Below are 72,089 nucleotides of genomic sequence, written 5' to 3' on the forward strand. Positions count from 1 at the left end.
TAAACTCTGAGATAGTAACATTTCGGTGGAAAAACTGTTACTACAAGAAGTTGGTTCAACTCAATGGTTCAACTCAACAAAGATAAACCTTCTTGTGAAGTGAAACTTTCGGAGTTGACAACATTAGTAACTGTTATATTCATCCTTATTTGATGATATTACTTGATATAACTTTTTTTTGATGATATAACTACTATAACGCTTGCCAATGTTTAGGATAAATTCGACGTAAATCAATAAGAACACCAAGTTGAGCATTTTGTTCATTGTTGTTGTTTCCATTAAAAAAAAAACGCTTTCGCTTTTTTAATTGTTAACACCACGTGTACTATTTAAAATATGATTTGTTTTCGCTCATAAAAACTGCCAAAAGTCGAAACGAATTCGATTTTTTTCTTCGGGCAGCGAAACAATCAATCGGCAAAAATGTTTTATCTGCGCATGGTTATTGACGAAAAAATTCGCTTTGCGCGGATATTTCGTCTTGTCATCTTTTAAACTTATCGGATTACACTGACATACAAAAAAAATTTTATTTTTACTTTCTTTAGTGAATGGATGGTTTTCTTTTTAATTTTAACATGCCAATTTCAAATATGTGATCTGCTGGTATCACATCAAAGTTTTAAGAAAATCTTAATTGAAATATTGACCACTTTAATAAATTAATATACTGATATTTCATATTATCAATAAAAATATTCAAAAAAATTCTACCAAGACTTTTATTATTTAAAGTATATCATTTTATTAAAAAAAAAAAAAAATAGAAAGTTTTTTCATTGCTCATAAACAATTTGATTCAGAACAAATATCAAGTTTATCTAGATGGCTTAAATTTCCTGCATATTGACTTCCGATAGCATTTTACTTATGGAGCATCCCGTTGGAGTAACCAGCAGTAGACTGCTAGCATAGCACTACTCCATTGTCTTTGGTATCGTGATTCCATCATAGCAATTTCCTGATGAAAACGCTCTCCATGCTCATCACGGACTTCGTCTAGATATTTTGGAAAAAAGTCGTATGCGACTGGAATGGATGGCAACACATAGCCGTAATGTAGCAACACAAACTTTAGGCTAGTTTTTGATGCATCAATGAAGAGACGCCAGTTTTTGACTTCATGCCAAGACGAGTCATGAGATTGTTAATATCATTACAGTAGCAGATATTATAATCTGATGTAAAGTACTGCATAAGCTCCTTGTGTCTGAAACGAAACTTACATATTTTAACATCAGGTGCTAAAAAATTTCACTGTTTCAGTCGGGTTCCAAGAAGCTCTATCTGTCCTTTTGTCAAAGAGAGATCACGTATAAGATCTGAAAACTCTGCACTATTTACTAAAGGAATTACGTTGGTTTCAGGAATGTAGTCATCATCCGAATCGTTAATACTTTCTGGACTATCTTGATTGTCATTGTCACTCTGAGAAGAATCATTTGAGTGAAAAGAGTATGAATCAGGGGGAATTGGAACTGGACAGTTTACGGGGTTGCACTATGGTTTCTGAGACCCGATTTTTTGGCAGAAATCCAATTTTTTTAAGTTCTAAAAAAGATTTTTTTTTTGTGGTACCTTAAAGTAAACCCACCTTAAATGATAATAAACGTGGTCTATTTCTAAATTAATTGTCTAGTTTGTTTTTAATATGCACTCAAATTGTGGATATTATCTCAGCTTAGTTTGCAGTGAGTTAGCGTAAAGTGAGCTGTTAGTTTAATAATGCATAACTTTTGAAATAAATAACATTTTTGATTGCTGTAAAGAAAATTATTTTTATTCAGGTATACACTTTTTAAATATTTAATAAAATTAAAATACTGCATTATTAAAGTGATTATATAAAAGAAATAAGCGCGTGTATAGAATTTTTTCTTCCTTGACATTTTTCAAAACTTTGATTTGACTTTTAAAAAAATCTCCGTATTTCTCTAAAAATATTTTTACACCATTAAATTTTGGTAATGTTCAGGAATATATTCCAATTTTCAAAACTTGCCCCAAGTTGCCTTAATTAAAAATATATCTGTTTTTTTGCAGTGATGTTCCGTTTCAAATACGAGGATTTATTGAATGTATGGCTGGAAAAGAAAGATATAAATGAGAAAAAGTTAAATGTTTTTGAGCACGTCATTCAAATAGTTGGATGTGATGAAACAGTAGTTATTAGCAATGATATTCATGAGAAAATATGTTGTTAGTGCAATTCTTTTGAACAAAAATATTCAGATTGTTAAAGAACAATATGCCGATTTAAAAGTAAAAATTCAGATAGGTTAAAAAGAAAAATTACATTTACTGATGATGCAATTCCATCAACATCTTCTAGTCAATTAATTCCATCAACATCTTCTGGACGACCAAGGTTATCATATACCGAAAAATCGGATCGGGCCAAGAGATTGGAAGCATCAGAGTTATGCCGGGATAACTTGCACGAAACATCTCTTATATTACAAGCAGCAGGTATGGCTGCACCTCAGCAAAAGAAACGTGATTTAGCATTAGTTCTAAAAGAATCAAACACAAGTTCATCTCGGCCAACTAAAATTAAAAAAACTATATTTTCACCCAAAAAAGAAACAGTACGTTATACAGTCGAAGAAGCATTAGATTAATTTGGATTCTAATTTAAGTAAACAACAGTATCAAAACATTAGACAAGGAGTTGTTATCAAAAATTGTAAAATGTATCCAGATTACAAAGAGATTTGGAAATGCAAATCAGCATGTAGTCCAAATGGTATATCAATTTCCGATTTCATTGCACAAGTACCATTAAAGAATTTGTTATAGCATACAGTGAAACGTATTGTACAATTACAAGAAAAAGTGATTTTTCAGCAGATGGAATCCATTAATACTAACGAAATTATAGCCGATATGATATTTAGTTATGGTTTTGATGGCAGTTCCGGTCATTCTGCCTATAAAAAAAAATTTGATACAGCTGGTTGTCATTCTGATTCAAATTTATTTGTGATAGCTGTTGTACCACTTCGTTTGAACTCAGAAGATAATAACATCTTATGGAACAATCGCACTCCTCAATCTGTGCGGTTTTCTAGACCTTTAAAAGTCAAATACATAAAGGAATCCACAGAACACATTTTAAAAGAAAAACAAGATATTGACGGGCAAATAAATAAGCTAGAGCCAATAACAATTTATTTCTCTAATAATAAAAAAATTCAAATTAGCTTTACTTTATTTATGACGCTAATTGATGGCAAAATTTTAAATATATTAACTGGAACAAAATCAAATCAAGTTTATCCTATATGTGGAGCTACTCCCAATGACTTTGTTAAAGTGCAGGAATTCAAAACCGCATAATTATTTAAGCCTAAACCTAATACTTTACAGTATAGCATTAGTCCACTGCATGCTTGGATACGATTTTTTGAATGCATCGTCCACATATCATACAGATATGATTTATGTAAATGGCAAATTCGAGGTACTAGTAAAAAGAAAATTCTTTTATGTAGAAAAAAAGAAATACAACAACGATTCTTTAAAAATTTACACCTTCACGTGGATAAACCAAAAATAGGTGGTTTTGGAAGTACTAACGACGGCAATTCTGCACGCTGAGCATTTGAAAATGTTAAAACATATTCCGAAATAACCAACGTGGATAAAGAATTAATAAAAAAAATTAAAACTGTTCTTATATGCATTTCTTCCGAGTATCAAATTAATTTAGATAAATTTGAAAAATATTGTTTTGATACGGCAAAACATTATATGTCAAAATATCCTTGGTATCCGATACCTGCAACTGCATATAAAGTTTTAATACATGGCAGACAAATTGTAGAAAATACAGTACTACTACTAGGTTATTTTGGTGAAGAAGGGTCTGAAGCTAGGCATAAAGTTTTTAAACAAGATAGACAATTTCATGCTTGTAAAACCAGCAACAAAAAAAAAACTAGAAGATATTTTTCATAGAGCCTTAGATACCTCAGATCCTATCATATCCAGTATTAACTTAAATGGAAGAATTCAGAATCATTTTAAGTTACCTCTTCCTTCTGAGGTAATAAGTTTACTAACAGAAATGCCATCTAATTCCTCGCAACATCAATATAGCGAAAGCGAAGAGGGTAGTGAAAGCGATGACGATGCAACTTCCGACGAGAACTTCATCTCCGTAAACTATTTAGATTTAATTACATTGGATAATGAAATATAGTTAAAATTTAAATGATTTTTTGAATATGAATTCATCTAATGATAATTTTTACAACAGATATAAATAAAATATATGTATATATATATATATATATATATATATATATATATATATATATATATATATATATATATATATATATATATATATATATATATATATATATATATATGTATATATATATATATATATATCATATAAAATTTAGTTATGAAATATTTTGAATATATTGCCAATCTTGAGAAATAAAAATTATTGGCTATTTTGTTTTTAAATTAAAGTTATTAATTTATGCCAAAAAATCCCGTCTCAGAAACCATAGTGGGTTGTGAAGCACTGACTTGGACACAGATTGAATGTTGGGATATAAAAAAAAATCCACTAATGTAGCAAAACAAATCAGAAGAATTCAAACATTTTCGAGTAGCCATGTCAATAATATTTATTATGAAAACAAAGTATGAAAACAAAGATCAATAAAATTATGGCATAGAATATACTACAGATAAAGGCTATTTTGAAAAAATGTTTAGGAGCCATTTTTTCCGGAACACGATGTGATAGAGCAAAACGGTTTTTTAGATTTGAAATCGGCTTAAAAACCTATATAAATAATGTTGTATAGGAAAAAATTGTGCATGTCAGTGCTATCATTCACGATAAACTTATGAAAGAAACCATAAATCCAATACACTTTAAAATTATCTACTAATGCTGCCATGCTTGGGATTTTGTTACTAATAATTCCATTTTTTATCTTTATTAATTTTTTTCTGTTGTTGTGTTGGATGTTTTCATATTTAGTGATCACCTATTTTAAAATTTCCATCCAAGCTAATTAATAAACTAACCCAATGTTGTTTTGATATGTTATGAGTGTGTGCGCGTGAAAAAAAAAAACTTTTGGATACCTTACATTATATAATTATATTGAATACACATTTATTAAATGAAAAGTTTATTAATAATTTAAATAAATACAAAGAAATTAAATTATAGTAACTTTTTCATCAACTTTATCGTAAAATATGTTCGATTTACCATTTAAACGATCCAGATGAAATACTTTTTGCATTAAAATTAAGAAAAAATAAATAATATTATTAAAAAAAAAGCTTTTACAAAAATCTAAAAAGCTTAAGTTACCTTCTGTCGTCACCAGTGTCTTTTAAAGAATTTGGAAATGAACTTTTTTCGTGATCGGACAGCTGAATAAATAAAAATGGAGAAAAGTTATGATTAATCCCGAATTAAAAAAAAAGCTATAAAAATAAGACCCAGCAATTTGTACGGCCTTCACAGCCATTAATAAAGTTACGCATAAGGTAATTAAAAAAGATGATATTAGAAATTACTTAAATTAGAAAAACTTGATTGCTGATGAACATTATAGTGTAATCAGTAAAATTTTATGGTTTATTTATCTAAAAAACAATAGATTAGTGATGCAGTGTTGCATAAAATTTTATGGTCTAGTTATCTTGCTAAAACATTCGATAGTTGATCAAAAAGTTGAATTTCAACAACAAAAAATTCATTATGGATCGCAAAAACACTACTGTAGTTATACATAAAAAGCTCTTAGTTCTTCTTTTAATAAAAAATTTCATAACTGAACTAATAAAAATATCAAAACTGACCTTGAATTAAGAACTGTACTTAATTTTAGACTTTTAGAATAAATCCAATTGTAAATTCAACATATTGGCAATGCTTTTTCATTACATTTTTTATTCTTTACGTTTCATCACCCTTTTATTTAAATTTTTATTCTGCTCCATTTTAAGGCATTTATTTGTTGCATCAGTTAAAATTTTTACTTATGTCATGCAAAAAATTTCTGTCTCTTCCTTTTGTCAGTAAATTTATATAACTTTTCTTTGTGTATAAAAAAATTAGAAAAAATAATTAATATCATACATGATAGCTAAGTTCTTCATTTAATTGTGTTTTGTTTCCCAACTGACCATCTTTTTTTGTTAGTTCATCGACATGATTCTGTAAAAGCATTTCCATGTATTCAGCCATAACATTATTTTTGATTGGTTCATTCTCTTTAGCTTCGCTTGCCACATTTTTAGATGACAAATCTGTTGCACGCAATTCTTGAACACTCAATGATTTTGATAATCTATTGCTTAAGTCATTGCTCTCGGAAGACTGTTTGTCATGTGATTTACTTGTACTAAATAAATGCATGTCTGTTTTGATTGGTTCATTCATTGATTGTTCATGTGGGGATTTACTTGTACTAAATATATGCATGTCTGTTTTTGTTAGTAATTTAATTGGACTCTCAAAGGTTGCTATAGATGTTTCTTGTAATAAATCTTCATCTTCAGCAAGTTCTTTGTTTAGATATAATTCTTCTTGTCTTGTTATGTTACTGTGTGTTACTTCATATACTTTGTTACCTTCGCCATCTTCAATGTTTATACTTTGCTCCGTTAATGTATCAAGTCTACTTATGACAGGTTTTGTAAAAATTAGATCTTCATGGGGAGACTTTCTTACATCAGAATCTGTTAATTGATATTGTGTCAAAGTTTTAAAATTTTGAGTTTCAGACAAAGAAAATTGTGTTAAAGACATTGTATCTTTAAACTGTGGTGGAGTTCGATAAGTTAAAACAGAGGAATCTATTGGCTGCAATGTTTTACTGTTTCCATATACCAGTGGATTGACATCTAATCTACTAAAAAAAAATCATGTTTACTATTCATTTATTATAGTTTGTTAATAAAATTAAAAAAAAAAAAAAGATCAAAATATTGTGCACATAAAATATATCTATAATTATATATGACATATATATATATATATATGACAATAATTTTATTGCATAACATTTTTTTATAAATAACTTCAATACAATAAGCTTTTAATAGCCAGTTTAAATACTTTATTAGTTAATTGAATTGCATAATTGAACCTCTCTTCTGCTCTGCTTAACAGTTCTGATATGCCAAATGAAGTAGATTCTTTGTAATTACCAGCTAGTGTTGAAGAAGGTGAACAGGGACGAGCTGCCATTGTATATAAAGATGGTTTCGTTGCTAAAAAACCAGTAAACAACTAAAAACTTAACATAGCAATGTTTTATTCAAACAAAAAATGTTAGATATATAAAATAGATCCTACACTCTATTCTAGATGATTCAAACTGATATGGGACATAAGAATTACTAGGGTTAGTTGCTTTAATCCAACTAATAGAATGTTTTGAACTTTGCATTGAACCAGAAGATTGAAATTGAGTAGGTATATTAAAATGTACGTGGGGAGATTTATTTTTAAAAGTCTTTTGCCGTTCCAAAAACTGTTGGTAAGTCTTTTCTAGTTCCTAAAAATGTTAAAAATTAAAAAAAAAGTTTTCCCATTTTTAAAACAAGCTTATTATAAGCTTTTACATCAGTTCTCCCCCCTCTCTTACTCTCCCCCTCTTAGCTTTTAAATTTCTTTTCCTTTAAAGTTTCTTAGAACAAAATTTTTATACCAATGCCTCTTCTTCCAGTTTTTTTAAAGCAAAGTTGTCGACTTGCTTTATTTCTGTTGTATAATTATTATTGGGTTCAAACTCGTTAGCAAAATCATTTTGCATGTTTCTTCTAATTGTGATATCAGTTGGTAACTGAGAGCTAAAATCGGAGTATAAAAACAATAAATAATTTTATCATTAACATGCAAAAAAAGTGTTTTTAAAAATAAAATTTATTTAGATTTGTTACTTTTCTTATTAGTAAATAGTTACTAACATTAACAATAAAAATATCACTGAAACAAACTAGAGTTCTCTTGATTGAAAAAAATCTCAAAAAAAAGTCATAATTAAAAAAAATTTCGAAATAAAAAATGATTTTTTTATTTTGAAATTTTGAACTGATTTGTTTTTATATATGATTTTAAAATATATAGAATTGTTATTCATTTTTATTACAAAGGCATCTTCATGTTTTCCTTCTGTCAACCATTTCTTTGTTCTATAACTCTATTCTTTTTTTCTAGTAACTCCCAACTTAATAGTGATTGCTTGCAGCCTTGTTGGGAGTGAATCAGAATTGAAAGAAAAAAAAAAAAAGCTACATGGATTTGAAAAGGATTTTTTATTTGTTAAAAAAACATTCAAAAGTTGCTGCAACAAATGCTAAAAAAATGCACCTTTTAGTAATTTTGATTTCACTATTTATTTAAAAGACAACTTTCTCAAGCTGAATTTTTTGAGGTTTTCAGAAATGTTAGTAAAGCTGACTTAGGGGAGACTGGTTCTCCTAGGGACGTTTTTAGGTTTATGAGTGTAATTTTTCATCGAATATAATTGAACTTTTGAAAACTGTATATGAAAATATGGTCCTTTGTGCACTTTTGATGAGAATCTCTGCTTTATAATGCAATTTTTTAGTACTTTTTTTTAGCCACAAATTGAGGTCTGACTTTGTCCCTAGGTACAACATGGGGTTGTACCTAGGGACGCTGGGTAATCGAATACTCAGATTGGCTTCTATTGGACTAATAATTATAAATAAAAAAATACTAAAGATAACTTATAACTATAACTTTAATTATTTATTATTATTGGCATAAATTGAATTACAACTATTATTTCCTATTAATTACTGCACAACGAGTCACAATTATATTATTTATTACACCACGATTCATAAATGAATTATTTATTACATAAAAACACAAATAATTCCTGATGATACAGAAGTTTGGCACTCTGTTGTACCTAGGGACATGTCCCTAGGTACATGTCCCTAGGTACAACAGGGTGCCAAATTGACAAAAAACACCGACTAAAAATTAGAGGTTAGGATTTGAGAGATATTATTAACGCAATATTCAAGCAAACAAAATAATGTATTTATATAAACTAAGAAATATTTTGTTAAATACATTATAAGGGCGAAATTAAAAAAGAAAAATGTTAAAAAACTTATGTAAAAGGGTTGTAAAATCAATTTTTAATCATAACTTTGCAACGCTTTACACCAACATGATGACACTTCAGCTGTCAACTATCCTCAAGAGGTGGAGTGTTGCCACATGCAAAAAATATGCTCTCATACAAAATTCTCAAAATATTTGAGTGTCCCTAGGTACATGGCGTCCCTAGGAGAACCAGTCTCCCCTACTTAGAAATATTTGAACATATTAAAAATAACATGAATTCATCAAGAAGTGTTGTTACTGAAACATCTACTGAAATACTACGGAAAAATGTAGAGCTTTATTAACAAGATCTGTTAAAAACAAAGATTACTATGATGTTAACACAAAAGAAAATGAATTTTTAAAAATGCTCCAATTTACTTTCATGAATCAATGAAAATCAAAAATGATACAAACGTTGCAAAATTCTTAAAGTGCGAGTTTAATTGGTTGTAAGGTTTTTTAATCAATCAATTGATTACTGCAAGACACAATGCCAACCCTCGGAATAAGGGTCAGCATTCGGCAATGCTGACCTAAAAGTGTTTGAGGCAAATAATTGCTGACCTTGTTTCTTTGTTTTATGGTAACCCCTTTGTGTCTAATTTTTTCTGTCGACCTAATGCTGATCTTTAACAGTTTGAGGTCGGCAAATTATTGACCTCATTTTTCCTAATTCCAAGGTTTGCAATGCTATCTATTCTTCTTCATTTACGTATTATATTTCTTTTTTTTAAATTGTAAAAAAACAAGAGATTTTTTAAAATATTAAAAAATGAATGTTAAGTCATTTGCAAATACTATTTTGCATAATAGCTTTATAAAAAAATGAAAATTTAGCACAAAATTGACATTATTTAAATCCATGTTACATTAACAGCAGCCCTGTAAATAAACATAAATAACAAACCTATGTATTTTAAATCCATGTAGAACCCCAGTTAAAAACATAAAAAATTAACTATATATATTTTAACCCCTGTTATAAACATAAAAAAAAAACTATATATTTTAAATCTATGTAGCACCCCTGGTTAATAAACATAAATAACGAAGCTATATATTTTAAAATAGTAAAAGCAGTATAATTTAATAATAATAATAATAATAAAATTTTAGAATACTTTGAACATTTTTAAATTTTAGCCATCTTGCTGAGGTTTTGCGCCCCTGTGCATAATAATTTAAAAAAAATACTTACAACGTGATTTTGTTTTTTGATTCATATAATTTTGTTAAACGCGTTTTTTCTAAAGTATAAATTTTATCTAAAAAATAATTTTATAAAAGTTGTTGCAATAACTTTAAAAAAAACAACTTCAAATATTTAATAATTTTAATTATTTTATACAACAGAAGAAAATAAACTATTTTTATTTAAAGGATTTCACTACAACCCATTATATAAAAAAACAATCTGAATGCATAATAAATTATAATAACATTTGACTGCTTGCACAGGTGCCTGCACAACAAAGAAATGCATTGGGTCATTTCGTGTTTTACTAATTGATACAAAACAAAATTTAAAATTTTAGATTTCAAGAAACAGTAGTTAATAACAGCTTTTTTTAGCCAATTTTAAAGTGTTGTTTTATTTTTATTTCAACTTCAAATTTCTTGTATAATACCTGATTAAATAAAACAGTTTTTCAGTTATTCTTAAATGCACAAACTCCTTAAACCAACATGAATTACTATTAACACATTACCTTTGTTATAATAGTATATATATATATATATATATATATATATATATATATATATATATATATATATATATATATATATATATTGTTTAATTGTAAATACATGAAAACACTTTTACATTCAATTTAAAATTCAGTTTAATCAATTAATACCTTGGTTTGCATGAAATAATGCTGACCGAAGCTCTTCAACTACTCGCAGTAACTCTCGTTGAGATATTAGAGAATCCTCATATAGCTGACGCATTTCATTATATTTAAGACTCTAAACAATTTTTTTTTTTAAAGTAACACTTAACATAATTCAGACTTTTGTTTCTTAGTAGTTTTTTCTTACCAGGACTTCATATTTCTTTTGGAGGACATTGTAGTTTTTTTGATGTGCACTGTTTCTCTCATGCTGCTGATCTTCTAAAAATTTTCTTTTCTAGAAAATAAGCAAAAACAGTCTTCTTCCATTAATAACAACTTTATAAACATAAACTTTTAATCAGAAATTAATTGAAAGCAATATACTAACCTCTTTCGTCATTGAAACACACAAAATATACTAACCTCTTCTGCCATTGAAACTTTTGCAATAAGTTCGCTAAGAACTTTTTTATGCTCTAATTTGAAAATAACATAGATTTTTCAAGATTAAAATTACTTTAGAGTAAAGCTAAAAGTATAATATTAAAATCTAACATAAAATTAATTTAAAACTAACATAATAACTAAAATTGGCAGCCAACCAATTTGAATTTTTGCTTACATGATACATTTTTTAAGGACGAGTAGTTGAAGCTACTTATTTTATTCAAATATTGTTGTTAATCACAAATCATGAACCTTGTCAAATAAGGCTGCTAAACAGAGAAACGAGTTAGATGCGATACTACCAAAAAGGTTGTGAGGATCAACCTATATAACTCACAATTAGTAAACAAGGTGATGTAATCATTGGATAAGTAATGCTTAATTTCAACAAATAACGTACAAGAAAGGTTGATATTATAATTAATAACTGATAACAAATAAGGTGCACAAAAAATTAGTAATAAAATTAATAAGTGATAACAAATAAGGTGCACGAAAAGTTAGTAATAAAATTAATAAGTGATAACAAATAAGGTACAAGAAAGGTTGGTAATATAATAATAAAAGTATATATAATTATAAATAATATAATTATAAATTAATAAATATAATTATAAATAATAAAAGTAAAACAAATATAAGTATAAAAAATAAATTTTTTAGTAATACTTCTATGAATCAAATAAGCAGTGAACTTCAAAAGCTATTTTAATAATTCAACCATACTAATTAAAAATCAAATAAAGTTTAACTATGTTAAATAAAAATAACAGTAGTAACATCTATAAGCAATTAACTTAACATGATTAGTATTCATTGATTCAAAGTGAATGTATATTATGTGGTAGGCATGTAGTGGTAGAGCGCATGGTTTGTAAGTCAGATGTTCAAAGTTTGATTCCCACCACATCTCTGGTAGTACTACACTTAACTTATTTCTCTGTGCAGCAGCCATGTTTGTTAAGGCTCATGTTTTGGAGTTAAAGGATTGTGGGTTGTAAAGATAACAACACCAAATCAGTATTCTCCTTCTCAAATGTAGTGACCTTCCTCACCGAGGCAAGGATAACAAAATCAGTAGCTTCCTCAAATGTAGTGATCTCCCTCACCGAGGTGATGATAATACATTATACTTATTTGAAATTAGTAGCCTCCTCAAATGTAGTGATCTTCCTAACCAAGGTAAGAATAATACATTATATTCATTTGAAATCAGTAGACTTCTCGAACCTAGTGACCTCCCTCACCAAGGTGAGGATAACAAAATCAGTAACCTTCTCAAATGTAGTGACCTTCCTCGCCAAGATGAGAATAATACATTATAAGAAAAGATAAAAAAAAATTGTTTTTTCAAGGATATTGGAAATGATAACAATTGACAACAACACTTCATAGAAAAAAACCGATAAAAATAGTTGAGCATTAAACAGTTATTCTAGAAAGTATTTCTAGACCTACCTCAATTTTTTTCTCTTGGTGGAGAGAGCTCCTCCAACAAATTAAAAAATTAAAATAAACATTTTTAAATTAAAAAGTTTTTTAGATATAAATTAAAAACTAAATTCTAAAAAAAGTGTAATTTTTAATTTTTTAATGTTGTGTTTTTAAAAAACATAATAAACATATTTTTAAGAGTTTTTAAAAAACATTATAAACATGCTACAAAGAAAAAAAAAATTCAATATTAGATAAATTTTAATTAAAGTTAATAAACTTTAAATAAATAAAAAATCACCATGTTCTTTTTGTATGCCCTGTTCAATTGATTTTTGGTAATTCCTGACATAAAAAAAAAAGAGTTAAAATTTGAAAACTTAACAAAAAAACCAAAGCAAAAAATGTGTTTAATTATTAAAGGTTTTTTTTTCTTTTAAGTTTTGAAAATAAAACTTTTTATTTTGTACTTACTAAAATTATATTCTATTTTTTATTTTTATAAAAAAAATAGATCAGAAAATATACTATTTTGTTACTAAATATAGAACAGAAAATAAACTGTTTTTTTTTTGAAGTATAGACTAAAAGATATTTTTTTGTAAAAATACAGACCAAAAGATATGTTAGGTTTTTTTGTTTCTAAAACTGTTTTTTAAATATAAAATATTCCATATTAAAATTTAAACTTCATTCTACAAAATTTAGCATACATCCACCCAAGAAAATGGATTGAATGGATTTATGCTAACTCTTTTAACTTTCTTTATGTAAATTTTCTTTTTTATTTATCAAAATGCTCTAAGAAGACCTAATGGTATTGTCACAGAGTACTGTGAAAAAGCATTCGACTAAAAAACTCATCCTCCCCCCCCCCCCCTCATCTTTAATGTTGCAAATATAGCCAGAGCAGGCACTGAACCTACGACCTCTTGATTCTGAAATAAACTTTGTAATTACTGACTGCTCTGAATCTTTGGCGAAAGTAAAATCAAGTTTTCACTTGTATTGAAATCATCATATGGTATTTAGAGTATTATGTCTCAAGAAAAATTTATTAATAATTGTTAGGATGACAACTACACCATAAAAAAACATATTAGTAATTGTTGGGATGACGAGACCACCATAAAAAAACTTATTAAGAATTGTATGATATTAGTATATCATATTTATATTATACAAGTCTTAATAAGTTTTTTTATGGTGAACTTAAATAGAAAAATAAAGATTTTTAAATTTATCTCAAAATAGCCTGAAATGTTCATATTTAGGGGGCTGAATTCAAAGAAATATTATACTTGAAATACTTAAGCCAACTTTTAAAAACTTACTCTTTTAAGCTCTCTATGTCTTTTTTCAAATTAAGATTTTCCATTTTAAGCAATTTATAGTTTTCAATCTAAAAACAATTTAAAATTTAGCAACAAAAACTTTAAAAATGGCTAAAAATATTAATGGCCTTTCTTACCTTACTTAATTGATTTTGAAGATGAAAAAGTTGTTCTTGAAGTAAAGTTGCTGTCTGTTTAGATCCCATTAATTGAAGCTGTCAATAAAAAAATGGCTTTAATCTTGAGCGTCATAAAATAAAATAACTTTAATAAAAACAGTTAATAAACACAAAAAACACTTTTGTTTTTACCCTAGCCAATTATTTACTTGCTTTATTTTTTTTAACCATACTATTTTTTAAAATAGTACATAAAATCTTAATACTATTTATGTGTTGAGTTAAAAAAAAGTTATATAAAGCTTAATTATATTTCTAATTTATCAAATTTGTTAATTCTATTTTTGTGAATTCTTTCATTTAATAATATAGATTCTGTGTATATTCATACTCATGTTTTGAAGGGGAAAGCTACAGGTAACAGGCTACAGAGACAGGCTAATTATTAAATATCAACTAGAAAATAAAAATAAAATTTTTCTTGAATTTTATACTACTGAGAAAAAACTTGTCAATAGTCTTATTTGAAATTTAACAAACTTCTATTCTTTTTTCAAAAAGTAAACTTTAATCTGAATAACCAGTTTCAAGCATGAATAATATATTAAAAACTAAACTAAATCATAATCTAAAATAAATATAATAATATGAACACAAACATTTAACTGTTGATTTTGAATTTTCCATGAGTCTGCTTCTTCTTTCCATTTCATATACATTTCTTTCTGTGCAGCAAATTGAATTTTTTCCTCTTTTAGTAAAAAAAATAAAATAAACAAAAACAAACAACTCAACTTTAATTACAATAACCAACAAAATGTTTTTAAACTGCATAATTATAAATAGAACCTTTTAACTCCTGCTCCTGTTGCTCAAGCTTTTTTATTTTTTCTGCTTCATCTTCAATCATTTCAAGTTTAATTCTAGATTTAAGATCTTTGATAAAACATATTACATAGCTTCCTTTGCTTTATAAAAGTATGAGTAATTCTAAATTTCACTTTAAAACTTATAAAAATATAAGTAATACAAAATTTCACTTAAAAATTAAATTAAATTACCTTTTAATTTCATCTTTTAATCGAATTTGATAGATTTCTTCATGTTGCTTCATTGTTTCTTCCTTAAATTGTAACTGATCCGCCTTTAATTTTAGTTCTTTTTCATATGTCTCTAAATTTCTTGATTAATAATTAAAATAAAAAACTAACTTTGCAATGACTACTTCTTTTACTTAAAGTTATTGTTCAAAATCTTTTACTTAAAGTTATTGTTCAAAATCTTTTAGTTAAAGTTATTGTTCAAAATCTTTTACTTAAAGTTATTGTTCAGAATCTTTGACTTAAAGTTATTGTTCAAAATCTTTGACTTTAAGTTATTGTTCAAATTCTTTTACTTAAAGTTATTGTTCAAAATCTTTTACTTAAAGTTATTGTTCAAAATCTTTGACTTAAAGTTATTGCTCAAAATTTTTTGAACTTATTAATTTTACTTCACAAGAAAACATATGCAACAACGGTAAGTTATAAAATTATTATTATTATTACTATATAACACAGCATATCAAGCTAGTATTGCATAATATTTTTATGCAATAATATTAGTTATATATATACTAGACTTTCATATAGAAGCATGATATTAAAACAGGATTTTCCCCATTAGTTGGAAAAGCTTCCCAAAAGTAAAAAATATTTAAACCTGTAATGTTAGTTAATTCAAGTCTTGTTAACATTATATTAAATATTTAATGGAAAAAAACACAAAAAACTAACAGTTCTATTCGTGTTAATAAGTTTTAGGTAATAACATATAATAGATCTCGACCCGGAGATAATCTACTGCAAAAAGGTGGTAACTCTCCTGTTAAAAAGTGTTTCACTCTCATAAAAGACAAGTCAAGAAATAAATCCAAAGAATGTTGATTACCAGTAAATTAGACAATAATGGTGATTGTCCTGCCTGCCAACATACAGCATCAGTAACAGAAAATGTTCAATGTTTTGTATGCAAATCAAGGTTTCATGTTGTTTGCCCATCTATTTCAAAAGAAGATAAAGTAGCTAGCAAAACCAGTTTCAAATTTTCTTCTCCCTTTAACTAAGAAAAACTTTCTGTTCTTTTGTGATGTCTGCCTAACATCAGAAGCATTGAGGTTCTAGAATGTAATGTTACAGAAATCAAAACTAGTAAAAAAAACAACTAGTAAAAAAATGCTCAAGTGATACTAAATCGGAAAATAATAATTTACGGTTCAACAAAGAAAGGTTAAATACAGTGAAAACTCCTCTGTCTTAGTTATAGGAAAAATATCTGATGAAAAAGTTAACAAAGATAACATAGGTATAATCGAAAATATAGTCATGAATAATAATATTCAATTGAAAAATTTAATATTATTCATGACTATAAAATTTATTCATGACTATATAAAATTTATATGAATTTTATTCATGACTATATAAAATCATAATAAATCAGGTGATCTTGTCCTAGTATGTAACTCTGAAGAATCTAAAGACGAATTATTGAATTCTCTCAAAGACACAAACAATCAAATAAAAATAAAATCATATCAATTAAACATGCAAAAAAATAATATCAGTGGTTTACCTAAGGAATATAATGAAAATGAAGTTGTTAATATGCTGCACACACAAAACAGTTTTATCCAAGTTCAAAAGGAGGATAGAACCTACATAAATTATATATTATGCTCACTATGGACTGTTCTCTCTCTTACTAATAAACTTTTAGATGTAATGGAGCATATACTTGAACGGAATCCAGACGTTTTTATTATCGAAACATGGATGACTTCTGAGAACAATAATACAACAGTACTGATAAAAAATTATGGATATATTTTTCAGCACAAATTAAAAAAAGAAAGAGGTAAAGAAAAAGGTGGCAGTGTAGAAATTATGTTAAAACAATCAATTAAGCACAAGCAACTACCAAATAAACAGTTTCACTCCTTTGAACATGTGTGTATTAAAATTATGGTAGTCAAAAGATCACTAATTTTAATTTTAATTTATAGACTAACATTTGTCTCTCACATAAATTTCTGGATGAATTCATGGATTTATTTGAAACAATAGTATCAACAGGTTGCAATTATGTTATAGCGGGTGATATAAACATACACTTAGATACTAAAGAACTATTTAGTAAAAGCTTCAAAGAAATACTAGATGTACTAAATCTAACACAACGTCAAAGAACCAACTCATAAAATGGGGCACATACTAGATGTAGTAATAAACAAGCCAGATGAAATATCAGTAGTTGTGCTCGCTGTAACAGACTTAGATTTGAGTGATCATATTCTCATCGATTTTAAAGTAGAACAAAAAATAGAAAAAAAATTATACCAAACTATCACATACATGAATTTAAAAACAGTGGATATACAGTCCTTTAACAATGAAATATCGAGAAATAAACCAGAAATATCATCAGCTGAAAATATGAAAGACAAAATAACCATATATAACCAAATAATAAAAGAGATTGTGCAGAAACATGCCCTTCTGAAAATAAAAAAAAATTAAAATAGTCAAAAGAGCTCCTTGGTTTGATGGAGAATATATGCAACTTAGGCAAAAACAAAGAAAAGCAGAAAAAATGTTTAGGAGAACAAAAAATGAAAAAACAACAATAATTGCTTATATAAAAAAAAGAACATATTTCTCTAACCTATTAAATAAAAACACTACAAGTAAAAATCTATTCTCATTGGTAAACAAGCTACTAGATAATACTCAAGAATATGTACTACCAACAGCCGATTCAGACGAAGAACTAGCTAACAACTTAAATAATTATTTTACTGAAAAAATCAGAAAACTCAGATCTGGTCTTCAAATATCCCAAACAAAGAAAAACACATCAGATTATAATGGGCAGTTTTTAAGAAATTTTGATCCAACGACATATGAAGAAATTTACAAAATCACCATGTCATTTGGAGTATAATGTTCTCATGATGATCCAAATCCAACATATCTACTATGGAATAATTTACAAACATTTATATATATATGGGTTGAAATAGTAAACTTATTGCTAGAATCAAGCAGCATGAATTGTCTAAAAAGTGCTATTTTACTTCCAATAATAAAGAAGTTAGACTCTGCCACAGATACTGAAGACTTCAAAAACTATAGACCAGTTTCTAATTTATTCATTAGCAAGCTAATAGAAAGAGTAGTTTTCAATCGTCTTGATTCCCATGACAACATGACAACATGACAACAATCTTCATATAGAACATCAATATGGAAACAAAAAACATCACTCAATTGAAACACTTTTACAAGCTTACCAATGATATATTTGAACTCTTTGATAAACATACACCTTCAGTACTAATGTTACTTGATCTAAGTGCTGCTTTTTTTATTTTTATTTTTTTTGGTAATTCACGTCCTCAAAGCCGAGAGGGCCACTACAGTCGAGGAGGCTACTTATTTGTGGTATAACTCTCTCTCAACTCTATAATTCGGAAACACGAACCTTGACGAACAAGACTGCTGTGCGGAGAAACGAGTTGAGCACGGTACTACCAGGGACGTGGTGGAGATCGAACTCGGAACCTCTCGCTTATGAAGCGAGCGCTCTATAACTACACCACTACCATAATGATCAGCAAAAACTATTTGTATAATTGACTCAGCTCAAGTGGTTCGAATCATTTTTAGTAAACCATACTCAAAAAGTTAAAATTGGTAACTCATATTCCACGAACCAAAATGTAAAATATAGAGCAACAAAAGGTACAGTCCTGAGTACAAAACTATTTAATATTTACATAAGATCACTATATAAATATCTGAAAATAATCAATGTCAAAACTTTTGGATACTCAGATAATCATCAAACTTAAAAAGCATTTATTCCTTCATCTCAATATAATGTACTAGTCCTGGATATACGAAAATGTCTTAAATACATATCTAAATGGATTAGTGAGTCATTCTTATGTATTAACCAATCAAAAAGAAAGTATTAATTATGAAACCATCTAGCATTCAAAAACATATTATTAAAGATACTAAAAGTACCTTAAATAATAATATCTTTTTGAAGGAATGCATTAGATTTGTTGACTCAGCAAAAAGTTTAGGGGTGATACTTGACAATGAATTATCTTTAAAAACACAAATAAGATTGTTAAAAACTGCTTCAATATATTGAGCAAAATATACAAAATAAAACAATTCTTATCACACAAAGATTTGTCTACCATAGTATGTTCACTAATATTTGCACAACTAGATTATTGCAACTCTCTCTACTTTGGAATTGAAAAGTCACTATTAAAAAACTGCAGTCTGTTCAAAATTGTGCAGCAAGACTTGTTTTTAAAACTAGAATAGAAAATCATGTAAAAGACCAGGAATTTAACAAATTGCATTGGCTAAAAATTAGAGAAAGAATATATTTCAAGGTCCTTTTAATAACGCACAAATCCATTATACTGGAAGCACCAACGTCATTTTGCAATTTAATTCACTACTAAATGTCAGAAAGAACACTAAAATCAAAAGAAACAAAATGCAGCAATCATTTTGGTAATCGAGCATTATCCCACTATGGTCCTAAACTTTGGAATATACTTCCAAATAACATCCGTGACGAAAAAAACACAACTATTTATAAGAAAAAACTAAAATCTTATTTAATGATGAATGGTAAACAATTCCACCAGAACACTCTTGAATGTTGAATTAAAATCTCTTGAACAATAATATTAAAAATTTTTTTTTACTAATATAACAATTTGTTGCACAGCTGAGCAAGTGTTTTATCCACTATTCCAGCAAAACACAGTAGCTGTGGGTAAACATATGTATTTATTTATTTATTTAACAATTCTTAATAAAAGTCTTAGGTTAATTGCAGATAAATAATCTCTTGTCGTTGCTTACAAACATTTTTTAAAACTATTTTCTTCAGTAATTTAGTATTCATAAAACAAAATAAAAATTTAAACATTTAAAATTTCATTACAATTTTTTTATTTCATTTTGATTTAGAAACTAAACTATAATTTTATTATCTAGTAAAAAAAATATTAAAGTAAATAAAAACATTTGTAAACTTTTAAAAACTTCATAACAACTTTTTTGAAACATACCTTAGAGCTATATCTTGATTTCTTTTAACTTCAAGCTCACGTTCTTTTAATGTTTGCAACTCTAATAAAATCTTCTGTCTTTGTTCAAAACTTTCCTTATCAAATGTCTGCAAAAGATTTAATACAATTTTTTTTACTAACTTTAACCACCTAAACAAACTGGGTAGATGTATTTTTATCATTATTTTTTATTATACACTCACCTCCGCAAAGGCAAGATACTCTCCTTGTAATACAGGGTATTACAAGGATGGTTTAAAACTTTTTTACCTTTTAAACTAATTTTTATAGTGTTTGTATTTTATTAACAAAAGCTAATAGGATAGATCAACTTTTTTGCTTAATCTCGTACACAAATGGATTTATCCATATCTAGCTAATATGTTAACTAATTACCATAATATTTGATACTAGCTGATCTGTCCCATAAAAATATGGGTCTTTATAAGTCTGTTCCACACTGCTCTTTTTTATACTTTTTCTGTATTAATATATCCTAGCATTTCGAGACGATAAAATTTCTTTACCAAACCATTTTTACACTTATCTTGCACACCGATCATTTCTGTACCTGTTATTTGTTTACTTCAATATTTTTACGTAAAATAATTTATTTTGAAAAATTGCTTTAAGAGCAAAAAAACTAAATTGCGCACCTTTCCCGCATACCTAGAGCTTATAAGAGATTTATAATTAGGTTTGTTTTTCTCCTAAACACACATCATTGATAGCTTAGTGGTTTAGTAGGCAGTCATCAATGTTGCTTTGGGGGATTAAAGAACTCCCCTAATAAATTTAAAAAAATTTTCAATATTGCTGTATTTAATAGCAATATTTATAGCAAAATTGTTGTTTTAGTTTATATCTATGATAATTATAGCAATATTTATAGCAGAACGTTTTCTAGTTGTTAAAATAAAATTCAAAAGTTTTCTCATTTTTTTACACAACTGTTCCATATACTGCCTGCAAACTCAACATATTCTAAAGATGTTTACACTTACTGACGTTTGTACGCAACGCTATACAAATAGCAGAATTAAGAAGATCTTAGACCATTAAAAACTATAGACTATAAAATGCGAAGGGATCATCCATAAATTATGCAACGCTTAATTAATTTTTAAAAAAGAAGAAAGAGATCTTAAGTTCTTTTAAGTGGCGATTTTCATTAAACTTAATGAGCTATTTTGATTTTTTATTTAACTTACAACACTGCAACGGAAAATTTTGATCTTTTTTGTTTTGTTCATTGTGAAATTTAGCCTTGCATATATGTGCAAATTTAGAATGTTTAATGGGGTGTGGTAAAATAGCTGCAAAACTCTAAATTATATTTGCTTAAATATATTATATATTCTTAAATTAAATAAATTATATATCCTTATTATATATCATTATTATATAGTTTTAACTTTTAATTTCTTTTAGAAATAATAAATTTAATTAAATGATTTAATTTAAATATAAAATTAGAATTTTCAATTATGTTCTTATTAAAAACATACTTTTTAAACCCCCTTACTGTTTTTAAAAAAGTTAGTTATTACATGGCAAGTTCAAATCATCATCTTAGTTGTAATAAAACTTGAAATGTAATTTCAAAACTATATAATAATTTTTTTTTAACAGGAATAAATGCTATAGATCAAAATTAAGGAGATGTTACCGCAATGCAATTTTCAAGTGAAAGTAAAACTATAATACTTGATATATGTTTTAACATTACATAATTTGAAGTTTACGTAAGTTAAATATTTGCGTACAATCTCCTTGACTTTTCTTTTAAAATAAGTGCTGAAATTATTTCTCGCTACTACCTCGGTTGCAATGGCTGCCAAGAGTACTGAGTCAAACACGCTCGAATGAGTACCTTATTATATTATAATATGATTATGGTAAATAGTTAATAGCTTTGCTGTAACTAATTAGAAATGTTGTAATAATGGAACAATTCTAATTGAATCTCAATAATAGAAAAAATACATTGTACTTTTCATCAAAATAAATTTAAAAAAATTTACTTGCTGTTGATTTTCAGATTTTCGTTTCAGTTCTTCCAGCTCTCTATCAAGATCTTTCAACTTTTTGCTGTATGTTTTTTCAAACTTAAAATATTTAAAAATAATAAAATAGTTTTAAATTAAAATTAAAAACGATTAAAAATTATGATAATTATACAAAATTTTAGAAAATTTAAACTCGTACAAAATACTAATTTAGTTTTGACAATCACAAATAACACAGGTCAAAAAAAAAAAAAAAAAAAAAAAAAAAGGGGGAGGGGGTTCTGCTGCCAAACAAACAATACATTTTTTGTATAGCATATCTCATTTTGATTTCAAAATGCAATCTTTTTTCTTCTACCAGATCAAGATTTAAAAATATTTGGATGCAAGCCCTAAATGTCTTGAGTAAAGTTAACCTGGGTTACAAAGAAATTTTCATAAAGATTTTGAAAATTTGTTTGTAGTTAAAATGTATGTTTTTTTCTTTTGTTGCTGAGAAACATTTTGTTAAAAATTGTTTATAAGACATTTTTGAGGGATTTTTTTACTATTTTATTTCTTTAACATTTTTTTGTTTTTATTAAACTACTATTTGTTATTTTTATTTAATTACCTCAACTTGGATATTAGAAATTTCTTTGTTATATTTTTCTCTTTCTTCAATTCTTATCATAGCAAGTTCTGAAGATCGAAACCTTTCAATCTAAAGTATAAAAAACACTTTTAATTTAGTTGTTGTCGTTTTTTTATATTTTATGAAATACATAAAATATAAAATAACGACAACAACTAAATTAATTTACTAAAAAGTTATAGAAAATCTTCACAAGTAATAATGCCTACTTAACAAACCACTTATTTTTTAAACAGAATCTAATTATCTACAAAATTTAAAAAAATAAAAGATTTTACATACTTTGAACTTTAAAATTTTAGCATTTTAATTTTCACTATACAACAATTCTGCATGCATGTTTTGCTTTTATCGAGGAAATGTAGTTTTATAATATCTATGTGTATTAAAAAATTTTATAATTTATATTGCAGAAAAGAAATATATTTTCTTTTCGATAAAATTTTATTTACTTTTTACTTTGTATTTAATGAGTTATTGCAAAATTAAGAGTGTCACATCTGACAGTGACAAATTTATGTTACTCTATCCAACCTTTTTATTTTTAGAGAGGAAAAAGCTATTGGTCTAAATATATTGAAAACAATTTGGATTTATGACAACAGATTATAAAAAATACTCCCTGACAACAAAGCAAGGGTATATAATGTATATGAATGGATGTATATATGTGTGTGTGTGCTAATCCACATGTAAGTTACTATATATATATGTGTGCGTGTATTCTAAAAAAAAACTCAGCATTTTTGTCAGCTCAAGCTTCACATTTTTAATTATGTAACTGTTTTGAATTTCAGAGCTTAGAAAAAATAATAATTTATTTGTTGAATATATTGTAAATTAAAATTAGAAAACAAATATAGAAATCAGATATTTGTAAAAAAATGCAAATTAAATGAGCCATTTTTATCTGTTTCTAAACATTATTAATTAATCACAGAGATGGGGAATATACTACTTTATAGAATATTTGGTGAATATTTGACAAACTGAAAGCAATAGCATTAACTATTGTATGTTTTGGTAAAAAATCGTATTTCTTTCGGATAGCTGAAACAAAATAAAATATATTATCATATTATGTAAATATTCTTTCACTGTTTGTTCAATTTCGCTGTATGTTAAAGTAAAAACTGAACTGTATGATTATAATTAAAAAAATTAAAATGTAAAGTAAAAATAAATCAAAATACTTCAGCCTCAAGTTCTGCTCTTTTTTGCATGTCATATTTGCGCTGAAATACTAAAACCTTTGCTTCTAATGATTCAGCATCTTCTTTAAGGTGGTGTTGAATCTTCTTATACTGAAATCTTTCTACGTCAAGTAATTTTTGATCTTTAAACAAAAGTTATAAAATTTATTATAGACATAAAAATAATTTGAAGCAATTAAAAAAACAAAAACTTACCTAATGACTCTTGAAACTCTTTTTCGATGTGATTAGTTTGAACACCAATATCTTTTACTTCATTATTAAACGATTCAGAAATGTACTGAAGTAAGCACCATAAAAATCCTGCAATAAAAATGATCTTCATATTTTCTTTATTTTTATATACAACATCAATTTACTTTTAAAGAATGCTTATTATACAAAAAAATGTAAAACCTTTCATAGAGAAAACTAATTCCCTGCACCACTATTCTTTTAGTTATATTAGTTGTCTTAACAATACAATTAGTCTTGTCTTTACAACAACATTAACATACATCTTAACATACAACATAACATACAACAACAACCCTTGGAATTAGGAAAAATGAGGTCAGCAAAATTGCCGACCTCAAACTGTTAGAGGTCGGCATCAGGTTGGAAAAAAAAAATTGAAACAAAAGAAGTTACCATAAAACATAGAAATGAGGTTGGCAATTTTTTGCTTCAGTTAGGTTGGCATTGCCAATTGCCAACCCTAATTCCGAGGGCTGCAACAAGTTGTCTTAATAACAGCATAAAACATGCGCTAATTCCCTGCACCACTACCCCTTTAGTTATATTAGTTGTCTTGCAACTAGCTTCTCTTTTTATCCCACCCAGTGGGATAAAAATATAACAAGTTTCAATAGGGCATTTATTAGGAGCTTCATGAGAAATATAGGGCCCAATAGTAAAATCTCTATCTAAAATATCAAAACTAATTAAGAACTTGCATTTGGTTTGGTTCAAGTACAAAAATGCCTTTAAAGAACCTAAAGAAGTGCATTTAACCAGGAAGTTCGTGCCTTCTTCTTTTCCAATGTCACTTGTCTGGTTAGAGCATTGAAACTTAAAACTCTTGGTTTTGAGCAAGATTTCTAAACACTGAACCGTAGCTATCATTATTAAGGCTGTTACTATGTTTGTTATTATTTCTAACTACTATTATTATGTCACTCATTTAAGTTATCTGAAAAAAAATCTGTGCTTGAAGGCATACAAAGTATAATGCAAAAATCTGCAATAATGCAAAAAATCTTCAAAAATCTGCAGGTACCAAAATATAAATAAAAGTTTATATTTTGGCGCCTGCAGATTTTGCACACTTTAATCGCAATTAAGTTTTTAAAATATCAACCTTATAAGAATATAATGAAATATAAACTTCAAACTAATATAATTTTAAAAGGTAGATAAAGCCTAAACTATTTTTTTGAAACTGAACACTTAATAAAGCATACCTGAGCTATTTTGTGAAGCTGAAATTTGGTTCTAAATAAAATAAAAAAACTTAAAAATGATATGGGCAGACTTTTGAATAATTTGTACTGTTCAAATTATTCAATATTGTTTTAATTACTGTTTAAATTATTCAGTATAAATTATTTAAGTTTAAATTATTCAGTATAATTTTGTGATGATTTTACCACTTGTACTTGTTTTCATTATTTATTTTATTACTAAAAAAAAAGAAATAGAACAACAAAAAAAATTTAAACTAAAGAAATAGCAAAAACAAATATAAAAATATAAACAGTTTGATTTTCTCAATCTTTACACTTTGTAACTACAACTCAACAAAAATAGACCTATTTAAATCATTGCTAATAAACGTAAACAAAGAATAGTATAACCAGAATTAAAAAAAAAAAAAACATACTAAGGTTTTATAAAATATTGATTCAGAATGAATGTGAAGCATTTGAAGTACTTCTTTAAGTGAGATTATCTACAAATTAAAAAAAAAAAGGTTTAAAATCATATAAATCAATTATTAGATAATTATCTATTTATTATAACATTAAAAAAACAACTTGAAGCAAACAAATTTTATAATTTTTTGTTTCTTTGTATTCTTTTAAGCTTTTAAGTTTTCAACAAAAACACATAGAAGCTTAATTACAGTTACATCACACTAACAGACAACGAGATAATTGGTGTTTACTTTGTCTAAACTTCCAAGACCTTCAGAAATGAAGACAGAAAACGTATAATCATATGAACAAGACTGTAAGTGATTTGCAACCACACTATTTGCAACTTGCAAAAATATTGAAGAAGAATCTTGCTGAGATCTTTCATTATTTCTTTTTGCACCAATTTTCCCTTGCAATTCTTGAGCCAAACGATTTCTCAGCTGAGCCTAAAAAATACAATACATTCAACTATTTAAGAAATATCTTATTTAATCATACTTATTATTATTAATATTATATATATATATATATATATATATATATAAATATATATATATATATATATATATATAATATATATATATATATATATATATATATATAAATATATATATATATATATATATATATAAATATATCAGAGATGTAGTCAAGACAGTTAAGGTCAAGACCAAGACTAAGACCAAGACCAAGACCAACACCTAAGATTCCAAAACCAATACCAAAACCAAGGCATCAAAAAGTCAAACCAAGACCAAGACTTTGAAGGTTTTTAAAAGTTTAACACAATAATGCTCACACATTTATATACATTTTATATTTTATTTTATTTATATACCTTTATTTGATGTATTATTCTACTATTTATACACATTAGTCTATTATAAACGTAATTACATATATATAATACAATTATGTCACCCTATATTGTGTAGTGCACTGTTGAAGTCACAAAAGATATCTTTAATAATAACAGAAAACAACCTTGTTTTGTTAAAACCAAGATGCACCAATAAAAATGGTACAAGACCATCACACTGTAAAACTAAGAATAGCACAAATATAGTAGACATGATAGGCCAGTAGCCAGAAAAAAATAAATAATGAAAATTCAAAGTTTACATATTCTATTTAAGTAGTTTATGTACTTAAAGTGAAACAGACAACTATGTATCATTTTAATTCACAACTTATATTCAATAGACAATCTAACAAAAAATACAAACAAACAAAAAATACAAGTCTTTCTAGGCACAAATCTTCATGAGAGTGAAGAATTGTGGTGATCAACTATTTATCATTAACTATTAATCCATCAATTGTATTGATATTTTTTGTAAGGATTAAGAAAGTACAAGTCAGAAAAGACCCAAGACCAAGACCAAAAATTCAACCTTCAAGACCAAAGCCAAGACCAAGACAGTTGAATATGAGTCTTGAGACCTAAATCTCTAATATATATATATATATATATATATATATATATATATATATATATATATATATATATATATATATATATATATATGTATATATATATATATATATATATATATATATATATATATATATATATATATATATATATATATATATATATATATGTATATACAGTGAAATCCCAATATCTCAAACTTCCAGTAACTCAAACTACTTTTGAGTTCCCCTTAAACCCTCATTTATACTTTCACATAAAAATAACTCGATAACTTGAACATCCGTTAGCTCAAACATTTTTTAAGTCGAAGCATTTTATCTGTTCCCACTGCTTATATTTTAAAGTTCGATAACTCAAAATTTAAAACTAAATATTTTGTTTGAAACAACCACATCATGGAAGAAAAAAACTCACCCTACAATAATATCCAGACGATTATCAAGACGACGACCCCTTTAAAGAGGTTCGAAATCAGATAGAAAAACTTGATAATTTTTACCCTCCAGGTACAACAGTTGAAGATTTTATTTTTACAGATGAAAACTTAATTAGCACAATACCTTCACTTCAGATGAACATATGTATATGGGTAATTCCATTTTTAACTTACATTACATGCGCAACAACTTTATCAAATATTTGCCTATTTAAACTGTAAATTAAACTTTTAGCTATTTTGTATGAAAGCTGTTAGTCTAAAGAATAAAATAAGCTTAAAAGTTTTGAGTCTGGCAAAAAGAGGGTGAACTTATTACTGAAAATGCCACCTAACTTATGTTACACAGAAAAAAAGGTAAAAAAATTGCTTCAATTTTTCGGATGTTGAGAATTCTATACCAATTTAAAAAATATATAAAAATTTATCAGAGGTGACTGACTAAAGAAAATAAACTGGTTTTTTTTATACCATATATTTAACTTAAGTTACATCACTTACGTTACCGAGCGATTATTATCATGGATTTTTTATATCTATTATTAAGAGTTAGAGTTACGTAACAAAAGAATTGCTAAAGTATCGAACTTATTCATTAAAAATAATTAACAAAAGGAATTTTAAAAAACTGGTGGCATTCTTTCTGAGTGATTTTTCACAACATTTATGAAAGTTATCAAATCGAAAACAGTTTTTCCACAAGACCAAGAGCAACTTTTAAAAATTTTTTGAAAGTTTGTATACATTTTAAAAACGCACTAAAATAATTTAACTTAACTAAATCTTCACTTAATTATAAGGAAGCTTAAAAAACTTTATAAACTAATTCTTAAAAAAAATAACGAAAAATAAAATAAAAATACTTAACCAAAACTAAATTTAAAAAATAAAATTAAAACTCAACTAAAATAAACAATAAACTATAACAATAAGATTATCTAAATTACGTTTGGAATAAATAACTTTGGACCGTTTATCTTTACTAATATTTTAATAATTTACTATGTAAAAAGCTTTTTAAATAAAGTAACAACTTACATCTAAGATTGTTTAACAAATGCGCACATTTAAAAGTTGAAAAAATGATACTTAGCAACGCTTCGCAGTAATGTAAACAAAAGAAAAAATAATTAAATCGTTTATTTAAAAAGTTGATATAGTTCTTTATTTAAAGACATTTATAATAAAAATACATACTTCTTATAAATATAACAAAATATTATTATTCATTAATATTTTTGTAAAAAATCATTAGCAGTGATTTGCTACTTTATTTAAAGGCGTTTCAATAATAAAAAAAATAAGTAAAGAAAGTTATTTAATTCAAATGGCTTTCAAAATTTTTGACTTTTTTTTCTTCTCAACAAAATATTTCTATTTTTCGAGTTAACTAACTTTAATGATTCTCAAAAAAGTTTTTTAAAGAGACCACTGTTTAAAGTCATCACTTATAAAAAAATTTTTTAATAATTTTTACTTTTTTTTATTTACTTATATGATTAAATAAAATACATAAAAAAATTTACAACTTTAAGTGATACTTTAATTAAAATCATTAGCTACTTTATTTAAAAGCGTTTTGCTAACATAAAAATGTTAAGATAAACGCGTTGAAGTTATTTATTTTCAAAGTAATTAAAAACCAATTTTTTCAGTGCATTAGTTAAAAACCGTGGTTAAATCATCAAAACAAAATATTGTTTGCATAGTAAACGAATAAAAAAACAATAATATAAATAATTTTAATTAACATTAAAAAAAAATAAAAGATTTTTTTACTAAATTCTCCTAATATAAAAAGTTTCAGTTAGAACCTTGCCAAACCAACGCAACGAAATTAGAATTACTTAATGACATAATTCATTTTGTTAACGAAAAGGTGCCAGAACATTAGTAAATGCATGTAGTTTTAACTTACGCTACACAAATTTAAAAAAAAAAATGTACTTCAACTAAGCATTGTTATTCAAAACTTTAAATGTAAAAACGTAACATTTAATATTCTTTTACATATATTATTAAAAAACTTAACTTTATTTACATATTTTTGTTAACTTAAATTACATGAAAATTGCAAAAGTTCTTTGTTTTTTTTTCTTGAAATATATATATTTTATAAAGTAAAAAATCTGACCAACAACAATTTGAACATGTTAGCTCAATTTTCATGCTAAATTATTTCCGATTATGCAAATAATTTATGGTTAAAATAACATTTTACGATAATACTTTTTTTATCATGCAACAATGAGAAAAACTGTATCTTTCGGAAGCATAAAAATGACTTAAATTAATTAATTTTAGTACTAAAGGCATATTTTAAATAAACTTTCATGTGTCTACATTAATATTCATTTGCTAAAAAATTTGACAAAGAGCTAGAAAAGTTTTTATTGCTTATTAAGCATACGCAAATTGCATTTGTTTTTCTCACCTTCACGATTAGATTTTACTTTAAAAAAATATTTTCATGACTTTTTTTTTGTATGTAATTTTTTTTCTTTTCTAATTTAGGTTGTTTTTTTTTGGCCATTGTTTAAAGTATAAAATGTTTTTAAGTTTTTTGTTATACACAAAGTACACAATATTAAACATAAAAATTTTTATAGTACACAAAGTACATCATAGTGTCATAAAGTATATCACGCAAAATTTATTTTTTAAATTGAAGTATGATCATGCTTTCTTGTGCAGAGATTTTCATTCAACTAAGAGCTTTTAAATTTAAATTACTTTAATATCTCTGCGTGGAAGCCAATAACATTCTACTTCTATTTTAAAGTTAAACTTAGTTTAAAATAAAGTACATCAGGGTAAATTTACTCAAGTAAGCTTACCTATAAACTAAATCAAAACAACCAGTTAAGTTACTAACTTTAGGTTACTCGACTATTAAATTTACTCAATATTCAGTACTCATACTTGTACTCAAAGACTCACGAACAAATGTTTCTTATTATATCTTATATGTTGTTAAAACATAATAAGTTTCTAACTAAAAATTATATTTTGTAAAGACATCTTTATTTTTTGTTTCTTGAAAACAGTTTAAAAAGGAGAAACATTCTATCGCAAACATTAAATTACTGGTTTAATGTTTGCAATAGAATGTTTTCAAACATTAAACCAAAAATTAAATTATAAAAAATTTAAATTGCAAAAATAAATTATTCTATTGATTGTTCAAAAAAAAATAATTTCTGAAAAAATAATTTTACGGAAATATAATTCGACTTAAATATATAAATAAAAATAATTAAAAAAAATAATAAATTCATAAACTTATAGAAATATAATTCAACTTATTAAACAAATTTTTTTTTTCTCTTACTTTTATTACTAAACAATTTGAACAAAAAAATTGAATAAAAACAGTAACTTAAAAACCATTTGAATGAAAAACTTAATTATACTTTTAGTACGCTAGATCAAGAAGCAATAAGTTTGAAAAAGCGTGGTATCTAGTGTTTTTTTTGCTTTGATCTTACAATGGGTACAGCATGTTTTTGCGTAAATATGAAGTTTAGAGTTTTATGACAATATGTTTTAAATTATTAATTAGAACAACTTTATTTGTTATTTTAAATATTTTAGTTTTGCAATATAATTAATTGATTAAAACAATTTTATTTACTTTTACCTTTTTTTTAAATGCCTTTTATGTTATTAATGTTATAAACTTTATAGAACAGCAATCAAATAATTATGCTTTTCAAAAAGTATTGCAGTTTATTATGCAATTAATTTTTTTTTGTGTTTTTCATTTTAGTTATTATGATAATTATACTTTTGAGAGAAAAAGTTATACTTTTGCGAGAGCCGTAAATTGCTCCCATAAATATATATACTTATATATATATATACATATATGTATATATATATATATATATATATATATATATACATATATATATATATATATATATATATATATATATATATATATATATATATATATATATATATATATATATATATATATATATATATATACATATATATATGCAGTGCTCTAAGTGAGTCAGTGTGTTGTCTTGTTACCGTTTTAAAATTTAAAAACCATACCATTACCTTATTTAATGTGTATTATGAGGTGGGATGTCATCCCGGTATATAATAAATTAAAGGAAATCTTTCTTTACTTTTTCTTATAAATAAACTTGTAAAAATATTATGTTAAAGGCAATGAGTTCAAATGAACTAATGCTTTAGTTATTATTAATGTCTTACTTAAAAATTCGAGGTAGAAAGTTCAAAAACAAAATCCATAATTATAAAAATTTTGTATTATCTTATTGTAAATATGGATAAATGGCATATATGGATAATATGGAAAAGAAAGTTAAGCAGTGATAGTTCTAAAAGCAATATGGAAAATGACACTGAAATAAATAAAGAAACCACTGAGTTTTCGAGAATTGGAATTGCCAATTCGATCCTCAAAAAGATGCCATATTTTTTCCAGACTACTGTTCAGATGTACAGTGGAAGGAAAAATTAAAGACATTTGACTGGTTGACAGTTTCAATAACAAATCTTGGTTGTTCTGTTTGTAAGTTAGCAAATAATTTAGGTACCGAAAAAACTCAAAAGCTAGGATGGCTAGCAAGTGGACGCTTGGAAACATCAAAGAGTCTGGTGAAACAAAAGAAAAAAAAAACAATCAATGAGGAAAAAGCTTTTAAGTCATAAGCTACCAGTGGTACAAAAAAAGTTTGTAAAACTATTTCTCAGTCCAAAAAACACACCGTATAGATATTCAGTTCAAAAATACAATCAATGAGCAACTACCTACCACATATTTTGTACTGTTTATCACATTGCAAAAATGAATCGTCCATTTTCTGATTTGAAAAAACTATTATTTTAACAGGTAGAAAATGGCTTAGACATGGGCTGCATTTTGCAATCTGACCATGTATATAACTTTATGTATATATGCATATTTATGTGTGTATGTATCAACTTTATAAAATATTTTTATGTAGTTTTAACTTCCAACTCTCACATGTAATGTAAACCATCACAAGTAAGTGTTCTGTACCTTAACTGACTGAAGAATGCCTTTTTCTTTTAATGATTTAAATAACTTTGAACGTAACTCCGATGCACTTAATTCTAAACTACTTTCTGAAGTCATGTTCTAAACATCAAAAGTATTTTTTTTATACACGATTTTTATACATATACATATTTTTAGATGGAAAAAAAAATAGCGATAAAATTCAGCATAAAAACAGTACGCTTTCATCGTATAAACACTACACTCTGATAAAAATTCGGTCAATGTTTTTAAAATTTCCCACTTTTTGTCGATATACCTTAAATAAATACGGCAAATTGCCGAGAGATAATAAAAGAAACGACCAATCAGAACCTAAGGAGCTTATACAAAACATTGGTTTTTTTACAGTTTTCTAAGTTTTAATATTTATAACTTAATAAAGATAAAAATCTGCAAAGCTTACTCATTTAGAAGTAAAAACTAGAGATTTGTATTATTTGCATTTTGTAAATGAAGGATGAAATATTGAGGTTATTTTGTTCCGTCGTTTTTTATATTAATTAGTCACCCATTGACCATAAGTAATTAACTTTGACAACTTTGCCAAACTAGTTGGACTCGTAGATTTGATTGGTTCGCAGGTTTTATTGGTTCGTAGGTTTAATCGAAAGGTTGATAAAATTGAAACCATGCATTCAAAAAGCACTTTTGGACATTGGAATAAATAGTTTTTTTAGGATGTTAATTTAAAGTTTTCGTAGACATTTTTAGTCCTAAAACCAATCAAATAGTCTGTTAAAGAGCTTAGTAAGCATAACTTTACGACTTTAAACAGTAAAGGTGCTCACATGTTTATATTCAAAAATCATCGAGTGAAGAAACTGCTAATAAGTCCATAACAACCTAAAGATACAGTTGCAACAACTCCTAATAAAGACAGTCATTCTAAATTCATTTTCAGATATACTAAAGGACTTAAGGCTATTTAAAGTACGTGGAATTCAAACATTGAATTGAAATAAGATTAATGGTGCTCTAAATTTTAAATAATACTCTAAAATAACGCAATAGAAAAAAATAAAATTGATAAAAGGTATTTTATAAGAATTTTCTATTGTTTTTGGCCAAAACTTTTGACTGTCTTTTTAAGATGTTTTCTACTAATACCGTGCAATACTGGTATTTACCGGTAATGAAAAATTTTGAATACCGAAAATGGGAACTAGAATTTTCCTATATTTTGGAAACTCCAGCTTTATCTTAATCTGAAAAAAAATCCAGCTTTATTTTTATCGGAAAAATTTAAATGCTAAATGTCGTCTTATTAAATTAAATTGAGTACTTAGAACAAGCTTTTAGATTTTCAGATCTATAATGAAACAGTCTTTGTGCAGTGGCGGGTTTTAGAGGGGAGACCATGGGGATAGTAGACCCCCCCTCCCTTTGGGACTTTTTTCCTGAAATATTCTTTTGTAAATTGACTATTATACAGAATTTAACTATTATACCGACGAATGAAATAGACTATTATACGTAATTATGCGTATATGAACTTGATTATTACACTAAAGTAAAATTTACACTAAAAAATTAAAAAGAAACTTACTTATAAATGAAAATATGCGGACCTTATCTTTAATTTTTGAAGATTTTTTTAGCCCTCTCCTTGGCGAGTGACAAAACCCGCCTCTGTCTTTGTGCAATGCTTAAACATTTTAAAAATTCCTTCACATGTATGGGACAATCTAACAAAACTATAAATATGAAACCACTTCTGATTCATGTTTTTGACTTCCAACTTCCTTGCAAAGTGCATGTTTACTGTTACCATACTGCTTTAGAAATTTTAAAATTTTTTTTGAATAAAGCATCTTAATATAAGTACCATGTATATATGATACATTTTAAAATATGTTTTTAAAAATATTTTAAATAATCTTATTAAATCATTGATATTTTTGTATGTGATAAATGTATACTTTTATTTCGTATTACAACTGCATTTAAGCTCGAATCAACTTTATATTTCTATTCATATATCATAAAATAAAACTTCTGCAAAATTCCATCCTTCTAGATGGCAAAATTTTAAATTATAAAGTTTGAATTTTTGTTTGTTACGAACCTTTAGTATCTTGCTAATTATGGAGCAAAAGCTTCAATATATAGTACCACCTTTGGTAGCCCTATCATTGAAGGACATTTTTTTAAAAACTCACATTACTTTTAAAAAAATCAGCAAAGCAACAAAATGGGAGTGAGAGGAAAAATCTTAAAATGGCAATATGGCGAAAGCCTTACTTCGGATAAATACATTGCACCAAAAAAAATAAGATTAAAATAGTGTCCAAAAGTAAGTTCTAGTAAAGACAAGGGGAAAAAACAACACAAGCTGATGATATCGTAGAGGGATTTAAACCAATTTGGTGCATTATGTGCGAATCTATTCTCAATCACTATAAAGTAATTATATTCACAGTTCAAAGGGGTCTTTAGGTATGATACATTTAATTTTGCAAGCAGAAATTATTTACAAATTTGATTGTTTATAGATTTTTTTTTTTACTTTTTATTTAACTTTTACTACACACCTTTTTAACATTACATAAAAACATAAAACTGAAAAAAAACTGTCGACATTTCAAAAAACTGTCGACATTTCAAAAAACTTCGACATTTCAAAAAACTGTAGACATTTCAAAAAACTGTAGACATTTCGAAAAACTGTAGACATTTCAAAAAACTGTAGACATTTCAAAAAACTGTAGACATTTCAGACTAGTTTTTACACCCGTTAGTAGTATTGTTTTGGTCATAATGTCACTTATCAAAAAAAATATGGGTGCTCTATAGAATCAAAAATAATGCTAAAGGTAAAAAAGTATGTCATTTTTTAATTTAGCGTCCTCAAATTGCTAAGAAACAGTTCATTCGAAATAGAAAAATGACAACAATAAAGAAGAAAATTATTAAAATTAGAATTTTACGTATTTGTACATAAAAAGTTTTTTAACTAAGGCATAAAATATGTCTAAGGCATATTTATCGGGAGGACACGTTACTTTTGCAAAACTAATAATCAAACAGAACGTTTTTACTTTTAACAGATCTTCATAATTTTTATTTCCTCTACTTCTTGCATTTAATCAGGTTTGAAGTTTTGCTTAATTATTATCATCACCTACGTTAAACAAAAATTTACTTTTTGTGGTAACTTTATTGATTTTTTTAAACAAAAGCGTTTAACTTCATTTTAATTATTGTGTCAATTATATTTTATTTTTTTTATTTATTTTCACTGTATTAGTTTTCTGTGACTTTAAGAAACTTTATTTCTTTTCAATCATTGAGCAATGCCATCTCAGGTTCTTTTTTTTTTGACATGCGTTTGACAGGGTTGGGTCAAATACGCATTTGTATCTATACTTGTATTTTGGTATTTACGATGTAACTCTTATTGAATCTACTGATGTATGTACTCTATGATGACGAATCTACTGATGTAACTCTTATTGCAGTTGTTGATAGTATTACAGCTTCATGAAGATTAAAAGTTTACATAATTTGTTTTAACTTATGTTACTCTTATTTTGTTTTATTATTTATGTTAAAAGCTAACGAGCTTTTAGCATACATTTTTCAATTAGTTATTTAATAGTTTCTTGGGCGCTCCTAGTTTTTGCCCCAAGTGCTAGGACTCTGCAATAAGAGTCCTAGCACTCTTATTATAAAGTACTGCGGAATAGTATTTAACTAGGAGTTTGATGCCTTCTTTCTTATCAATGATGCATATATGGCCAGAGCCAGCTTGGAACCATGAACCTTGAGTTCTCGAGCCTGAAAACTCTTGCCTTTACAGCACAGCTGCTTACCTTTTTTTCCCACAAAATAAACTTTTACAAAAAAGCTACTTGCAAAACTCTAAAAACCTTACCTCAAACAATTTTAAATTCTAATAAAGAATTTTTTTTTTACCAAGTCCCTATATTTAGTTGTAGTGCAATACACTTCAACTCTCTCATACCTTTTTAATACAGCTATAAAAATGCCTAGCCTAAGTCTAAAAGTTGCAAAATATGTAAAAAGTGAACTGGAAGCATATTAACAGTATGCTATTATTTCAACAAATTACCAGGAGTTGCGTTGCCTACTAAAAATATAATATATTGTTCAACAACTTTTTTTATCGCCGCACAGTGGAGTATTTTACTTGACAGGTTAAACAAAATTATTTTATGTTTATTATTAATGTGATATGAAGTAAAAATAAGTTTAGGATCATTATATTGTATTAAAAATGATTGGTCACCCATGAAATGTAAAAAATTTATATATTAAAACAAAAAAATTTTATACATCTTACGCACTTTATAAATATCTACAACTTTATATCAATTTAATATAATAACAAATAACTAAATTTATAATACTAAAAAGGATAATCACACTTGAAAGATGCATCTAAACCTATACTGGGTTTCTTAATCACTGAAGTTAACCCTTAGGTTATACTTGTTGTTATGAACTATTTTTCGTTTAAGGATTAAATCCTATGGTTAATCCGCCACAAGGGGCTAATGATTTAACAACCAAACAATTTAAAATTAATAATTTGAATTTATTATTATAGCCCTATCTTTAATCCAAAATAAGATAAAATATTTTTGTACATGTCAATCCAATCATTTTCAATCAGAATCAATATCTGATATGTCGTCAATCGTCATCGCTTGTGAGTCTTCTGATGTTTCCGGCATCAAGAGTCCTTTTTCTCAAGCTGCTTAGCAAAGGATCCGAAATTAGCAGAAGTCTGTTTAAAATATCTCTATTACAATTTTCTCGCGAAGACTTTCTCGCATAATTCTGCCGATAAAGATGGAAATGTTTGTTTCTGGCTTCGGCTGCTTCTTCTGATAGCTGGCCAATAGGCAGTATAGCCTGTTTAATTATTGTGGTGCCATGTCTTACAACTTTATGCGTAGTTGGTGTAATTAGGTGCCACCCATATAAATCAACATAAAGTTTGGCCATCTCATTTGCAAAATTTTCAAATTTTTTTACATTAATTTGATGCCCACTCGAAATAGCTTCCAAAATGACATTTCAATTTTTTAAAAGAGTTACATTAGCCCCTGTGATGCGCGAAGCGTTCAGGGAATTGGCAAAAAATCTTCTTGATGTATTCCCATCATTACTGTTCCCAAATCCAGCCTAAGAAATATCAATCAATAGCCCTAATTCATCTTTAAAGGCATTTTGAATTTTTTGTTTTGTTTCCGCTACTATTTTTTTATCTTCTTCTGTTCTTACTTGCCTTTTTTTTTTATTGGTATTTTATACGATATATGCAGCAAGGATTCAAAAAATATAATGCTTGCGTGCAGTATTGATAGCCTAAATTTCAGTGTTTCACGGCTTTCGGTCGTTTTTTATTCAAGTCATTAAAATCTTTTGAAGTTTGCCCACATATATAGCATCTCGTTATTGATGTTCCCTTAAAACCCTTGTTTTTCGCCTTCTTGTTGGTGAACTTGATTTACAATATTCTTTTGACGGCCGGCTTTGCTATCGTTCAAGTTGGTAGAGCTATGGTGGTATTGAGCCATTGTTCGTTATTTTTTAAAAAGCGCTCTCTTTTACGGCTAGTGTCTTTCCATTTTTGTTTAAATTGGAACTTAAAAAGTGAAAAAATGGTTTTTAGTGCACTTTCTTCATTAGCAGGGCATTTGGTTATGTTTTTAAGGTGTTCTAATAAAAACACAAATTTGTCGTCAATTTTTTTCTCAGAACTTTGCTCCAAGACTTCATAAAGTGATCGTCTAGTCATTTCTATTGTGATAGCTTGAGATTCTACAATAAAAATATGAATTAAATTAAATAAAAGTTTTAATCACAAAAAAATGTTTTTGCCTTATTGGCTAAAAAAATTAAAAAATTTTTAGGGCGCGTACATGCGCAACTTTTTTTTTTTTAAATGGTAAATAGAATATCTAAGCTTTACGTGAAGCACAAGCTCGAATTGACATTCAAAAACACTTTTTAATATCGTGCATATAAAAAAAAACGTTAAATTTTTTACATCAAATATAATTGATGAGAAATGTGACAGTAACATATAAAATAAATATACCAAAAGTATGAGCTTACCTTCTTTTTCAATATCCATTATAATTTTTAAAATTTGTCACTAACCACAAACTCAAAAAACAATTTGTAATAATGCTCATCAACAGGAATGATCAAAAACAATTGAATTCATTATCACGATTACTCAATTTTTAAAGCTGCCCCAATAAGGTAAGGGGGAGAGGGGTTACCGAAATGACTATTTAGGGATTGAACAATTATTAAGCTTTAACAATGCACTAATAAAAACAGATTTTCACAAAATTTTGAAAACCCACTTTTGATCAACTTTTTTGTATAAATACTCCACTGTGCGCCATTATAAAAATCATAGAAGCCATATAGTAAATAGACCATTTTCTATCCAGCAATAAAGTATCAATTATGCAAGAAGTATAAATTATCTTCGTTTATCAAAAAAAAAGAAATGTTTCGTGTATTTAAGATAATCAATAATCTATAAATTCGTTACTTTGATAAAAACATATCGTTTAATCGTTGAAAAGTGCCAACTTTAAGTATTTTTTATTACGTCATTCAACGCAATGGTCGTTTTCTGCGCAGCTTGAGTTAATTTTTGAGCAGTTTGTTTTCAAAACTAAACTTTAGTACAATTTTATTATAGAAGTAGTAATTATTTTTATTCTAAAAGCCCCACAGCACATAGTAGTAATAAACTTTGTATTCTCAAAATATTGCTGTTTCCCGGATAAAAAAAACAGTAATATAAAATATTACTATTTTTTGAACGTTTAAAAAACGTCTTTTTTACGTCCCGTCTTACTGGGTAACAATCTTTAGTGTGAAAAATAGTTTGTTCTCTTTAAGCAAAATAAAGAAGTTTTTTAAATTTTCATTTACGACTATTTCCAAAAACTTTCATAAAAAAATTTCAGATAAAGTTCTAATTTTATGGTGTCTTGACAAAATCGATAAATTCAATAGCAGTTCAATCAATTAACCTTTACGTTGCGAAGTACGTCTTTTGGGGTTTTTAAATATACCTATAAATTGTGATATTTTATTAGATATAAATAATTGAAATATTGGATATATCCAATAAAAGTACAATCAATTATTTGCAGCTGTGTTGCAACAATGCTGTTCTTTTTATGCACCTGTAGAAGTTTCGTTTAGTTATTTGCTGCAACTGGTACGTATTTACAAATTTTTGTATATTTTGTCATTTAACTATGCAAAAATGGTAAAAGAAATTGACAAATAAAAATATAATTAATAAAAAAGTATAAGATAAAAACGCAAAAATTCTTTAATAAAATTGTATTTTTATTCATTTAAAGACATTTACATTCGTAAAAATTCACGCCAATAATTCTCTAACTTTGGAATTGAACGTCTCCACTAAACAACTTAAATGAGCTTAATAAATTTAAAATTTATTTTTTAAGATATTTGAATGAAAGACAAAGCACTTTTGTACGATAGTTTATCAGTGCTAAAACATTTACTGCAAACTATAGAGCGCGACTTTTCTATTAGCCCCAATAGCTACCATTGGTAATAAATTATGCCAGGATAAACCATTACCAATCTTTGTTAAAGTGGATACTGGTATCTAGAAAAAACCCAACAAAAATAAAAAACCAAATAAAAAATTAAATAACTTAAAATATTCTTTAAAATTAATTTTAATAAGATATATTTATTAAAGCATGTAGATATAAAATGAAATATCTGCTAAGTTCTGATTAGTGACGAAAACCACAATTTTGGGCAAAAGATTTTTTGAAACACATTAAGAATGAAAGAATTCATTCAAGTAAAAAAGGCTGAATCTTAAATCAATTAGACTCAATCTTAAATGAACTTTAGTACTAATGATAACCATAACAAAAAATCTACTAACACTACTATATATATAGATATATACCTTGTCTTTGTGTGAAAAATAAACTTTAAATTCATTCTCAGGTCTTCCTCTTGTTGAATATATTCTAGCATCAATGTTACTAAATCTATAAAAAAACTTTTTTACAAAAACACTGTTAAAAAAAAAAAAAAACTTAAAATAGGATTATATTATTTAATAAATACCTAAATTCATGTGCCGAATCAGAATGTGCAACCCCTGATGACTCAGGTATGCTAAAAGAATTATATATATATATAAAACTACGTATTTTTGAGTGTTAAAATAAATTATGAAAGGGACTGAAACAATTTTGACAGCAAATATTTTTTAGATACAAAATTAAGTTACCGAATTTACTGAGAGAGACAATTAAAGAAAAAAAAGCAGTTGATAAACGATAAAAAGATTTGAAAACTATTTAAACAAGAAAACAAAATGATAAAAGTGAATTCTTTTTGCGAAAAAAAAAAATGAGTAAAGGTTTTTAAAGGACAACCAGTGCAATGTGCTGTACTTATGTAACTTAAAAGAACGACTATTCGGGCAAGAATTTGCTGAATTAAGGTATGATAGTTTGTTTGTGCAACTAAAATTTTTTAACATCATTTAAGACTATTTTTTAAGACATCATTTAAGACTTTAAAATCTGATAATTGTGTCAATCAGAAATATGACAAGAGAGATTTCTAAAAAAATTGATGCGAAAAAAAAAACAAATAAAAGTTTTTTGAATATGAAAGAACATTTACAGTAAAAAGCAACTTTGCTGAATGAGAAGTCACTCAAATTTGGATTTTGTTATAGGCAAATCAAACTGCTTTAAAATGAACCCACTATTTGGTAATATTTCATGAATACTTTGTGGCCAAAATACATAGCAAACATACTTTGTTATTTTTTATACCAAACATATTTTGTACCAATAATTTTAGCAGTATCAGTACATTAAACTTTTCCATAGTTCTGGCTTCAAAAGTCTGGTTTTCTACTTTATAACCTGCAATATCAACTTGAATAACCTTATTAAAAAATTAAAAAATAAGATTTAGGGCTTTCTTATTATCATTATTATTTATTCACTAAATCTATGTCATTTATCTCTTTAGGGTTAGAGGTAAATACATTACAAAATTGAAATGATTTTGCATCAGTCAGTTAATTATTTTTCTATCGAAGACTGTTTATACCAAATTTAAATGTAACGTAATAATAACTGTACCAATTTAGATTCATTGAAAAATGAACTAATGTACTAATTTAAAATTAAAGATCTGCTACTATTTATGCAGAAAAACAACTGCAGAGTTTTTTTTTTATACTGCAGGTCAAAAAACAAGTTTGTCTGGAACACAAGCTGTAGAAGATTATAAGTGAGATATAACTTTAGAAACTGAATCCTAAGTGATTTAAGTACCTAACATCCCAGGATTAATTTGGTAAACGGTTGTTTTAATTTTGGGAGAAGTCATAAGCTCGAATCTGCGCGAGACAGAATCTTAGACATGTCTTTGTTAATTACACTAAAAATAAATAAACTGCTATTGTACAGTTTAATTAATTTTAATACTTTTTTAAATTTAGCAATGATAAAGCTAATACTCCATATAAGGTCAGATTATAGTGTATTAAGAAGTATTAACTTAAGTTAATGGCTGTTTGTTAATGAAAGGAAAGAGGTTTTTCATTAAAAAAACAAATAGTGTCATAAGTGAGAATTATGGCAAAGTTATTAAAAAGGAACCTTATATTTTTCATCAATTGTTATTATTATTTGTGCTAATTTTTATGCAACAGGTTATTTATCAAAAGTATATTTTTATTGAACTGTCTTTTTTTAAAAACTTTTGTACCTTCCTTTTGAAACATCCCAAATATACCAGTACTTTCCAGCAACACAGCCAATTTTTTGAGGGTCAAGTAATGACCAGTCAACGGAAGTAAGAACAGAAGAAGCATTTAGACAACTTAATGTAAACAACGGCAAGTAACTGAAAACATCATATAAACGTATGGTACCATTTTGTTCTCCTACTAGTAACTACAGCAAAAATAACATTAAAATAAAAAATATATAAAAACAGTAACATAAAATAGCAACAAAATAAAATTTAATAAAAACATTTTATTTTATATATATATATATATATATATATATATATATATATATATATATATATATATATATATATATATATATATATATAGGCCTCAGCAGTAATGGCAGGCAACTGCCGACGCCCGCCTTTACACCTGAGTAAGTCAGTCTACATGGGGGAATTAAAGCTTGTGCAAATATACAATTTTTTTTTTTTAAACAGCAAATATTTATGCTTTTAAGGTTGAGTCATATTTTACTTACATGAACAAAAGTAAAAAAACAACAATTTAAAATATCACTTTAATAAGCATTACTTAGATGCACAAAACACAAATAAAATAACAAAAAAATAAAAAATAAAAGTTTACTCATTTTAGGTTTTTGTTAGCGTCTTTAGGGTAAAAAGTTTGTTATTAAAGATTTTTTTTGACAATTATTTTTAAAAATATAATAATTCAATAAGTTCAAATAACTAGTGCAAGAATTTCATTAAAAAAGCATATTAAAAAAACCGTAAAAAATAACAACAAAGAACTAAAGAGATTTAGCAGTTTTTAAAAAGCTATTTAAATTTTATATTTTTAATTAAAACTTTTTTAAAATAAAATATCCTTTTTAACACACAATATTTTATTGTTGTGTCTTTAATTTAGTATCTAAAATATGACTTAATCAAACATAAAAAAAAGATACACGCTTATTTAAAACTCAAATTAAATCTTTTTTTAATAAACAGTAATAAAACTGTGTTTGATTAAATTTGTGATGCATTTTATAACAATTTAAAAAGTATCAAACTTCTTTGTTCAAATTTTAATTACAAAAGTCTTTTCTTAGGGGGTGTTCATATGGCAAATGGATAAAAATCATCCTGTCTAACTGGGATAGAAAAACTACAGAGATCTCACCTCTCCTTTAAAACTCATATAATTTTAACATTGTGTTTATATGTAAAATTATTTACCCCACCAACTACCATTTAGGCAGGGTGAAAATTCTTCATATAAACACAAGCTGAAAACCATCCTGGGTAGGCTGGACAGCTTTGTTACAAAATTTAAATAGAAAAATACAAAAAAATAATGATTTTAAAATTTAAGTTGTTTGAGTATGTATGTTTATGAAACTTTAACACTTGTCTTAAAGTTTTTTAAGGCAAAAAATTTTTTTTCATTACTAAATTATAAACTATTTATATTTATTTCGTAAAACACACAATAATATCAAACTTTTTATATGCATATAGTAAAAGTTAAAAGTTATCAAATAATATTTTGTAACTCGAAATAGTTTTTATTAAACATTTATTTTTAGCTTTCAATTTAAAAATTGATGTGAATTATTATTTGTAAACAAACGTCACATAACCTTAAAAAGGTTCCACTTGAGAAAGATGTTTTTTTCCATATAAACACAAGCTGAAATTCAGCAGGTGGAATGGGCTCAAGTTGGTGGTCAATTTCTTTTCATCCATGGCCACGAGGTTTTGGAATATTGGATTTGATTCCAATGACCATTTTGGAATATTGGATTTGATTCCAATTGCTGTTACATATGAAACTCTCTAACAATGAGATATAGGAGCACCCTAAGTGCTTTTGGGATTCCGGAGCTCCTTTGCTTAGTATTTAACTTGTTGTATCTTTCTTTGTTCGTATTATTGCATTTCAACCCATATAATTAGCATATAAACTACTCAATATACTTGAAATGGGTTACATAAAAGGTAAAAGTGTCACCAACCTTGGAAAAAACTGACTTGTCTCTTCAGACTCAGTGTACTTAGAGCACAAGAATACTTTTATATCAGCCTCTTCTTGATTTGTGTGCAAATCAACTTTCTCGCTGGAAACCTTTATGTATAATGTATATTTATAAGATTAGCTACAAAAACAGAAATAACTCCTACAAGGAATTATTTATTATATTTAGTGATTACTAAAGACAAGAATTATATAAAAGATGTTTAGATCGACAAAGATAAAGAAAAATTAAATTATTAGCTAACCTAACCGCCAACATCACATGTCAATTTATATAAAACTGCAAGTTTACAAAGAGAATATATTCAGTGAGTTTTAATGCAAACCTTTCCATATGTGACCAATCATTTAGTAGAAATAAAATAAATTCGGCCTTGTTGTCTGCATCTTGCATATATTTTTGCAATTGCTTGTACATTCTGCTGAATCTTAAGATGTAGAGATCCTGATTTACTTCTTTGAGATTTTGATTTACTTTTTCAAATTATTTTATTGAACCTAGTATTGGTCAGTCACAAAATATATTGTGGAACTTTTTACAATTAAATTTAAAATAAATTCTGAAACATCTCCAAAAGTTTTGAGCTTTATGCTGGCATGCTGATGCAGAGCCACCATACCATCAAAAATGTGCAGCACTTTGAGGAACCTGTGAAATAAAGTTCTCAGAGTGCTCTTGATCCACCAATGATTTTATTGCAACTAAAAAAAGTTGATTAGTATCAATGCTCTCTACATATCCATTATTGAAATCTTTTCTTGATGGCTTTAGATTTTTTAGTGATTGTTTTTTAGTTGTGATTCCCAAGTCATTTTGCAAAGTTGGGATACATTTTGAAACATACAGTATGACTTGTGAGTACTATCACTTTTTATTCCCCCGCAGCATTTCTGATCTACTTAAATAAAAAAAAGGTAATCTGTTTCTTAAAAACTTAGAGATTTCTATATTCTAGTGAAGGCTGGGATGCATACCCTAAATCCTACTCCTTCTCCACCCCATCCCTACCAATACTTCACAGATTGTTTTAAAAGTTTTATAGAGAGATAAATTAAACTGCACATTAAATAAATGACTTACCTAGCATTCTTTATTTTCAAAAGCGTGTTTTTAGTAAAATTACGTAGTTTGTCAATATCAATAACATCTTTTTCTTGATGAAGTATGCAAGGAATTTTAATTACTTTTTTAACAACTAAACTAAAACTTTTATTATCACTCAACATTATATTTTCGACATTTTTTAACTTGACTTAATAAATAAAAATACTACCACCAAACTTCAATAACACTTTTTTTTTAATTTTCTTTTTTGTTTGTTTGCTGGTTTAACAACTTTTCAATTTATATAAGTTAAAACCATAATTCAAGTATTCAACCCAAAATGTATGCAGACAATACTAAACTACTTGTAATAATATATAGAGACAATACTAACCTACTTGTAACAATAAATTTAGATGTCTGACAATACTTAATGACTGCAACACTGATATAATAATAATAATAACTTTTATTGCTGAAATTTAACAAAATAACTATCAAAATAATTTAAATGTTTATAATGTTAAACGAGAGAGTGTAATAAGCACACTCTATATCAGCCGGTGACTTTATATTCGCTTTCAATATATTCGTCCAATCATTTTTTGAATGTTTTCACTGATGTAGATAACACGATAGACAGAGGAAGACAATACCATACAGTGCCCCTATAACATTTTTAGGTTACTTTACGTATTATAACGAGATTTGTTATGTTACGTGCAAAATAAACGAGATTCGTTAAGTTACGTGCAAAATGTCCGTTATTTTTACATAACCAAGACATAACATATTAAATAACAAAACGTAACATTTTGACCTAATGAGACGTAACATTGTAACTTATGGCATCTTTCTAATTAAATGTTGTTTTTTTTGTATATTTTTTAAAATTGAAATTATATATATATATATATATATATATATATATATATATATATATATATATAAATATACATATATATAAATAGTGAGAGAAATACAGATAAAAGGCCTTAAGTAGTGAAAAAGAGAAGTCTATTAGGAATTATAGATTGGACAGATGTTGCACTGGATGTTAGATTGTGCTAACTATACATATAATTGGCTTAAGCCACCTAATGTATTTGATAATGACTTTTTCTCATAATAAAAGTTGATATCTTATATACATTTTTGTTTGTGGGTTTATAAAAACTCGTAAAGTATTACGCTTGTATTATTGATCCAAAAAAACATAATGTAAAGTAACAAAATCTAGATGAGACATAGTTAAAATACGTCTCAAATATAGATTTTTTTAAACATTAAGTTACATTTCAGTTTACACTTTTTTAAAATTGCACTTTTGTAAGTTTAAATAAAATAATTGATATGTAACTTTGCGAATTTAATTTTTTTTTCTTCTTTTTTTTTGTGACAAATTAGAAAAATAAACGATGATAATTAGCAGTTTTTAAAAAAAAAATTTTGTTACAAATGTCTTGACAAACACATTGTTAAATCCCATAACTCATGAATTATGATATTTAATAAAATTGTTTTATTGACAATATTATTTATGTATTTGATTTTTGAAAACGCAATAACATGTTTGTCAAAACTATTTATATAATATATATATTTATATATAAGTATTTTTTAAAAACTAATTACTTTTAAAAAAACACTTTTTAAAGGTAAATAAAACTTTTAAAGCTTTAAAAGTAACGTAACAAAAAACTTAAAAAAAAGTTAAAAATAATTTTCGATACTTAAGCAATCTGTGGTACTTATTACATTTCAAAGTATAAAAGTGAGTTTCTACTCATCCATTTTTTCAGTGGAACGGGAAAGGGAAGGGAAAAAAAATCACGTGTATGCGTATTTTAATTAATTTGTTAAATATTTAATTTGTACAAAGTAAAATTACGCATGCTCACGTGATTATTTTTGAGATAATTTTTTTTTCGTGACAAAGTAACCAATTGAGACAAAGCTATTTTACAATAAAAATAAAATAAAAGATAGTATTTAGCAATATGGCAATGATAAACAAACATATACTGCATTATCAAGTTTATTTACTTAATATTTAATTAAATATTAAAGAATGTAACTTTGTTACCAATTGTAACTGATTTAGACATAACGCAACTTTAAAATGTTATAGGGGGCGGTTATTCTATTAAGAATGAAATTCTCTCTTAATGAACAACATACTTTTATTAATTCCATTTTGAATTGAATGGGATTTCTTCTGTATGCAGATTGCTCCATTAACTCATCAGGTTTTATTATTATTTTTGATGTAGTTATACACCACTTAACTTGTATGAAACCCTGGACAATTTTGAAGCACTCGATTAAATCTCCTCTTAAGCTTGGTTTCCAATAGTTGTAGAAATGTTGTGCAACAGTAGTACATTTTTGTTGTACAACAATTGTTGCCGAAATTGATTTGATTCTATTTCCGCAACCTTTGTTTTACAACATAAATTTTGTTGTACAACCAACGTTAAGTTGTGCAACTTATGCAAAAAAATGTTTCCATTAAAAAGACATTAATGTTGTACAACTGTTGTATGACATTTCTACAACTATTGGAAACCAAGCTTTAGCTGACAAGTTGACAACTTGACAAGTTGACAAGCTGACTACTATACTTGTATTTCTAGCGCTGTAATATTAAACCTTTTTAATTCTGATTCATAACTTAGATGTGAGAGGCTTTTTGTTCCAGTTGCTCTTATTTGAACTTTTTCAAGAGCTGCTATATTGTATTTCTTTGATGGATTCCAGATTGGTGCTGCATATTCTAGAAGCCGTTGAACAAAGGCTTTATACGACATTTTAGCAATTGCAGTGGTGTAGAATTCAAAAGTGTGTTTAATTAAACCTAGCATTCTGTGAGCTCTGTTGGCGCGGTAATTGATTTGTTTGATGTATTTTCCATCAGTAGATGTCATAATGCCTAGATCTTTTTCTGAATCTGAATCTTCAATTGGAATTCTTATGTCATGATCATAATCTTACACCACTGACCTTGTATTACACTACTTTTGATTGGACTCCAGTCAGACTGGTTTTCACCAATTACAATTCGTTGTTGTCTGTTACTTAAGAAAGATTTTATCCATGCAGCAAATTAAAACCATACAATTTAGTTTTATGGATAATGTATTCATGAGATACAGTGTCGAATGCTTTCGCAAAATCAGTAAATAGGACGTTGACTAGATGTTTGATATTTAAAACTGTACTAACAAAATCTTGACACTCTAGCAAATTTGTGAAACAGCTCTTCTTTGGCACAAAACCATGTTGTTGGTTTTGTGCCAAAAAAGAGCTGTTTCACAAAAAAAAGAGCTGTTTTGTGCATACTTATGACTGATGTGAGCAAAATTGGCCTGTAATTACTTGCAGTAAGTCAACTACCGCTTTTGTGTAGTGGCGTAACGTTTGTCTGACTCTATTGTCTTGGTAATGAACTTGTATTAAAACTTTCCATGAAAATTATTTTTAATGGAATACAAAACGACGCTGCACTTTTTTTAGAACATATGGACTTACACCATCAATTCCAATTGATTTGTGAATATTTAACTTTTCTAGTTTCTGTAATATTGTGGTTTCACAAAAAAGAAGATTTGCGTTATTGTTTGCTCGACTTAAGGAAAGGTTCTCAAATTCAGGAAGCTCATTATTTATATTATTTGTGAAGACTGATTGAAAGTGTTAGTTAAATATATTAGCTATGGCGGTTTTGTTGGTGATTAAATTGCAGTGTTTGTCTTGTATTGAATTGACAATCAAGTTTAATTTTAGTTTTAATTTAACATACGAAAAGAAGTTTTTAGGTTCGTTTTTTATCTTATTAATTAATGACAATTCGAATCGCAATTTCTTATTCTTCATATTCCATCTTGCAAAAAAACTACCAGTGAACAAAATCTTGATGTTTTAATATGTAAAAATCTTAAATCCTCTACACAAACATGTAAAGCTGCCTCATAAGCCAAACAAAGCCAGGATATGTACGGAAGAAATTATGTACTTGCTATGTAAGCCCACACCTAGAATTTACTGTGCAAGCATGGAACTCTTACTTCCAAAAAAAAAATATTCTTGAATCAACTTAACACAATCAAAAGATTAGTTTGGAAACTTAGATGCAAATTTTTTAACGCCACTCAATTAGACCTTAGACATGAATGTGGCGATATGATTCAGCAATACAAAATGGTGCATAGCATTGATAACATACAATGGTTCAATCCATTAATAAGTATTTCAGCGTGTAAATCAAACTTACTCACAACTTAGATGGGAAATATCAAGAAACTGTCACCCTTAATATTATTTTTTCACAAATAGTATTGCTTCAAAATGGAACATGAATTGAGAGCAAAGGCAAAAGATGTGAAACCATTTAGGATATCGCTAGATATTTTTGACAATTAGTAGACTAAACTGACACAGCATCATCTACTGTTAATGCGCTCTGCACTATTTAATCTATTGTTTAAATGTGTTGCAGCTCATGATACTACTACTACTATGTCTATACTTATTTATTCATTATTACTTGCTTACCTTACCATTATCATTTATGTTCCACTTAACACTTTTTCCAGCACTTGTCAATGGTAAACACATAATCTCTTCACATGTATCTGAATCCCAGATTCTACATTTTTTATCATCTGTTAAACAAAAACTTTTTTACAATTTATCAAATATGTAGAATATAAGAAAATATATAAAAATATATTTATTATGCATCTATATTTGATGAAGCTTTATTTGTAAATGACATTTATATACAAATTATTTTGTCAAATAAAAATTACCAACAAACCTCCAACACTTGCAACTTCTCTTCCTTTTGATGGTTCAAATGAGCAATCATTAATGAAACTTCTATGGCTCCCTAAAAGCTTAATTATGTAAAAAGGATCATGAAAACCAATTCTTGAAATAAGTAAAAAAAAAATTCACATATATATATACACATATATACATATATACATATATATATATACATATATATATATATACATATATATATATATATACATATATATATATATATATATATACATATATATATGTATATACATATATACATATATATATACATATATATATATACATATATATATATATACATATATATATATATATATACATATATATATATATATATACATATATATATATATATATATATATATATATATATATATATATATATATATATATATATATATATATATATATATATCTATATATATATATATATATATACATATATATATATATATATATCTATATATATATATATAGAACCCTTAGATGTTGTCCGAAAGTTTTTTCCATATTTTGTTGACAAAAAGTAAAAATTAAAATGCAAGAGAGGAATTTTTTTTTTTTATTAATGATAGACTACCTGCCCCAACCAAACCCTCATTCGATGTAGCAGCACTCCCTTGCGGGTCAGGCTATTTGTCAGTCGATGTAGCAGCACTCCCTTGCGAGTCAGGCTATTTGTCAGTCGATGTAGCAGCACTCCCTTGCGAGTCAGGCTATAAGATAGTCGATGTAGCAACACTCCGCGCATGATTTACAGTAAAAAAAATAAAAATAAAAACATTTTATTAAAAAAAAAAAAAAAAAACATTGTTTATATTGTTAAAAACATTCAGAATGTTTTAAAAACATTCAGAATGTTTTAAAAACATTCAGAATGTTTTAAAAACATTCAGAATGTTTTAAAAACATTCAGAATGTTTTAAAAACATTCAGAATGTTTTAAAAACATTCAGAATGTTTTAAAAACATTCAGAATGTTTTAAAAACATTCAGAATGTTTTAAAAACATTCAGAATGTTTTAAAAACATGCAGAATGTTTTAAAAACATTCAGAATATTTAAAAAACATTCAGAATGTTTTTAAAACATCCAGAATATTTTTAAAAACATTCTGGTTAATTATATTTGCGTTTTTGTGGTTTTTTTATATAACGATTAATTTTTAATTAAATTAATGATTTTGACTTTCGTCCAACACAAAAATGTTGGACGAAAGTCAAAAGTAATTAAAAGTGACGTATGTGTTGGCGTAAGAATCACTTTTTTCCTTCCGCTCTTCCCAAAGACAACAAACTATAGATCTATATATATATATATATATATATATATATATATATATATATATATATATATATATATATATATATATATATATATATATATATATATATATATTGGACTAAAGTTTTACCCAATTTTGTTGGCAAAAGGTTTTTCTAAAAAAGACCAGCAAATGTTATTTCTTTTCATAAAAAGATTGCCTGCCCTGGCCAAAACTCAGAATCTATGTAGCAGCACTCCTGGCATATTCTACCTGTTTAGTCAATATATATATATACGCTCCTCGCATATTTCGGTTGATGTATTTCTTGTTTCTCAACATGTTTCTCTGCACAGCGGCCTTGTTCGTCAAGGTTCGTGTTTCGGAGTTATAGAGTTGAGAGAGGGTTATAAACACAAGTAGCCTCCTCATCTGTAGTGGCCTTCTTGGCCTTGGGGAGGTGAATTAAAAAAAAAAAATCCTTGTGATTGGTTGAAGCATTTTTAACAGTTCTTCTGCACATCCCATTAAACCAAGATTAATTTACAACATTTGTAATAATTTTATGAATTATCACTCTGTTTTCTTCACAAACTGTTAATAACAACAACAAGTGTATTAGGTATGATGTCCATCTGACATCTTGGGAAATTTTCAGTCGTAATCCCCCATTTGCTTTGCATGTTGCAGCAGATCCTTGATATTTGGATTTGCCAAATCTTGGTAATCTTTTCTACCAATAATAATTCTATTACAAGGGTTATATCCTTAACAAATGAAACGGATCATTTGATAAACTCTGAATGGTCAACTATTTTGAAAAGTTAGTAATAAATTATTTTTGTTATCTGCTCATTGAGTGCTTTTTGTTCAGATCTAGTGGTTTTAATAAGGTATGAATCCAATTTAATTGACGCCATCTTGCCACTGCTTGTTATTGTCAATATCTTCTTATATAAACCCAAAAAATGTGCTTTATCTACAGTAGATTGACTAGATTCACATTTTTCAACAGAAGATTTACTAGTTTGTGCTAGTTGTCTGATTGATGTTTCCTACAGTGTCTTGATGAAAACTAATGTTCTTATCATCTTTAACATCTTTCATAATATTATCAACAGTTTTGTGGTTTCTTATTTCTTGCTACTAAACATTGCATTTGCACACCACAGTCTTTGCTTTATTACCTTTTCTCTCAAACTTTGCTAGTATTTCTTCTCCTACCTGCATCTCTTATTCGAATAGCACCAAATATTATTTTTATCTTAAGCTATATTGTATTTATTTTCAACTAAAAAGTAAATAGCAATTATAAAAAAACAACTTATTTTATTAAATTTTTTGAAAAAAATAAACTTGAATATAATAATTATAATTATTCCTATGTGAAAGGAATATATTTAAATCTATTAAATAATTAGCAACAAAAATGTAGCTAGTCGATAGGTTAAAATATGAAACAAAATTTTTATTTAAATAGCTACTTAAAAAAAATTCTTACAATAAATTTAAAAATCAATATAATAAATTATATGAATAATATATATATATATATATATATATATATATATATATATATATATATATATATATATATATATATATATATAACAACTATAATATGACTATATGCTAATACTAATTTATATAATAGAAGTTGTTTTTAGCTAGAGCATTTGATTAGCTTTTGTTTTTAGCTAGAGCATAGTAGATTAAGTCAATAAATAATCGTTAAAAAGAACTAAAATCAAAAAATTCAATTTAAATCATAAATTTTATTTGTCTGATTTAAATTATGATTTAGATCAAAAATTTAAATCAAAACAACCCTGATTGGTAAAATATTTTTTACCACTTTCCCTTAGTTAAATTCATATAATTTCTATAAGGTTTCTCTTTGGATAGGCAATGCATTTATAAAATACATTTTTGGATAAGCATTTTATGCAAATTCAACTTTCTTTTTTACTTATTTGCAATTGTAAATATTAGTCTTCAGGCAAAAAGACTTAAATTTGCAATTGCATCTTTTTTTTACAGAAATAATTTAGATTTGGGCTTATGCTTGATCATTAATATGTTTTAGACCCAAAACTGAAGCCTGCTAAAAATCTATACATTTGTGTGTAATTTGTTGCTTTTTTTGCTTTAGATCTTTAAAAGTCACATAGTTAATTTCAAGAAAATCTAAATAAACATGCTTTAAGTCTTTTTTTACCAGTTGCTTTAAAAACTTTCAAAACAAACTTTGACACTATGACTTTCAAAACAAACTTTGACACTTATTAGTCATTAAATTTTAACAGTGGAAATTTGTAACTATACTAACACATATAGAAACAATAAATAAAAAAATTAATAAAAACAACAATGAAAACATAAAACCCTTTCTGTCAACTATTTAAGATATTACCTTAGCAGATACTTCCATTTTATTATTGACTTGGTAATACTTTAAACTACAATCTAAGCCAATAGTAGCAAACCTAAAAAAAAAAATCCCAATAGTACTTAAAAATTGTATTAGATATTATTTGTATCAGACATAAGTTACTCAGCTGCATAGTTTCACAAGAATATTACAAAAATGCAAAATTGAATACAAGATATGTGATGAATTTGCAAAACTATTTTTTTTTCACCTACTACATTGTTTTTAAAGAGTACGAATTTCAATTTCTTTTTTAATTATTCAGTTCCCATTCTGATGATACAATAGCATTTTATAAGTAAAAATAAATTTTCAAGAAAACTGGGGCCTAAATGGTTGTATTAATTATTTTAATACAACTATTTAGCCCCCCCCCCTCCCCTAAAAAATAAAAATAAAAAAATCTGGAGTTAAAGCTAAAAGATTTTGGTAAAACCAGAATTTATCAAAGCAATAAAAACTAAAACAAGCAAAAATAAGGAATCAAAATCAGGTCATAGTTACTTAACTCCAGACTTCTGAATGCAATTATGTTTTTAAATTTTTCTTTTTAATCATTATGAATAAAAATTAATTTTAGTTAAATAAAACAATTTGCTTTGTTAGCAGATTCTTTCCTTCTGCAACTCATCCTGTTAAAAACCAGCAGCCCCAATATATTTAGTATTTTTTTAAGTTCTATTTTTTTTTTTTTTTACTAGAACTAGTAAAAACACCCAAACATCAAAATTTTTAAATCATTTAATATTTCTTCAAGCATACACAATTCCAACTGGGTGCACCAACATTGAGGTTTTTGGACTCCATGCTATCTTTGTAGCGGATGAACCATGATCGATATCTGTAAGATTTTCATAAGTAAACTCAGATATATCATGCTCAAGTTCAGGGAAGTGTAAAACACAAATAGTAACATAGTTATCCCAAGTGTATGCAAGCAGAACTGGGCCTGATTCTTGTTGGTGAAAAAACTCTACACTGTTTGGAGATTTATTAGTGATAATTTCCGCAAAAAAAGATGATTCCAAAGACATTTAAATTGATTCTAAAAAAAAAGAAGAACAACAAGATAAATGTAATTTGTATACTTTGTAAATAAAATATAACTATTATCATTAATATATATTAAAATATTAAATATATATTGTATATAAAATATAATTTTGAAAATACACAGTAACAAATAAGATTAAAAAACTTGCAATCATGACATTTTTTTCTTATAACTATTTTCAAAACACATTTAAAAACATATAACTAAGAAATTTCAATAACAACAAGTGAAATATTAATGAATATGATCTTATAATTTTAAACATTATACTATGGTACTAAACTATTTTTTAAGTATTTATGATGGTAAAAATCGTTTGCCAGAATATTTCTCAAATCTTTTTAAAATCTCAAGTTCTTTTGTATGCATTAATTCATACTGCTCTTCTGTTTCGTGTGCATAACCGCACAAATGAACAAGACCATGTGTTAAAAGAGGGACAAACACTGAACGTAATTCAAAGTCATGAACATCATATTTCCGACGTATTAACTGTGGACATAAAAATATATCTCCCAAGTTCTTTTCTTCTAAATTCATTTTTGAAATATCTGCATTTGTTAAAGATTGATGGAATGGAAAAGAAAGTATATCTGTTGCTTCATCAATTTTTCGATGTGCATAATTTAGTTCACGCATTTTGTTTTTTGAAAGAAATAATAGACCAACATCAAATGATTGAAGACCCATTATATTTCGAAGTGTTATTAAATCTTTTCGAACCTGCCATGTGTTAATTATAGCAGCTTTCTGTAGATTTTTTATAACAATACTCATTTTCAAACTATAAAAAATATACATTTATACATTACATAACGATGGATACCTCTTATAAAAATATACATTTATATATATAACAATGGATACCTCTCATTAAAATATACACACTATAAATGTATTTTTAGTATATTATATTATTTTATACTTACATTAGAGTAATTTTAAAATTGGTGTTCTCCGTATTACATCTAATTTTTTTAAATTTACTTCCAACAAGGCTGCACGCAACCATTATTTAAGTTAGGAGTTTAAGGCTGCATGCAATATCTAAACTAAAGTTGGGAACAGAAAGAAAAGAAGAGAGCTAAAGAGCAAGAAAACAGCTGACAGAAGACATAAACTACATGAGTCAGGAAACTACTCAGTCAGGAACATAAACTACATGAGTCAGAAAACTACTCAGTTAGGAACATAAACTACATGAGTCAGGAAAACATGAAGACACGAGAGAATTCCAAAGCACCAATGTTTAAGGAAAAAAAAATTTGAGCATGAAGGAACAGTAACAGTAAAAAGACTTTCCTGAATAACAAGCCATGCGAGTATAATTTTTGATGGAACAATTGATGATAGCTCGCTTTGATGGAACAACTATGGTAATATTTGTAGAAAAGAAAACAACCAAAGAAAAACAGATGCAACCTTATGACAATGGATCAGAGGCTTAATCTCGGCTGCTAAAGAATTTAATATTTAAAAAATGAAAGCCTTTCTAATTTTTTAAATAGATCAGGGATCAGAGTAATCTCCAGATTTTTTTTAAAATTGGAAATGCAAATGTCAATTTTCAGCAAGAAGGAAAACATGATTCAGCTTAGCATTTGTTAAATAGTTCAAAGAGTATTGAAATAAATTATGGAGAACGTATTTGTATGACTATGGCAGAAATGCTATGACTGTAGTTTAAGGAATATAAAAAGTATAACATTACTCTTGAGTCCTTAATAAATGGATGGGGGTGAGGGGTGGGAGGGGTTAGTAATTTTAGTCCAGATTTAATAAAGGGGGGGGGGGGTATTCTTTTATGCATTTTAAGAAAATATCAAAATAATAAAATTAAATAGAAGAATTCCATTATGACAAAAGGCATTCAGCCCAAAAGAATAAATGCAATGCCTAAAGTATTTTTTTTTTAAACTATATTTATCTCAGTCAGTTCGTGAAAACCAATTTGATGCCATCTTACAATATAAGTATTTTTTATAAAAAATTTCAACTCATAAATCCAACTCAATATTTGCTAACTTACAAATTGAGATCTACTAGGTCAACGATTTTTAAAGATTTTGTTTTTATCGGTGGCTGAAATAATCATTTTCTAATTTTTAAGGCCAATTTTTAATGAATTTTTTTAAAATTTTAAATATAAAATTTTTTTTGATAAGTAAAAATTATTAAACAAAGGGATCTTAATAAACTTAGGGTTGTGAGCGAAAATTTTCTGAAAATTAATAAAGTTCTCTGCCACCCTCACCCAACCCCTTGTATTGAGGACTCGAGAGTAGCAATAAAAGTAGGATTTAAGCAATAAAAGCAGATTTGGATGTCTAACAATCAATCAAAATCTGCTTGTTTTGGAATGACAGGAAGAAAGTACTCCCTATATTCAAAAGATAAATTAAGAAAATATTCTTTGTAAATAATTCTGCCTTATTACTAAGAGAGGTAATAAGATCAGACTCAGGTATTAGAGATGTTAAATTTGTCTTTGTAAGTGAAAGATTTTTCTAAGGTCTCTAGAACCTAACTACTGTGATAAAATACTAGATTTTGTAATCAAAGGATGAGTTAATATATGTCCCAATATTGACGAAAAAAAATTTTTTAATTTACGCCAATCTAATTCTCCATTTAAAATTTTTATAATTTCATAATAAAATATGAAATTATAAAAATTTTAAAAATAATAATCATCTTTAATAAACCACTTTTACAAAAATCAATTGTTCAATTGTTAGGTACATTTCATGATTATTAAAAATAATAAAGTCTATGAGAATCTTGGCTGCATATTGCATGATTTATAAAGAATTTCATAAACAATAGAAATTTTGGACCAGTCATCCAGTCACTAAGGTACAGAGCTCCTGCTGTTCCTAGTGGTCTACCATCTACCATTGGTTGCTGCCAGTTTTTGAACTTCATAAATGGTGGTAATTGGTATTCCAAAGCACTAATGGGTTTAGGGGTCATCCATAAATTACATCACACATTAAGGGGAGGGGGAGGTAAAAATAGCCATGAAATTGAGGCCCCCTATAAAATTACAATGTAAATGTAATTTTATAGGGGGGCCTCTGAAAGTTTGACAAGTTGTTGACAAAGGGAAGGGGGAAGGTAAAAATAGCCCAAAAATTGTTAACATAATTAATTGACAGACTTTTTGCAAGACTTTTTTTCTTTTTTTTTGCTTAAGGACAATAGTAATACCTGTCTCATCTACATTTCAAATTTGCTCAGAACCAAAATTTTACTGTTTTAATAAACTTTTTAAACTCTCAAAAAAGTGGCTGACAAAATGTCTATTGAAGATGAAGATAGCATGAGACAAATTAGTTGCTTTGGGAATGCGTATTGATAAATCTTTATGATTTATGATTCATGAATCCATGCAACAAACTATGTTGCTGATTCATATTCTGCCGATTTAGCTAAAAAATTCTTTGTGTTTTCACATGCATATTGATAAGCAAGATGTCTTACTTGCAAATACTTTTTCCATCTAAGATGTAATTCACAACTAATTTTATATTTTTTTTATCTATCTGTATTCTTATTGGAGCACCTCTCATTTACATATTCTGGGCATTTTGAATTTTGACAAAAAAAAAAAAAAAAATTTAAGAAAAATATCCTAATCTTAAGGGATACTTAATCAAGGGATTTAATATAAAGTTTAGGGTTATAACGTTTTATAACAAAAAAAAATCCCTTTCACTTTATGTTTCCTTTCACAAAGTAACAAATTAAAGTGGTGGTGATTCTTTCAAAACTGTAACAAATTTTTCACAAAGTAACAAATTAAAGTAGTGGTGATTCTTTCAAAACCGTAAACTTTGATAAAGGAATACTTAAGTCAAAATTTTAACTTACAAAACTTTTTTTCATGCAGCACCAAATACTAAACCATCTGCCCTTTGATTATCTGTCAAATATGATCTATACCACTACTGTCCAAAGTCATTAAGTGCTAGTTCTATTAATTTTGCTAGTTAAAAATGTGATGGTTTTAGTATTTCCATAACTTTTGTGTACAGTCTCCCTTAAGAATCAAGTGTACTCATTCTCCTTAAGTACAAAATAATTTGGCTGAGAAAAATCTGGGCAGCAAACAATGATAAGGTTGATAATTTTTTTCTAGTCTAAAATACAAAAAACATGGAGTAAGAATTATTATAATACAAACGATGAATTATTATACTAAACCACAACACAAAAAAAAGCTATAAAATAAAAAAACTCCTCAATCATATTCTTCAATCAGATATGTCAGTCAACAACTTATTCTCAAGTACTAACATTTTTTATTTCCGAGAGGTTTTAATACCAATCAGACATTAATACCAATTAATACCAATCAGACAGTATAACATTATTTTCACAGGTATGGGTAGACCGAACCTCATCAAGTGAGTTTTCAATTAGACTTTTAATAAGCTAATGCCCAATAAGTCCATTTTAAGAGTGAGCTTTAACAAGTTGAAGCTCATCTAACAGTGGTTCATGCTTTAATGTAACAATGAGTCACATTATGAAAGAGCCTATTTTGCAGTCTTCTGTTAACCAATATTTTGGTTAACAGAAAAACGGCTGCTTTCATCCTTGTTGTGTTTAAGATTGTTTTTTGAAAAAAGGCAAAATAGAGTTAGTAATGAAAAACGAAAAATAGAGTTAGTTATGACAAACTTTAAATTATACAGTTTGATTTTATTAACATAAAGATGGAGTACCCGCTCAAGCTTATTTATCGCCACGGACAAATTGCGTAAAACGAATATTTTATTAAGATCCCGGTAATATATATACATTAGCCACAAGACATTTCCAGGCCCGGGGCTGTAAATATAAAAGGCGATCACTTAAAAGATACTGAGCGAGAGCGAGGCTATGCTGGGTGGTCTGGGGGCAAACAAGCCCCCAAGCAGAGACGTCTTCCCAAGCAGAGGAAATTTTAACAAACTTTGAGCTTCATGTCATTATCTTTGAGAAGTTTTTGTATTAGTTTTAGAGCTGACATTCTGATAGGAATAGATCCTTTACTGACTCAGCGACAACTGGACCCAGCGGGCACAGACATCCGTCCGACGTCTATACAAGTCTGTAGGACGTCCTTTACACGTTCAGCGCACGTTCCGTGCCCCCTGACGAAAAGCGCAATATTGCAGGCCGACAACACCAGAGGGGTGGGGTTAAGGCTTTTTTTTTCTGAAGGACCCTATTTTTTTTTTCAAGAAAATTCTAGATATAGAAGACTTTTTTTAAGAATTGGCGATGGCGCCCTCTACTTTGAAACCCGTGTCGTCGGCCCTGTATTGAACCTGTTTTCGTCATCAAGTGACAAAACTTGCAATACTTTCTTGTTCATTTTGTTTTATGCTCGTAGAAATAAAACTTTAATACGTAATACCTATTCTTGGTTTTCAAATTTGATAAAGTTAAATACAATATATTGCATTTAAATATAAATACTATTATATATGCTAAATACAATATATTGTATGCAGAGTTGTTAACAAGGTCAAAAGTAGCAAGACCAAGGCCACACGTTACAAGACCAAGGCCAAAAGTTACAAGACCAAGAGTTTTTAAGGTCAAGGCCAAGATTAAGAGTTTTAAGGCCTACGCAAACATTTATAAGGCTAAACACTTCAATTTCTGCCTTACGTTAAGGCCAATCATTAACAAAACTGTAAGTAGCAAAAGCTGTGACAATAAAACCACATTTTAAGGCCAAGGCCAAAATTTTCAAGGTGAAAACCAAGGCCAAGGTCAACAGTCTCAAAGCCAAGACCAAGGCCAAGGCCTCAATTTTTGGCCTTAAGGCCATGCCAAGGCCAAGGACTAACAACTCTGATTGAATGTAGCATAAAAAAATGTAAACGAAATATACAATACTCTTAAAGATAACGATATGGTATACTATTTAAGTTTCATTTATGATTTTATGACCACTTTGTTACCGCAGAAAATTTGATCATTGATTATTCGTGCATTTTGGATTATATATTTGATTTTAAGTTGTATTGAATTACAAAAATAGTTACGCAAAATTCGCTAAAAAAGACATTATAATAATAATATTATAATGCCGCAAATTCAAAGTTCAATTGAACTTTGAATTTGATTTAAATCTAGTATCTAAAGAATTTAGTCTTTAATTATTTGTAAAATAAAAAAAAGTTTAATTAATACTTTTCTTTAGGATCTTTAATTGGCTCATCTTATGCTTTGAATGAGAAGTTGGTCTTTTTTTTTCTAACTTTTTTTCTGTTTTTTTGTTTTGTTTTTTGTTTTAATTTCTATTAAGGTGCCCCAAGAAGTCTTTACGATCTTATCACAGAGCACCGCGGATGAGCATTTAATTGGAAGTTTACGCCTCCTTCCTAACCGATGTCGCAAAACTTGCCCAGAGGTGGGGTTTGAATTACGGATCCTTTGTTTCTGAGGCAACTGCGCTACCATTGTGCCACGGCTGCTCTTGTTTGTTGTCTTGCTATTGTTGATTGAAAGTTAGATTCAACGTCAATTTCATCATCTAATTTTTTTCCGTCAAAAATAGTTTCATTAAAAACTTGATACGAGATCCCTAAAAATATTTTGCAGTTTTGTAAAATAATAAGTGCAGATATTAAATCGTATTCTTTTAAATGCATCGTTTTATTGGATTGTTTTGTTGGATCATCGTTTTGTTGGATGCAATTTTACATTTTTATACTTAAGAAGTATTGATCAAAAAAATTTTGTTTCATAAATTTCTTTTTTCATAAATTCTTAACAAAGCATCGTAAATATCTAATAAATGAAACCTTTGCGTTGTATATTTTTTCTGAGGTAGTTAGCTTTATTTGTCTCTTTTTGAGAACTCTTCTTTCATAGTTTCATATTAACAACTTTTGCTGAGTGGTTGCAACGGTTCTTAAAGTTATTGTTCACTTTTAATAAAGCAGTCATATACACAAGTTAAAGAACCAAGCAATTATTTTTGTAAATACTATTTCCCTAATTTTTTTTATAAATTTTAGCCAAAATTATTCTTTTGAGATATAAAATAAATAGCAGTTGAACTTCCACATAAACTTATCTTTATCTGCAAAGTTCCATATTTTCAATATATTTCAATATATTGAAGTTTTAAGTTCTTGTGTTTGTTTAATAAACCAGTATTTACATTTTAGTCAATCGGATAAAGTACTGGGAAAAACAACAATCAGAAATTAAATTAATCATACTTAAATAGAATTTAAAAAAAAAAAGATCAATTACAACATCGTAATCTATAAAAGAATGTCTTTACTATTGTTGTTTTATTAGTTTTTGATTAAAATGCTGTCTTTTTTTATTATTAGTTTTTGATTAAAATGCTGTTTGTGTATAAATATTTTGTTTTTTGAAAAGTGTTCCATAGTTTTTTGGAATCAAGCTGTTGTTATATTTATACATAAAAATTAGGTGTTGGTAAATATTGATTTATTATATATTCATCATTTGCATGTCTTCCATTAATGGTTTTGCATGTTATTATATAATAAAACATTATGTTATTATATAATAATACCATGTTATTATATAATCCTAATTATATATCCTATCTATTGGATCTATATCAGTGGTTCTCAAACGGAATCAATTCAAAGAAGTTTCTGTAAAACCGCGAAAAAAAAGCCATAATTCATTCAAATATTTGAATGTAAAATATTATGTAATTAACGCGTTTGAGTTAAGACAAACGTTTGAATATTAGGCAAGTTAAAATAACAGCTTGGAATTATACACAAAACTAGATAAAATTAGGTTTATTTGATAAAATATATGTACAACCAGGGCTATCGCGAAGAAATTTTAAACGGAGAGATAGAATAAACATTAAAGAAAAAAACATTGATAAATTTATAATTATATTTATAATATTACATAGTTTATTCATTTTAATTGAGTTTTTTTTAAAAAACTAATTTTTATTGGCACAATAATCGGATTTATTTATTTTTTATCTTCGATTTCAGCAGTAAATGGTTTTTTTTTAAAACACATATCAATACATATCATTCATTTTTCAAGCCATTCATTTTTCTATTTTTTATCTAAGAAAACCGGTCCTTTAACCGCTGTTCGAGACTTTAGTCTCGAACAGCGGTTAAAGGACCGGTTGTATAGCATATTAGCAGTTAAATTAAACTAAACCGGTTAAAGGACCGGTTTAGTTTAATTTAACTGCTAATATGCTATATTCAATTTGGAAGAACTTTATGTTATATAACTTCTCTTCTGTAATGCAGAATCTTTTTTTTCCATGATATGCTTTGGAGGTTCTTATTCTGATGAAGTTGTTCTCAGCGACTGTAAAAAATTCCGAGTGAGAATTTTTCATCTAGAAGAGACCGGACCACTTTAGAGAATAATTGAGATAGTTCTTTCTTCTTTTTTTTTAGAGAATCTAACTAAAATGATTTAGTTAGTGGAGCTGCATAGGCTTTGCGACGAGTACGAATTATATATAGTTCTTGTCGATTTTTTGTATTATATCAAGTTTATTAATATATGTCTTGGCAACTGGTGCGTATAACGCATTGGCGAATTCCATATCGCTTTTTGCAAAATCATTATGAGCCATCTTTAGGAATTTTTTGTAAATTTGAAGTTGCACTAGGTAATAAATCCATGCTTGAATATATTAGAAAAGAACTGAATCTATTTGGTTTTTAAATATTAGGTGTTGATCTAAACTCACACCAAGTAACTTAACTGTTTTGTCTGCTTTAATGCTGATTCCATCTTGGATTATTTAAACTTTTCTGGTAATCTATTATCTGGCGTTATGAACTTAATAAACTGACAGTACCGCCTTAAAGTATAGACACACCCTAATTTCCGGGGTCCCGCTTTCAGAGGGGCCACGGCGTCCATGTTATAAATACATTTTAAGTAAAAATTTTAAGCAAAAAGTTATAAGTAAAAAATTTTTTCTGAAAGCAAAATAAAATAAACTATTTGTGAATTGTGAATTTATAAGCAAATAATTAAATTTTACGATTACTCATTAAGTCGAAATTCACACATGCATTAAACTATTTGGATAAATGTAGGGTCATGGCACCCCCTACCGTGAAGAAGCACCTACCGTGGTTTTTCAAAAAATCAGTAAATTTCTTATGTTTTTTTTTTAATTTATCCTTTTAGTATTGTTTTATACAAAACTAACTTATTTCACTAATAAATAATTTTTAAAAAGATATATTTTAAAGATTTGAGATGTTTTTTTACCCGCAAATGATTTTTTTATTGCTTCCTTAAGAAAATCTTTAACAGTAAAAAAAAGTTTGTCTAGATTTTTTACGGCTTAAAACTTATATAATTTTTTTGATAAAAGTTTAAAATAGTTGTAAAAACATTGAATATTTTAAATTTTATCAAAAAATATTAGTATTTTTTGTATAACATTGTTTAATCTTTTACACGGTAGGTGATTAAGAAAATTATTTCATAAATTTCCCATACTGCAAAAACTGAACGGAAACTAGATGACACCCAACGTGTATTTAAAATTCGACCAATTTTCAACAGCTGAATATTAAGTAATTCTGCGCATGAACGTAACTATCTGCTATTTTTTGGGGAAGCCAACTATCTGCTATTTTTCGTGTATCACGACGTAAAGCTTATCTAGAAATGATTTTAACCTGCTAATGCTTGAGATCTCCCTAATAGTATCGCCTACTGATAATTCCAGTCTATGATTAGCACAATGCCAAACTATAACAGAAGGAAACTTTTCAGTGATTAATTTGAAAACGCCACTTTTGTATCCTAACATCACTGCTGCGCCATCACATGCTACAGAAACTTTTATTTCAAATGTTCATCTTTCATCCCATAAGAATTCAAGTAAAGCATCAAATAGTACTTTAGCCGTAACACTTTCAAGCTCCACTAAATCCAAATATAAATTGGTTGGTGAATTCATTCCGCTGCCTTTTACACAGCACCGAATGTACACTATCAGTGTCGATTTTTGGCTTATAGTAGTTGACTCATCAATTACTATCGAAATCTTACTTTTTAACTTTATGACTTCAGCAATAATTTTTTTCCTCATTTCGTTACCTATATGATTGACAATATTAAGGCATGCGTTTGTAGAATGAAGAATACAACCCCTTTCAACTCCATTAATTTCTTGAAGATCAATTTCCATTTCAAAGTTATTAAAAGACTGGTTTCCTTTTGCAACTTTTAATGCAGTTCAAAAATGATTGCTGTTACAATTTTCTCACGCGTTAAAGATTTTAAAATATTTTTTTGACATATTTTTGTCTATTTTTTAACTTCTTCTACCATCTTTAATGCAGCTTGATGTCCAGCAGATTCTTTGTGATCAAATATTTTCTTGCGTAACGAACTTAATTGTTGCTTTCTATCTTCACCATAATAAGAAACTTCATAAATGAACCATTCTTTAGATATTTTCACTCCCATCTTAGCTTCTACGCCAAGTGTTTTCACTTTTTGGCAAGTAGTGCAACCGAGCTTTTTTTGTCAAAAACAAAGCCACTCGTTTTTGGAACAAAACTCTGTTTTTTGCTCTAAAGTCCAGCAACTTGGCCTGCTATAATTGGTGTAATTGTGTGCAGAAGGTAAATCTGACGTTGTAATTTTAATTTCTTCTGTTTCTTTTGTATTTAATTTGATTTTTTTCTGAACAGGGGTGTCCACCGAGAAGAAACTGGTAATTTTTTTCATAATTAGTTATGCGTTATTTTGTTTAATTGATATTTTTACATCACTATTTAAATATATAAATTGGGTAATTACTTTGAATTTAAAACGCTAATAGCAGGAAATTCGTAAGCGATATAATAAAAAACAACTGTTGCAAATAGCGTAAAGCTTGTGTTTTAAAATTAGATCTTTTTTAAGTAGCGTTAGGTTAATATTCGGATAAAAATTGCACAGAAACAATAGAATTTCTTTAAAAATTTCTAAAAAACGCGTGTAGTTGCGAAATTAATAATCGGAAAAATAAACAAATTGGCGTCATAAAAACAAAAGAACTTGGCGTCATAAAAACGAACGCAATTAAGAAAAGGAGAAAATAAATTAAATTCTTCTCGAGCAAATTTGGAGACGCAGCGCTGTAATGTTTTTAAATCTGCAAAAAATGTTTAATATTTAAAAATGAACTAATTTTATTATATAATAATACGAGGAAAAAAATGTTTATATAAAGCAAAAAAATTATATATATAAAAAAAAAGGTGCCGGAACGCCGTTCTGGCACGTTCTAGGAGAAAAAAAGCACTGTATATATATATATATATATATATATATATATATATATATATATATATATATATATATATATATATATATATATATATATATATATATATATATATATATATATATACATATATACACACATAGTAATATATTAATTTATAATAATTTTTCTGATTATATTTAAAGTTTAATGTAATCGTTTTCTCCTTAATTCTCCTTACTTTTTTTTCAAAAAATTGTCATTCGCGACCAAATCTCCTTAAATATTAGAAAAATATATCTCCTTAAATCTCCTTAAAATCCTTACTTTTAGCCTCAGTTTTAATAATTGGAACCCTGAATTAAAAATAATCTATTTAAAGTATATAGAAATCAGTAGTATATTTTTTATCGGATGTGATTGTGTGTGATGAGTATATTTTTTATCAGATGTGATTGTGTGTGATGTGATTTTTATCAGATTTGATTGTGGTTAATAATTATATACATACAACTATTTAATATTGAAAATAGATCAGGTTTTTTATTTTATGTTAATACGTGCATTTTCATTATTATATGTATAATTCAAATCTTGAAATAAGAAAAAATGTATATGTGTATATAAATTAGAAATTTTGGTTTTATTTTTTAGATAGTGTTTTATCATATATAGAGATGTATATATGTATATTATATGTATTGTGTGTAGCAACCAGACAATCTCTAATGGACTTATTATAAAAGGACAAAAATAGACTTCGACAAAGCACTAATTGCAACAATTTTAATTACAACTATCAAAAATGAATTGTCTATAAAAAATGTTTGTCTTTCTAGACAATCATTTTAAAAACGGACACTAAATGAACAATCTCGATTTTTTAATGAGGTATAGAAGATCTATTTAATATATAATTTGGACTTATAACGAGTAATTAAATTTTCACTGCAGCATCGTTTCAAAAACTGAAAACGAGCACAAAATTAAAAATACAATTTTTCTAACAGAAGTTCATTTTTTAATTTTTTGTCCAGCGTGTGCTGTTGATTAAAAAGTTAATGTCTATTTAAAAACCTCAAAATGGACTATTTTGTGCTCAATTGAAGTTCATTAATTACTCAGTTCAGTTGTTTTTCAATTCTCAGTGAATGTGCGTGAAAATTTATTTTTAAAATACCCTCTCCAGTTTGGGATTACTTCAAAAAAGTTGAAGGTAAGTTTATCATTTAAAAAATTTTCCTTAGTCACTAAAATCTTTATCACCTTCAATAAAATTATTTTAAAAATACGTGATCAAGGAGTTGTCCTTTATAAAATGTGGATTAGTAAGTAGAAGATTCCAATAGGTGTTAAAATTTATTTAGGCTTGTGAATAAAACAATAGTGAAAAAGAAAAATGTTTTTTACTTTCATTTTATTGATGAATATGTACGCAAGTTTTAAACAATAATTAATCATGGGCAATGATCGTCATTTGGAGTTTTGATGTCATTTCAATATTTTTTTAATATTATAAATTTACTACATAACAATCTTCAAATAATACGGTAATGAAAGATTTCTGGTTTTATGAAATCAAGTAAATTTAGACAAAATCATAGACACCAAATAGACAAAAAATTATGCTTTGTAGACTTATGAAGTGAAAATTATTTTTTAACTGAGCAATCTTAGGACACCATCAAAAATTTGATAGACACAACAAGGACAAAAAATTAAACATTTGTTGTGTCCATTACAACATACAGAATTGTCTATGTCTGTGTTGTAAGTCTATCCATAGACTAGTCTGGTTACTAATTGTGTGTATATCTTAGATGCGGAAGAGATAGGGTGGGGGGGGGGGAGAAGTGGTAGATTCACTACCTCTTTTGCCTGAAAATATACTGAGAGAGTTAATTTCTAATTAAAGTCAGTATTTTTATTCCTTTATTTCTTTTTCTTTTTTTTCTACCACTATAGTTTTTTTTTTGATTTGTGCCACTGCAATTTAATTTTTAAACTAATTTTTCATACATTTTGTTTATTTAGAAAATTTAGAAAGTAAAGTTAGTAAGCAAAATTTCTTTATATTTTGTGTATATTAAAAAAAAATAACAAGGTTGACTTTAGTCAGCATTTTTTTATTTTGTAATAACATAATTAAATTTTTTTTTTTTTAATTTCTACTTTTTTTAATGTTAAAAAAATTAAATGTATTTTATAACTTTTTATATACTTTGTTAATCTATTTAGAAAAATTAGAAAATTTACAAAAATCAATTGGTGAGCAAAATATTGGAGATTCCCACCATTACAGTTGATTGGTATAGTTGTACTTTCCTATATTAGACAATATTACATTAATTGGTTGTTTTTATTATTTTTTTATAGTGTCCAGTCCAACTTCCCAACAGTCTGTAAGTAGTTATACCCACTTATACTTGACTCATTACATTTATTGCTTTTATTGATATATATTGATACTTTTTGCATATACCAATGCAAAAAGTATCAATGTTTTGGAGATACCTAGTAGGGTAGTATAGTTGTACTTGCCTATATAAGTCAAATATTACATTGATTTTGTTTTTTTTGTTTGTTTGTTTTTTTTTTGCATTTTTTAATCTGTTTTTTTTTTAATTTATCTCTAGCTGCTGCTTCTTCTTATGGTACAAATAAGTTGTTCACTTATACTTAACTTATTGTGTTGGTTATTGCTTTTATTGATAAAATATTGATATATTTTAGAGATTCCAACCAGTGAGGTTGCTTGGTATAGTTGTACTCACCTATACTTGGTAATATTACATGGATTGGTTGTTTCTATAATAATTTTTTTATATGGTGTCTAATCCAGCTTCCACAGTTATCTGTAAGTTGTTGTACTCACTTATACTTAAATTATTACATTAATTGGTTGATTTTATTCTATTTTTAATTTTTTTATATAGTTTCAGTTGCTGCTTCTTCAAATACAATAAGTAAGTTGCTGTACTTGCCAATAATTAATTTATATTACATTGATTGATTGCTTTTATTGTACTTTTTTAGTTTTTAATATAGCTGCAGTGTCTTCCAATTTAATCAATTAATGTAATAAGTCAAGTGTAAGTGAGTATAATAAACAAGTTGTTCTACTCACTTACACTTAATTTATTACATTGATTAATTGCTTTTATTGCTTTTTTTTATAGTAGATTTTTTGTTAGTATTGTCCTAGTAGGTAATTGCATTTATTTATATATTTTTTTCAGACTCAACGTGGGAAGCATTCAAGTTAACGTTCCCATCATCTGGATCCTCTTTCACAGAGTTTCTTCTCTCACTGGTACAGATATGGAAAGACCATTCTTCCTTTAGATGGGAGGGATGGCACCCCATACAGCACCAGAGAAAGAGAGCATGCTAGGAAGAGAAGAAGAGGTGGTTCAAAAGTTGTAAATTACTTTAGATTTTAAATAAAGACATTTTAATGAAATTTACAACTTTTGAGCCACTTTTTAAGTTGCTATTTTTTTAATTGTAATTTTTAGTTGTAATTTTTTTTTTAAATATATTTTGTTCATTAATTTTTGTGTTATTTTTCAATTTTTCCCATTAATTTTAATGATATCAAGTTAAATCATTTAAATTTTATTAACCAATGCTTAATGACAAGTAATAAAAGTCAGGGTCAAACATTTGATAAAGCTTATGTTAATCTCAAAAAGCCTTGGTTTTCACACAAACAAATTCTATGTAGCACGTTCCAGAACCAAGACATTTGATAATTTGTTTTATAACTTTGATAAACATGCATTACATGTCATTGAATGATTATTATACAAACAATATTTTATTTTTAAAATGTGATATTTGCAATTATTATGTCTCATGATGTGGTAATATATGTTATTTATTATATTTATTTTTTTTTATTTTTTTTTTATTTTAGGTGCCCCAAGAAGTCCTAACGCCCGCTAAAAAATGAGGCGTTGATTTGATGTTGATTCAATGTTTCTCGTCAACATTGATTCCATATTGATTTTTTTTCCAAAATGTTAGCCACTTATCAGCGTTGATTTGGTGTTTACAAAAAACGTTGATCGAGTGTTGCTTTTCAACGTTTAATCAACAAACATTTATTCTGGTGATTCAACACTGATTTTTATAATAGCCGACGGCATTTTGATATCGCTTTTTGATACATATATCAAAATGCATATATCAAAAAAATATATATCAATAATTTACGAAATATATATATATATATATATATATATATATATATATATATATATATATATATATATATATATATATATATATATATTTATACATATATATATATATTTATATATAAATATATATATATATAAATATATATATATAAATATATATATATAAATATATATATATATATATATATATATATATATATATATATATATATATATATATATATATATATATATATATGTATATTATATTTAAACAACTTTAAAATCTATTCTACAAAATAGAGTGCTCAATGTTCTTAAAAGAACAGAGCAATTATAAATTAGTAGGAAATCACTTAACAAAATTTTTTTTCATTTAACACAGTGTTTCATCAAACAAATTTTTTTTCATTTTATCACTGTTTCATCAAACAAATTTTTTTAATTTAACGCTGTGTTTCATCAGAAATGCTCTCATCAATAAAAAAGCCCAATATTGCTGATGAGTCTTTTTATTGATGAAACACAGTGTTAAATGAAATAAATTTTCGTTAAGTGATTTTCTACTAATTTATAATTTATATATATATATTAAGTATGTATATATATAAAATATTTGTATATGCAATTTATACATATTGCTCAAGTCTTTATTTGTTTTGTAAAAAACAGGCTGTAAATAAAGGATTTAGCAAAAATTTTATCGATAGAGCAATTCAAAGCTAACTCAAAAGAATAATGAAAGAAAGTAGGCATTGCGTTGAGTAAGAAAGTTTTTTATTGAATTTAACACAAAATTTATATTTTCAAACAATTTATTTAGCGTTTGCAGCATTGTTCATTTTTAAAACTTTTCGATTGAGTTGTGTTCCTCATTGCCTTAAAAATTCTGAAATGCCTGAATGACATTTGCAAATTTTTGCATCATGATGCTGTCGTGTAATCGTATCTAAATCAAAAATTCAAATCAAATTTGAAAAAATCAAACTGCAGAAATTATAGCAAATAGTTACATAAATGACTGACTGAGGAGTAATTCCACGTCAAAACAACCAATTTTTTTTTTAAATG

General features: G+C 26.8%; 4 protein-coding genes across 9 annotated transcripts in view; all 4 read right to left on the bottom strand.

Annotated features, from left to right (window-relative positions):
- Nucleotides 1–5,148: 5,148 nt before the first annotated feature.
- Nucleotides 5,149–33,382, bottom strand: LOC101235255 (centriole and centriolar satellite protein OFD1). 4 transcript variants are annotated; one of them, XM_065812984.1, is made up of 25 exons: nucleotides 33,133–33,382; nucleotides 26,463–26,660; nucleotides 26,178–26,246; nucleotides 25,759–25,789; nucleotides 24,512–24,619; nucleotides 24,296–24,438; nucleotides 23,082–23,171; nucleotides 22,484–22,567; nucleotides 20,460–20,566; nucleotides 15,376–15,495; nucleotides 15,164–15,237; nucleotides 14,974–15,065; nucleotides 14,333–14,410; nucleotides 14,196–14,263; nucleotides 13,163–13,206; nucleotides 11,404–11,456; nucleotides 11,186–11,275; nucleotides 11,002–11,113; nucleotides 10,341–10,389; nucleotides 7,704–7,845; nucleotides 7,349–7,550; nucleotides 7,140–7,263; nucleotides 6,128–6,899; nucleotides 5,354–5,415; nucleotides 5,149–5,272 (listed from the first exon to the last, which is right to left on the bottom strand). In XM_065812984.1, exons 1-25 carry the CDS (start codon nucleotides 33,226–33,228, stop codon nucleotides 5,245–5,247), a joined length of 3,036 nt encoding a protein of 1,011 aa, XP_065669056.1. In that variant the 5' UTR covers nucleotides 33,229–33,382; the 3' UTR covers nucleotides 5,149–5,244. The 4 variants fall into 4 exon arrangements, with proteins under 4 accessions (XP_065669056.1, XP_065669055.1, XP_065669058.1 ...); XM_065812983.1 differs by having other exon boundaries at nucleotides 6,128–6,902; nucleotides 33,133–33,376; XM_065812986.1 differs by having other exon boundaries at nucleotides 7,394–7,550; nucleotides 33,133–33,361.
- A 7,103-nt stretch (nucleotides 33,383–40,485) lies between these two features.
- On the bottom strand, nucleotides 40,486–55,601 carry LOC100213669 (nucleoporin Nup37). Its single transcript, XM_065812987.1, has 8 exons — nucleotides 55,286–55,601; nucleotides 54,506–54,578; nucleotides 50,818–50,896; nucleotides 50,553–50,662; nucleotides 42,943–43,130; nucleotides 41,275–41,325; nucleotides 41,111–41,195; nucleotides 40,486–40,795 (listed from the first exon to the last, which is right to left on the bottom strand). The coding sequence occupies exons 1-8, from the start codon at nucleotides 55,555–55,557 to the stop codon at nucleotides 40,685–40,687; spliced, it is 969 nt and encodes a 322-aa protein (XP_065669059.1). The 5' UTR covers nucleotides 55,558–55,601; the 3' UTR covers nucleotides 40,486–40,684.
- A 208-nt stretch (nucleotides 55,602–55,809) lies between these two features.
- LOC100203011 (endoribonuclease YbeY) lies at nucleotides 55,810–59,590 on the bottom strand. The gene is made up of 2 exons (XM_065812988.1): nucleotides 59,451–59,590; nucleotides 55,810–56,361 (listed from the first exon to the last, which is right to left on the bottom strand). Exon 2 carries the CDS (start codon nucleotides 56,352–56,354, stop codon nucleotides 55,875–55,877), a length of 480 nt encoding a protein of 159 aa, XP_065669060.1. The 5' UTR covers nucleotides 56,355–56,361; nucleotides 59,451–59,590; the 3' UTR covers nucleotides 55,810–55,874.
- Nucleotides 59,591–71,778: 12,188 nt separating this feature from the next.
- The window catches only part of LOC136088670 (uncharacterized), a 10,952-nt gene continuing 10,641 nt past the window's right edge, over nucleotides 71,779–72,089 (bottom strand). For all 3 annotated transcript variants that reach the window (XM_065812989.1, XM_065812992.1, XM_065812993.1), the window contains one exon: nucleotides 71,779–71,967. Coding sequence is in view for 2 of the 3 variants with exons in the window: in XM_065812992.1 (XP_065669064.1) it covers nucleotides 71,891–71,967 (77 nt within the window). In the remaining variant the exon portion in view is untranslated. The remainder of the gene's footprint in view (nucleotides 71,968–72,089) is intronic.

The sequence above is a fragment of the Hydra vulgaris genome, chromosome 12 (assembly GCF_038396675.1).
Source record: "Hydra vulgaris chromosome 12, alternate assembly HydraT2T_AEP".
Lineage (NCBI taxonomy): Eukaryota > Metazoa > Cnidaria > Hydrozoa > Anthoathecata > Hydridae > Hydra > Hydra vulgaris.

Excerpts from the sequence above, each read along its gene's own strand:
- LOC100213669 (XM_065812987.1), bottom strand. The coding sequence starts at position 55,557 with ATGTCTTTGGAATCATCTTTTTTTGCGGAAATTATCACTAATAAATCT. Across the intron at positions 43,131-50,552 it reads ACATAAATGATAATGGTAAG|TTACTAGTAGGAGAACAAAA; the intron begins GTAAGCAAGTAA and ends TTTTTGCTGTAG. Across the intron at positions 41,326-42,942 it reads TGGGATGTTTCAAAAGGAAG|CATACCTGAGTCATCAGGGG; the intron begins GTACAAAAGTTT and ends TAATTCTTTTAG.
- LOC101235255 (XM_065812983.1), bottom strand. The coding sequence starts at position 33,228 with ATGACTTCAGAAAGTAGTTTAGAATTAAGTGCATCGGAGTTACGTTCA. Across the intron at positions 14,411-14,973 it reads TTCAAAATCAACAGTTAAAT|CTTCAATTAATGGGATCTAA; the intron begins GTTTGTGTTCAT and ends TTTTATTGACAG. Across the intron at positions 5,416-6,127 it reads ATGAAGAACTTAGCTATCAT|CTGTCCGATCACGAAAAAAG; the intron begins GTATGATATTAA and ends TTATTTATTCAG.
- LOC100203011 (XM_065812988.1), bottom strand. The coding sequence starts at position 56,354 with ATGAGTATTGTTATAAAAAATCTACAGAAAGCTGCTATAATTAACACA.